Raw genomic sequence first — 72089 nt, forward strand, 5'->3', positions numbered from 1 at the left:
AGTGAAGTACTGAAGGGAAAGGAGAATTTTCAATCATTTCCCAAAAATCTCATGACATTCCTCTCTTTGTCTAACTGAATTCAAGGCAGCACTTCTGCATTATATTTACCCTCTTTGAAATCCCTGCAGTTGGAAGGAAAGATCTGTAAAGAAATCATGACCTAAGCAATGACAGCTACCTTGGCGTCTGTCACTCAGGTGACGCAAGAACCCCAGAGTCTTGGGACCGCCCCATTGTATTGCTCTGGAGGGCACCACTCATGCTTTATTCTATGTGATGGTGCCTTCTAGAATTTTGCAATACAAAGGCCAAGTCAGCCAGCCAGTGTTTACCCTAAGAACATAGCCCACAAGTCCGAACAAGATCCTTAAAATCTGTGGCATGGGTGTGTACCCACAAATTTCAGTTTGTGTTTTCCTTCCCACTGACTCCTGTCCAGGTTTGGATTAGATTACTGATAACTTAGATGCTTATTTTTTTTAAAAACATTTTTTCAAAACAGAAATTTGTGATGCCTGCAGCACGTTTGTGTGCCTGTATATGTGAGATTCGGTGATATTTTATGACCATTAAATTCCCTCTCCGTTCTGATTTTTAAAAAGGTTCTGATCAGGAAATAAGTTTTATGAATGAAGTATCTTTATTTCTTTTTTTTTTTTTACATTTTAAACCTCCAGGAACAATTTTATTTTATTTTTTTTAATTTTTTAAATTATGTTAGTCACCATACAGTACATCCCCGGTTTCCGATGTAAATTTCGATGATTCATTAGTTGCGTATAACACCCAGTGCACCATGCAACATGTGCCCTCCTTACTACCCATCACCAGTCTATCCCATTCCCCCAGCCCCCTCCCCTCTGAGGCCCTCAGTTTGTTTCTCAGAGTCCATAGTCTCTCATGCTTCATTCCCCCTTCTGATTACCCCCCCTTTCTTTATCCCTTTCTTCTCCTACCGATCTTCCTAGTTCTTACATTCCATATATGAGAGAAATCATATGATAATTGTCTTTCTCTGCTTGACTTATTTCACTTAGCATTATCTCCTCCAGTGCCTTCCATGTTGCAGCAAATGTTGAGAACTCGTTCTTTCTGATAGCTGAGTAATATTCCATTGTATATATGGACCACAGCTTCTTAATGCCCTTCAACAGATGACTGGATTAAGTATCTTTATTTCATCCCTCTCCTAAAAGTCACAGTGTACTCTCATGTAGAAAAATCAGGCTATCAGAGAATGTAAAAATTCATTTATAGGATTGTCTTGTCATTATAAAGTTTAGGAACATCACTGCTTGAAAGCTGCAGAATGGACAGGATGACCCTTAAATTTGTCTGTTAGTCACGAGTCAGAGACTTCATACATTACACACACCCCAACACCACAGTCTGTGATATGCTGGGAAATTCTAGATGATCCCTAACAACCTCTCCCAGCCTGAGATCCTACATTTGGCCTCAAGTGTGAACACTTAAAAATAAATCAACTAAGGATGAGACCAAAGATTCTGTGATCCCTGGGACTTGGAATCAAATTCAAAGCACAAATGAACAAGCAGTGTTTTTCATTTAGGCAGGATGGTTGTGGAGTTTGTGAAAGCATATAGATAGTATTAATACCTTAAAAAAAAAAAAAGGAAGACGAAGAAGTTATTTGCTAAAGATCTAAACTCAGGAGACAAAGAAAAAGAATGAACAAATGTTGCAACTCCATTTATTCAGACTATACCTGAGATAAATGGGTCCTGTCAGGCAATAAATAAGAGCATCTTCCAAAGAGGCTATGGTATTGGGAAAAAAAAAAAGTCACGGGACACTATTCCATACTACAGTCCTGGAGATCATGGACATTTTCTGCTACTGGGAAGGACAATATATATTTTCTTAGTTTTATGACCTTTCTTTGTGGAGATCCTATTCACGAAGCTGACCTATCCCATAAGGAGCATATGGATCGGTGAGGGAGAAAAGGGACAACTGGCCACGGTCAGAAGGATCAGAAAAAAGACCCTCCCATCCAGCAGTCCTACGAATTACATGATTCCAGGTGTCCCTGATTCTTCCCGGGTTGCTCTGAACTCAATCATGAGAGCATGAAACCTTTGTATTTCAGAGGATTGGACACCGGAAGGATTACAGGTTAAAGTCCATTGACAGCAACACAACTCCCTCCATGGGCACAGGCTAGTCAATGGGAACAAGGCTGGATCTTCAGCGCTAAAGGTTTCTAATCCTGCCTCACATACCACTTACAGAGGCCATTTGGTTTCCAGGGGCAATATGATTTTTTTGCTTCTAGGAATAGTTTCAGCTATCGCTCTTGCTCTGCCCTGGCACATTAATTGACATTAATTGACTCTCCACTTTCTTTTCAAACTTGGCAGGTCTTCTCGAGTTGTGAAATATTGCTCCCTTCTCCTGTTAAAGAAAGACACAAGACTCACCTTCTAAACCCCATTTCCATGTTAAGGACAGTCAACCATCATCCATCAGACATATTTTCATTTCATTTGTTTAAATCTTCCACTATTTCAACTACCAGTAAAATGTTTAAATCTCTTCAGTGAAGTCTTAAGGTCATGAATCTTACACATATTTCTGCTGGGAAAGAGGGAGTTTTATAGCAAGTTGTTCAGACAAAGGCAGTAAGTCACAAAGATGGCCCTGAGACCATGCTCCAGGGATGCCAACTGGGGGAAAAGACACAAAAGAGGATCAACTTTAAACAAGTAGGCAACTTTCAAAATAGGACCCCAGTAGGAGCAAAAGTATCAAACGCAGCCTGGAGGAATCCATCAAAGGCCTTTTACCACGCACCACCAGACCTTAATAATGCTTTCTCTCTTCTTTCTCTTTCTTTTCCCCTCTTTCCTCCTCTTCTATTTCTCCTTGAGACCCAACAGTGTTCTCCAAAAGCCCAACAATCTCTACTAGCCTCAGGCCCGGCTCCATTTCCAAAGCCTTATTATGTAGCCATATCAAGTCAATTCTAATTTCAAGTCCCCATTCCTGGTAAGGAACCAATGTTGAAATTCCATGAGGTGTGAACAAACTTTTAGAACACCTTCGGTTTTATTGACAGTTGAGATGGTAGAAAGCAGAAACAGTGAGATTTTGTCAGTGATGTCTTGGGGAGTGGATAATTGAAGCTGAAGTCGAAGAACCAAAAATGGTTCCTAGACGTAGACTGCAGGAAAATAAGCAACAGCTAGGACCCATGGTTTGGGACCAAATAGGAGCAAATACTTTGGAAAAAGGAAAGAGTGGCTTAAATCAGATCCTTTTGAACATAACTTCATAGCCCATCAACCCCACCTTTTCTGTTGTCGCTCTGGTGACAACCAGGTTTCTGCAAGCTTCTTCCAGCTGGATGCATGCACAACATGTCAGTGTCTCACCTCAGCTGGCCCGAGCGGTGTAGCTCTTGTTTCCTGACCGGGGACTTCTCTGAAATCAAGGTGTAGGATACATTAGGAACCTGCTGGACACTCTTATCACAAAACCGAGAAGTGCAGGGGAATGAATGCTCTCAGGACTACTTTTGAACAATGGGGAAAAACCAAAAAATACATGGCTTCACCTTCACCCCAATCCCCACCCCCACAGATAGAAAAGTCTGCAGCACATTCCATAAGGCTCTTCAGAAGGTCCCGGCAGGATCAAGCACTGGTGTAACAATGGTAGCCAGCTCCACTGAAGGTGTGGTCTTTCCTTGCTCTCCAATTCCACTTCCTTTATCCTGCACCCCTGCTCCTGGGGATCATTTCCCAAATAGATGCCCTGCACATAAACCTTGGTCTCCATCTCTGCTCTTAAGAAAACAAAGCCTAAGACACTGCTTTTTCTTCCACTGAAGAGACAGGACAGAGCAGGAAGGCATGCAGCTCCTTCCCATGTGCTTTCAGGAGTGCCTCTTCCCCTTTAAAATCCATAGGTGCTGGCCTGTGTAGCTGTCCCAGTGGCGACCAGCAGTAGCCTCCATGTCACGATACATGTTCCCAGCTTGAAGGACTGGACACACCTAAGTCACTTTGCTGAAAGAAAGTAGAGCGTGGAAGTGAGTGAAATTATACAGTGAGACAGAGGGAAGATGCTGGCCCTAACAGAGAGGAAAAGCCAAAACAACTATTCTTGTAAGAAATATCATATCTGTTTGATGGTCCATTAGTCCTTCCCTAGAACCAAAAGATTTTTTCCATCTAATAAACCCACAAGTAACAATAAAGAGAAAACACAAACATGGATGAAAGTTGCCTCCTAGAGTGGACAAGATCATCCACAGAGACAGACTCCTGGGTCTCAACTTTCTCAGTATCCTCACTGATCACTGTGTGGAAGATATGAGCACAGAGTGAGTCTCGAGTGTAAAGATGTCGAAGCTGACAGTTGTATCCAATGATTTCTGATAGAAATCAATATCTTCTTGTAGTCAAATGAATGAACTGGTGGAAACTGGTCCGTCAAGAAGCTGGCTTGGTCAGCTTTTTCTCTCCTGTATCTGGTCTTCCGTCACTAAATCAGTAGGTTCTTGGGGAGCAATTACCACGCACCAACTCCAGGGAACATTGGACCCCTCTTCAGAGGAAATCAGTTTGGCCCAATGTGTCTTACCTGAACCCTCATTTCCATGAATCAGGCTGTTCCTGGAATTGAAAGAGTACACGCTCCATGAGGGCAGGAACCACATGTCTTGGTCATTACTGTGTCCCTAGTGCTTCGCACAGGGCCGGGAGTGAGGAAGGTTCTCATTGATCCACCCGGCTTTGTCATCTGATTTGATAATGAAAGTTTCTTCATGGCAGGAGTATGTGTTGTTCATTTTCATATCTGCAGAATGATTAGCACTTTACTTTGCCAAAAGTAGAAACTGAAAAAAACAATTGTGTGGAATTACATTACATTGCATTCAAGTGACTGACTTGTTCCTTCTGATTTTCTTTCTATGCCTCCCTGTGTTGCCTCTTTGTTTGCTGACTTGCTGATTGTCTTTTTGCCCCAGGGAGAATATAAATAAGGACAGAGCCATGTGTTTCTTGCTCGCTGATGTGTCTCCTGTAACTAGCCTAATATCTGATACCTAGAAGGAGCCCAATTAGTGGTTTTAGGAGTAAGTGAATAGAATAATTATTTCTAGGCTCCTGTTGAAAAAACCTTTTTGCAGGGTTTAGTAGGCAAAACCCTGGAATCCTGGTCCCAGTGACCTGGGAGCATCACTTTAGAGAAACCACATTACCACTTCCAGTTCTTTCATCACCTGGAAAACTAGGATAATAATCAACACTCTACTTTTATCAAAAAATAGAAGCAGTAATAAGTTGGATCATGTACAAAGATTTATGTTTCTAAAATGATTATGAGAACTTCTTTTAAAAGAAAGGAGAAAGAGGAGAAACCTAGATGTCCAACAACAGAAAAACTGATTTTTTGGCACATCTGTATAATGGATACAACCTCTAAAAATCATGTTGCCTGGATTTCTGCTTCTAGCCAAGACAGAATGACAGAGACCAGATTTACCTTTCCATCTGAAACAATCCCAAAAAGCCCCAGACACATTCGATGAGACAGCAGTTTTTAAGACACCATCTACCAGTGATGAATGAGAGTGATCCCGAGAGATGAGAACTGAGGTAAGCCCTACTGTTGCCCCAGAGTATTGCCTTGAGAGAGTCTCCAGACCATGGCACAAGGAGGAGAAAGTGAGGCAGGACGCAGTGGTTCCCTGAGTTGAGGAGACAGAGCTGAGATGGGAAGAGCTACCGTTCATAGGACAGAACACCAGAGAAAAGAGAGGTGTGCCGAGAGAAGTAACCTGAAGAGCCGCAGTAAATCCCCTCACGTATTCAGCAGGGTGCTCTTGAGACAGGAAGGAACTACCCACGGCCAGAGAAAAAGCCATCCAAAAGGATTAGAGGGAACTTGCCTCTTCAAGTGCATCTAGAATTTAGAAGGAAGGTAACTGATTATGTATCTCTCAATTCTTTGATGAAGAATTTCATACGTTTCCTTTTCTCTGGCTCTAGTCACTAATGATTGTTGGTCATTTCAAACAATAAAAGAATCATTTCATATAAATATTTAGAAAACAGCCCTGTCTGCTTGAGATAAAGAGTGAAAAAAATAAATGATACCCCGGGTGCCTGGGTGGCTCAGTCGATTAAGCATCTGCCTTCGGCTCAGGTCATGCTCCCAGGGTCCTGGGATGGAGCCCCGCAATTGGGCTCCCTGCTCGGCAGGGAGTCTGCTTCTCCCTCTCTCTGCTCATGCTGTCTCCCTCAAATAAATAAATAAAATCTTAAAAAATAAATAAATAAAAATAAATGATACCCAGGGATGGCATTGGCAAGAACAGTTACCGGTAAGCCTGTTTTTTTCTGATATCAGTAGTACAATTGTCTTTAAAAAACTAGTTCTTATTTCTAACCCCTGAATTCATTTATATAAGTATCAAGTTAGGATAAATTCAAACCATGCTGATACTTGTAAGAATGTGGTTTTGTATGATGTAAAGCCCTTATAGTTAAATCAACTTCAAACCTCAGCTTTACTCAGTTTTTCGTGATCAAGTTCATTATACTATCTATTGTGACATTATTAAATTATTAAATACTTTCTATAATTTCTCTCATTCTTTATCTTGTTAGACTGAGAATTTTTAATTCTTTAGCATCTTTCTTTTATTCCTGTAATCATCTTTGTTGTTTTATCTCTTTGGGCATTCTTTTTTACTTTGAAGAACAACTAGCAGTAATGGCTTCCAAAAAGGTTCAAACATGATCCCCACATTGACAGTTCCACATGCTGTGAATTCTGCCTTCCCGAGGTAGAAATGTTTTTAATAACAATTTCCCAGGATCCCTTGCAGCTGGAGTGTGGACCTGAGCCTTTAACTGGGAGAAGAGCCACATGAAGAATAGTCTAGGCAGGGACATCCCTTTTCTTGCTGGAGCAGGTGAGGGGAGGGGGGTTGGCCTCTTTACCAGGCCAGCTGGATGAGTGGCTCTGGTCATCGCTCCTAGAAGTCAGGCCCAGAGTTTCTCCAACTTGCATGATGATTCTGTGAGTCATCTAATATCCCTCCCCAAATCCTCAGCTGCTCAGCCAAAGTAAAGCCAATTACTCTTTCTTTCTTGTCATTTATCACGCAGACGTCTCACAGTGTTTAGTCCGAGGCCCATCATGGCTTTCATTCCAACATACTTCACGTTGAGTATAAGAGCTTTTTCACTGTTTCACCGGGGCACACTCGACTCCTCCCAACAAGGAACAGTTCATAATACTTTACAAGGATTTCCGGTTCCTTTCCCGGGCAGAACTGTGGCTATGCATGGGAACAAAGTCGACTTTGATGGTTGGCCCAGGATATGTCATGGAATGAATGCACAGTAGATCTCAGAAGCTAGACTCCACAGGAACCAACCCCCTGAACATTACAAAGAGCCTTCAATGCTACCAATGTGGGAATGAGACAAACAGAAAACTTTCTACAGCCTTCTCTTCTTGCAGTGTTTCTTCACCACCTCACTAAATATCGTCATTCTATTTCTTCCTGACCCCCCAGAGTCAGTCAGGATCTCAGATACAAAGGATCTTTGAATTTCAATTTAAACTAAGGAACATTTTCCTCATGTGGTGGGAGTGGGGAGGCAGGTCCAAGACTAAATTTAAAGCTTACTTCATGTCTTTCTTACCAGCTCCTATCAAATCAGTTTCCTGTCACTTAGCTAATCTGTACCCATTCTTTAAATCTTGAATTAAATGTCACTTCCTCGATGAGCACTTTCCTGCCCCCAATCTAAATTTGTTCCCTCTGTTTTATTGTTTCAAAGAACCCTGTAATTTCTATGAAATAGTAACACAGATTTGACTTTATAGGCCTTATAACAATTTCTATGTATTTCTGTGTGATTATCTGTGTAATAAATATCTGTCTTTCCCATTAACCTCTCAGTTCCGTGAATGGCCCATGTTCAGACTAGTGCCTGCCACGAAGGAATGGGATGGCTGATGAATGAATGAATCTGAGCCACCAGGCATCTATCTTACTCTGCCCTGGACTGTTGCATACTACAGATGCTCGCAGGGACACATCCATTAACTCAAATATTCAAATGCCCAAAGAGGCTTGGAAGCACACAAAACAGTGCTTCTGGGAGTGAGATTGTAGTTCAATATGAGTGAAGATAAAAAATAAAGACTTTAAGGAGAATTCACCTACAAGTAAATGTCAACATGGAAAACCACAGAGAGTATGTTTGTATGGAGAGTGGACACAGTAACATTTGATGGCCCATCTCCAAACTTGAACCAGGCTCAGATGAGAGACCCAAATGGGCCAGGCCCTGAGAGACGGTGGGAAAACTTGGATCACTGGCAATGAGATTTGCTTACCGCTCCACTAAGTGTGGGAAGTAAGTGCAGTAAGTATGCTTTGCCTGAAGACGGGAGTTCGTCCCAGCTCTTGGGACATAACTTATAAATTCTTGGATTTTACCGAATCATAGGAGTATCTGTCGTAAATGGTGGGCCTCTTGGATCACACCCGTTAGTTTCTGCTAACAGGACGACTCAGCATGGGACTGGTGTCACCCAAGAGTCTCAGGGTAAGGAGTTGACCGTGCACCAAAAAGACCGAGCGTATCATTTATGGTGGAGGCTTTGGGTTACACAATATCCATTAACCCTGAGACTGAGGTCAACCACGTAGGCAATCAATCAATCATCCCTACATAACGACGTCCCAATAGAAATTTGGGACACCGAAGCTCAGGGAAGCCTCCTGAGTTGGCAATACTCTGTGACTATTTATCACATATTGATATTGAGAGGGTAACCTGCCTCTGAGGACAGCAGAAACTTCGAATTGGAACTCTTCCAGACTTTCCCATGCATCTTTTACCTTGGATGTTTCAACATATTCTTTTCTGGTAATAAAAGTAACCATGAGTATCATACATTTCAAAGAATCCTGTGAGTTTTTCTAGTGAATTCTGGAACCTAAGGCAGTTTTTGGAAACTCCTAAATGTGTAGTTGTCAGAAGTAAGGACGGACTTGCGTAGATGCTTTCCTTTAGCTTTATAGTTGACTCCTAACTCCTTGCAATCGGGGTCACCAGTTCTGGGTAGACTTGTCAGTCCGGAGGTCTATGCCCTCAGCCTCACTGTGTGACCAACTCTGAGTGGCTACGTTTTGCATGGAGCAATTCCATGTGGGTAAAATAGGGTGTATCTCTCTGATTCTTAAGCAACCAATCAGTTATAACAACAGAGAGGGAAAAAAAGTTAAGTTGACAGTATGGGCAAAGCAGCTGGAAATGGAAGTAAATGTCTGTGCATGTTGTTTGGAACACGTGTATATATGAGGTAATTACTTTTAAATGTTCTCAACACATGCGTTGGCAATGTCTAATAATAATAATAATTAGTATTTGTTAAGCGTTTACTATAGAAAGTTTCTGTTCTGAATGTTCTACGTATATTAACTAATTTAATTCTCAGAACGACCCACGTTATCAGCCCAGTTTGTAGAAAGGGAGGCAGAAGGAGGCTAAATAACTTGCCCTAGGTTACATCCTCCCAGGATTTGAATCCAAACCATCTGACTCCTTAATTCATGCTCTTACCAGTGCCCCCATATGGTTTCTCAGTAGGTAATCACTGATATTTTCTCTGATCTTATAGAAAGGTGTTAATAAACTGGTTATCTTAATTCCAATCCTAATTGTCTTTGTGACAAAGTAAGATTTGCATATGAGCAGATGCGTATTTTATTTCTGATAACCCCCTTTTGCCCTTTGATCCCTTTCGTGTTAGGCAGGAAGTCCTGACTTCTCGTACTGGAGGAGGGAGAACACGATGAGCACAAAAGAAAAAAGAATAAGTAAATTCTTTGCTTTCAAACTTCAAAATAAAATTTGGAAACTTTCTCTAGAAACAGTATAATGAAAGAAAGGGGTTTGAGTTAGGGTTATGTATTTTGAGTTAAAAAAAAATCTATGCCTTAGAACGATCTCTGGGAATCTAGATTGATACAAAGACCAATTAAATGCAGCTCTAGATTTAATGCAAACTTTCTGATCTGTGGAAATTGCTAAGGGTGATGGAGACAAAAGCAAGAAGTAAGACATTGGCGACAATCTCTGTGCCCTACCTCCTTACCCATCTCCCGCCAATGGGTAGAAGGGGCAGTCATGGAGCCCCAAGGAAGTTTGTAGGAATCTGAGAGTAGAAGACTTACAACCAGTTCCTATCAGAACGCCTTGGTGACAATATCCTTGTAAGTTTCCAGAGATGGCTGTGCAGTAGTGCCAAAGGGCTCAGAGAACCCAAGACAGCCTGCTTCTGCTAGACTGATGTTATGGCAGATGAATTTTCACACGTACACAAAAAGCATGGAAAATAACTCAGAGAGCCTCAGTGAATCTGGAGTGGCCTCAATTTTATGATAAAAAGGACATGGAACATGTGGATCAACAACCAGAAACCTACAGGGACTCAGGCACCTGGACGGATGACCCAATGCACTGCACCCACATGCCAGTGGGGCCGGGTGCCCCCAAGCAATGCCAGGATCATTAAACCCTCCAGAACTTCTGTCATTCCAAGAAGGTGGGAGCTGGGGGCGACTCGAACTGGTGGAGAAAATCCTGACCAGATTTCAAAAATTAGGATTTAATTGTGAAAACCTTCTATTTGCTTAATATAGGTTTTCGGATACCAGGCAAATGGTTGCTGGATTAGAAATTCAGTTGTTATAGAAAAGAAAGCTGTCCTGTTTTGTATATCTGGGTCAATGGCAAAATGTTTAGCCACGACATCTCTATTGATCAGATCAGCCATATTCAGTATCTTCTCCGCTCCTACAAAAATAACAAATGGCTTTCAAGTGTATTACATCCCCCCCGCCCCCGCCCGCTCCAGGGCCTACCAAAAGTTATGTGCTCTTTCTAAGACCAGGAAACCAAAACACTACAGCTAAAAAACCAGTATCCTGAATACTTACTAAAGGAAATAGTTTGGGTTAGTATGGAATTTGGTATCACCCTGAAATATGAGGATTTGTTACTAGAGATGGGGGGGGAGGGAAGACATATTCCCTGTTAGGGGACCCTGCTGACAGTGAAAAGAATGAAGGGGGTGATTGGCAAGCAGTCCTTTCAAAGAGGCACATAAACAAACATTGAAAAACAGTAAACACATAAGATAATTCATTTGGACACTTTTATATGCAGCATGTATAGGACTTAAAATAACATTCCCAAGTTAAACTGAAAACATTACTGTGTAAATGCCACAGCTAAGCCAAATGAAAGAGTAAATACCAGCCTTGCAAACTGGTCTCCCTTAAGGGCACTCAAAGGCTAGGACTGCATGCTGCTTTCTAAAGAAATGTCCTCCTCTCTATCCATCTTCTCTGTTTTGACAGCAAACCCATTGACCAGCATATGTTTTGAAATTTCTGAACAATTGACTTTCAAGGCCTAGCAAACACTCCTTCTCCACCTTCTTAGAAACCTCCTAGGAGCCACTGTGGCCAATTAAAAACATCATAAATCTAACCCCAAAACTGCATTATTTCAAAAAGAGATTGGACGTCCCCATTCCCCGCGTTGTTTGTACACATCTGTGTCGGTCCTTTTGCTGAATAGGCCACGCCAGCAGGAGATCATTAATCAGCAGGTGTCACCAAGCCCAAGTACAGAACAGCTTAATAGGAAAATGGCGTCTTTTTTTATTCCCTGTTGTCACCTACTAATATGTAAGCTCCTTGTTGATCTCATCACACTGAGTTATGTTTTAGTGAAGTGTTGAAAAGACCCAGCCTGCACATATTCTGGAAGTTTTGAAATAATGTCTCAGTGAACAGATGTATATTTTCTTCCAGCAGCTCTTTGTGGAAATGAATTTTTATGAGCCCAAAACATCCTTGATTTGACCCCGTTTAAAAGTCAAGTTAAAACTAAATACTGAAAGAAAGAAGGAAAGAAAGAAAGAAAGAAAAGAAAGAAAGAAAGAAAGAAAGAAATTTGACAGAAATGTTAAGAAATTATCAACACCATGACTTTTGAGACCGAAAAACTCTGGGTTAACAATAAGCTTTTGTTTAGTGGAACAAATTTATAGCATAGGAGAGAGATAAGAAACACAGGCTCTAGGTACAGACTATCTGCATTCAGATCTTTCATATTTTAGTTCTGACCTTGAACAAATTTTTCCACTTCTTGCTTCGATCTTTTGGAAGAATTGGGATAGTAAATAACACGTACCTCATAGGGTTCCTAGAACCTGGCGCATAATAAGTGTTCAATGAATGCTAATTATTATTTGCATATAGGTAGATGAGAGAAGCAGTTAATGCATAGTTATATACCAATGACTATAAAATGTAAGCAAAATCCGTGCTTTGTACTTTATATTGATAACAAAGGGTTTTGCTTATCTGTTCACCGAGAAGAGCAAAGAACTTTCCTATAAAGAACAAAGAGCTTTTCCTCTAATATTGAAAATATCATCCTAATGTTTCTAAGAACTCTTAACTAGGAATGTTTGTTACAGAAACCTCACTGGTGAGATGTTAGGAAACACTGATTATTGTAATTGTAAACTCCGTTTACCGTGGGAGGCTGTCCCGACTCACCGGCCAGTGATCAGCAAACACTAAACGTAGCATTGCTGATTTAGGTCAAATTTCTTCAATCAATGTAGAAGGACTGAGCAGACTCACCAAAATTTTGTAACATAGCTAAAGGCATTTCTCACTGTAAAAATAAATTTAAAAAAAATAAGATGATTCTGGGGCGCCTGGGTAGCGCAGTCGTTGAGCGTCTGCCTTAGGCCCAGGGCATGATCCCGGAGTCCTGGGATCGAGCCCCACATCGGGCTCCTCCGCTGGGAGCCTGCTTCTCCCTCTCCCACTCCCCTGCTGTGTTCCCTCTCTCGCTGGCTGTCTCGCTGTCAAAATAAATAAATAAAATCTTTAAAAAAAAATAAATAAGATGATTCTAACAGATTTACTTCAAATCACATTGCAATTTCTTTTTTTGAGATGACAACAGTATCTTCTGTCTGAAAGCGTTCAACTTGCTTTTGGATGTATTCAGTGTTTTCTCAACTTCAAATGCACTTGAAAACCCATAAAGGAGGGAAAAAATATCCTTGTTCATGTTCAATAGTTGCATGAAGAAACTTTCCAAAAGTCATATCTATCATTGTTTTCTGCAAGGAACTCTTACAGGACTCTGAAAGCGTGATGGTGATGGGGAAGAAAAGTCAACGCTGTTCCCTTCTTGCCTTCCACTGTGTGGAACAATGTAATGTGTCCTTTTCCTAAACTCTCCGACTCCACCAGGATGAGGAGATGTGGAGGATGTGGCGGAGAACTAAGGCATCAGGAGTACTTAGGTCCACGACGGCTTGAGTGGTTTCCTGTGGCCTAGAGTCCCAGGCCTGGGCGAGCAAAGGGCAAGGAGGAAAGGAGGGAGGGCCAACAAGGATGACCAGGACTGTTTTCCCACTGGGACAAGGTGATTAGCAGATACCCAAATGTGCTCCTTCCTCTCATACTCACTTTTGGCTTGGCTCTTAGCTCCTACCCAACCCTCACTAAATGTCCAGAAGAGCCCACACAAACTGAGTGAGCCACCAGATACCCCAAAGCAGCCTCCAGAAAAGACCCATGGTCCCCCAGTGGGAAATCTGCTCCTCCTACCAGGACTGGGAACTAACACTGGGTGCAAAAATGAAGACTATGTGATAGGTTCAAGTTCCGGGCCGGAAACGGAGAATAAGCTTGACGTGTCAGTATCTGAATTCCTGAAACTTACCCTCCGTCAATCACACTTTTATTCTTATGTCAATCCTCAGTAAGAGAGGTTCTGTCCCAAGCTCCATTTATTGCTGGGTGCCCCTCCACCTTTGTAAACATGGAGACCTCCTTTTTACATCCAAAAATTTTTGCAGATAGTAATGGATTTTCAATATCCACTGATTAAAAAATAATATTATGAATACAGTAATACTTTTAAATAAATGTGTTTGTTTTTCACTAACCACAATACATCCATGTGAATTTTTAACCTAGAAGGACAAATATGTATAAAACAAACTTCTCAGAGCACCTGGGTGGTTCAGTTGGTTAAGAATCTGACTTGTGATTTCAGCTCAGGTCATGATCTCATAGGTCGTGGGATCGAGCCCCACTGAGCGTGGATCCTGCTCGAGATTCTCTCCCTCTGCCCCTACTCTCTCTCTTTCTCTCTCTCAAACAAATAAATAAGTCTTTAAAAAAAAATAAATGGGGGCACCTGGGTGGCTCAGTCAGTTAAGTGTCTGCTTTTGGCTCAGGTCATGATCCCGGAGTCCTGGGATCAAGCCCCATATCAGGGTCCCTCCTCAGTGGGGAGTGTGCTTCTCCCTCTTCCCCTCACCCTGCTCATGCTCCCTCTCTCTCAAATACATAAATAATCTTTTTTTAAAAATAAAGTAAGTAAAAATAAAATGAAAATAAAACGAACTCATCACCGTGCCTGACACAGTGAAAGCACTCAGTAAAGAGTAGCTACTCACGAATGCTGCTAATGAATGAGAGTGCTGTTGTCGAAGTTTACTCAGTCCACGGGTAATGCCTGGTATGCTTGTGGATTCTGAGTCTTAACAGCTCTTCAGTAACATGAGCTATATACTAGGCTCCAAATTCCCCACAGCAGTAACTTTGTCTGATTCATATTTCGACACCAGCAGCGTCGAGCTCTGTGTCTTGCTTATAGACAATTCTTGATAAATTAATTGAATTGAATCTACTTCCCTCAAATGTCATGAAGAGATGAAGTATCTTGGCTCTGCTCCTTGGCATTTCTAAACTTCTTTATTGTTTTTTAAAAAAATTTATAGGCTTCTACTTGTTAAAAAAGAAGATGAAGAAGAAAATGGAATGTTATTCGTGAAAACTAAAGGAAAGACATCTTGGAGAAGAATGGGTATGGCAGAGTTCTGCTGGAATTTGTTCTCAGCATAACCTGAGCATAATTCTTTTTTTTTTTTTTTCCTGAGCATAATTCTGCTCAAAGAGCCAGGGCGCTAAAAGGGGCGCCTGGGTGGCACAACGGTTAAGCGTCTGCCTTCGGCTCAGGGCGTGATCCCAGCATTATGGGATTCAGCCCCACATCAGGCTCCTCTGCTATGAGCCTGCTTCTTCATCTCCCACTTCCCCTGCTTGTGTTCCCTCTCTCGCTGGCTGTCTCTCTCTCTGTTCAATAAATAAATAAAATCTTTAAAAAAAAAAAAAGAGCCAGGGTGCTAAGAAGGACTCAGTTTCTGGTTACCCTAAAACTGGTGACAGATAAAATTGGCCTGCTGAATAATCTGAGTCCTTGTCCTTTTAAAACAGATAGGTTTATGTCGTAAAAAATAAAAAACATTTATGAACAAATATGAAAATTTCACACCTCAATAGAAACGTGGATGAAAGTCATGAAAAAGTCAATTCGCTAAAGAAACAATAGAAGGGATTAATAAGATTTTGAAAATAAATTCAACCCCACAGACAATTAACAAAATACAAAATCAAATAATGAGACGTAGCATATTTTTACAACAAATTGATGGGGGTTGGGGGGAACGGGTCCTTCCTAGAATACTGAGGGGTGGTAAGACACACTGCCATACACTGCTGACTAACATATAAACTAGTACAAATTTCTTAGATGCTAATATTTACCAAAATCCTTAAGAAGGTTAATATCGGTGACCTGAATGCTCATCGGTGGTAGACGCGGGCTAAACAATGGAACGCGCATGTGTGATGGATGGCAGAAAAGGACACAATGGCATGTGCCTCCCTGAATCCATGCTCTTTGCAACTTGGCTGCTCTTCCTTGAAGAGGTCGATGCTATCTCTCCATCTCTTAAATCTGGGCTGCACTTAGGATTTGCTTTGGCCAACAGAATGTGGCAGAAGTGACGGTGTACAAATTCTGAGCCTACACCTTATGAGACCTTGCCTGCATGAGACTATCCTGCCTGCTCTCTTGAGACCTCTGCTTTTGCTATGTGAGTAAGGCCAGGCTAACCTCCTAGAGGATGAGACCATGTGGACCACAGCCATGTCAGCCCAGTTGCCACTGAGGCCCTGGACACGTGGGAGAGCCCAGCCAAGATCAGCAAATCGACCTGTAGCCGATCACAGTGGACTTCAGATGTACGAGGGAGTCCAGCTAAGACTAAAAGAAATACCCAGTTGAGTTCCACTTACATTGCTGACCCAGAAATAGCAACTAAATCTAGGATATCATGATTGTAAAGTCGCCATTAGAAAGAATATGTTATAATGATATGCATTGGCCTGGGAGGATGTTTATGATATATTTATTGGAGAAGAAAAGCCGACCAATAGTGCTTATAGTAAAAATCCATTTTCTGCAAGAGAAAAACAAAAGAAAACCTATACACTTAAAAGCCTATACAGTAAGGCACGTGTGGCCATGCACCCCTGCTTGCCTCAGAAGGGTGGGCTTGGCAGGAGAGGAGGAGGATGGAGAGGCTGACTTTTTCTCCCACCCATCTCTGTATTATATGATGGTAACAGCCAGCGTGAATCATTTTTGTAATTTAGGGATTTAGATTTTTAAGAAAAATTATAGTAACCAACGTTGAAGTGAAGGGCTAAGGAGTGCTTTGGAAAACCTGAAGTCTTTTTTCTTTTTTAAAGATTTTATTTATTTATGTGACAGAGAGACAGCCAGCGAGAGAGGGAACACAGCAGAGGAATGGGAGAGGAAGAAGCAGGCTCCCAGCGGAGGAGCCCGATGTGGGACTCGATCCCGGAACTCCGGAATCAAGCCCTGAGCCAAAGGCAGACGCTTAACGACTGAGCCACCCAGGCGCCCCAAACCTGAAGTCTTCTGATTGAAGACACAGAGGTCCAGCGGTGGAAAGACCATGTACTTTGGATTCTGAGCTTTGCTGCGAGGGACAGAGAGAGAGAAAGAGAGAGTTTATGTGCTTGTCTCATTAATTCTACTCCTGCAAATTTAATTCATAGGAATTAATCTAAATGTGCATCAATAATTATACAGAAGTATTTCATTGTATACTTTTTATTATGTCAAAAATTGGAAAAATATAAATATCTACCAGTTGTGGAATGGTTAAATAAATCATGACAATTTCTCTCCAAATGCAGCCATTAAAGCCATATTAATAATCTGAAAATACTCTAGCTGTTGAGAAAAATACAATAAATACAAGTGAATATGCCCCATTGTTATAATTCTGTAAATGCACATATATAAAGCTAATACACAAGTCACCGAAGCTTATCTCTGCATGTTTGATTTAGAAGGTGAGTTTTATTTTCTTCATATTTTTTCCTGTGTTTTCCCAATATATAGAATGAGTATGCATTCCTTTGAAGTCAGAATAAAACAACATACTATAAATATTTTTAAAGAGTCCTGAGAGAGGGAGAAGAGGGACATAACAGAGAAATAGGTGAGAAAATATAAGAACACCCATTTTTTTTTTACCTTCCCCATGATACCGCATTAAAATCTGCCAAGCAGAAGACATTTTAGGGGGGGTATGAGACAACATCAGTGGCAGGATTGGCTATTTATATATACCGACTGGAATGATCCATCAGGGAGAAATTGATAATGCAGAGGGAGAACCTAACATTACAAAGTCCTTGAGTTGGCAAAGGTGACAGGGGCCAGCACGTAAATGGAGGAGTCGGCCTTACAGTGAGCAGGGAGGATTCATCCATTAAACAGAAGGCAAGGCAGAGACCACAGCTTCACCTGCGGTGGGGTCAGCAGACTTGGAGCAAGCAGGTGAAGAAGGTGCACTCTGGTTGCTTCTATTCTCTTAGGGAAAAAAGAAATGCATTTATTAGTTGAGTGTGAAGAGTGGGAGGAGAGGAATGAGAAAGGTCTATGCCCTGCCTGCTTTCCCTCTGATTTCCATTTGTAATGTAGCAGAAAACCCCACATTCAAGACTCATTTTCTAAGCACTCTTAATGGTTATCTATGTGTTTCTAAAAGAAGAGAAGAAATGGGGTGGTAGAACAAGGTTCTGGACTGTGCTGAGCTCTCATGTTTTGGGGATGAAATACAACACCTACGAGATAATAGGGAAATAATTCAGCCAACAAGAAGATACTTTTCAATCAAGACACTTGCTAAATAAAAATGGGGTACCATTTACAGTACCAATGGATATATTTCTATTGTCTCTAGTCATCCTTCTGAAAGCCAGTGCGGGAGGACCTCTAAAAGGGGTTTATGTAGGTAAAAAATTAAGTCAGAGTGGCTGTGGGCTCAGAGCTGGGTGCAGGAAGTTAAATGAAGGATGGTGGAGCCATGCCCGTATCTAGAAACAGAGAGTAGCCTGAAGCCAGCCTGTGAGGAAAGAGCCAGCTCACACCTCAAGGGCCTCCTCTAGCAAGACCCCTGTTGGAAACCAACAGGCGTTTGGGGTGTTGGCAGAGCCCTGCTTGGGCAGCTCAAGACACAGGCAAGTCCAGAAGCCCACAGATGATCGCTGACCCTTCTCGCATTTACTTCCTCTGCCTGGTACCTTCTCCCTCTAACCAGCACCTGCCACTCCCCGCCTGCCACCAAAGTACACACACCATGTACTCAAAACCATCGTTAGACCCTAACTTAGACATCACTTCTGGTGGGAATCCTCTTGGGTGGCTCTCCACCCACCAGACCAGATCTAAGCTGTGTGAGCTCAGCGATCACGTGTCTCTTATTTACAGTACCTCCAGGGCTCAGCACAAGCATCTGCACATGCTGGGACCCCCATACTTGTGGAACCAGTGACCCTCGGTTCTTATTCACCCTGCAGCACAGTCAAGCCTTGGCCTGGAGAATGTGCGACTGTCCTTTTAGAGACGGGTCTGAAAGTGTAAAAGTGGAAACAAGAAAACAGATCAATAGGCAAGGGTTTGACAAGATGAGCTGGTAGCCTGTCCGTCCAGAAACCCCATTTCCTCTTCAGGGACAGTAGTGCCAAATAGCTCTAGGGACTCTGAATGTGACCGGTCAGTATCCCCAGCAGAGGGGAGACTGTCCACAGTGGAAGGCCCACCCAGTTGTTCCAGTCTGGACCTGATGATGTTCTTCTTCCCAGTTAGGGATGGCCTCAGCTGGGACCAGGTCACATCTCAGGCTCTGCAGCCTCAGGAATGCAGGGAGGTTATATTTGCCAGTGGTTTGGGGCCTCTATAATGAATTAAATTTCTCAAAGAGAAGTCTGGCCTTTATCCTCAGCCCCTGGGAGATGATCTCAAGGCCTTGGAAAGTTCTGCCTCATAGGGAGTATCCTTGTTTGCCTAAGGGCTTTGGCCACCCTCTGTCTAACAATGTGATTTATGATGAGGGCTTTGAAACAAGGCTTTTGAGTTTCTCGACCTCCAGAGGAACCAAAGACAAAAGGTATTATCCAGAACTTTCGGGAGGAGCTATAAAGCTAAAGGTCAGGCACATGAGCAATATGTATGATCAAGTCCTAATAAAAACTCTGAACCTCTGGACACTAAAGGCTCATGTGAGCTTCCCTGTGCATGTCACACATCGTGGTCAGGAGGAAATAACACAATCCAGGTCTGCACAGGGGAAGGATGACTGAAGTTTCATGTTTAGAACCCTCACAGATGTCACCCTATGCACCTCTTCCATTAGCTGATTGTGATTCTTATCCTTTTGCTATAATAAAACTAATCAGAAGTGTAGCACTTTCCTGAATTTTGTGAGTCATTCTCTAGGACTATCAAACTTGAGGGACTATGGGACTCTCCAAAGTGTAGCCAGCTGGTCAGAAATGAGGGCGGCCTGGGGACCTGGAACTAGCAATTCATGTCTGAAGTGAGGGCGGTCTTACAGAGGCTTATGCCCTTACCCTGGGAAGCCTGCCCTAGTACCCAAGTTACTGGTACCAGAAATTATTGGAGAGCTCTTCTGATGGAAACATGGGAAGTTGAACCAATGCTACCTGACACCTACCTGGAGTCCCTAGGAAGCCCATCAGGAGAGTCCTCTGCTCTTTTCTCTGACCCAGAGGTCCCAGATAGGCTCCAAGGGCCATTAACTCCAACAACATCTGTGCAGGAGAGGAGCTACGATTCTAGTCTAGAAGAACACTATCTGTGTTATTGATTAAGATTCGAATGTTACAAACAGCTTCCCAGTAGGTGGAAGATTTATCTTATTCTTCTGCATAATTAGAATGATTATTTGACAAATGAATGCTAGTCAGTGAACTTCCAAGAAGAGGCTAAATTCGTCAACCTCATCAGCTCACAGTCCTGGCCAGGAACCTGTATTACTGTGCTTCCCGAGAGGGCACGAGAACAGAATGGTGGCAAAAAAAAGCCCGGGCTGCAGGAGCCTGGAGATGCCAATACACACACACACACGCACGCACGCACGCGCGCACACACACGCACACACACACACGCACAGGAAGACACTGGGAAAGAGCAATTGTGAGTGGTTGGTCCTCTGGGGCCTGGAAGGAAACTGCTGATTATATTTGGAAAACATTCCCCCAGTGGGGCCCAGAGAATGGAGACAGTCATGGTGCCCAGACCTGCTTCTGGGCAGCATTCTCCTCCCTGAGTCTAATCCCGGAGGTAACTGGGCAGCAGATGAAAATAGTATTTGCTCAAAACAAAGCAAGTCATGTTTTAAAAAACGACCAGCTGTCTGAGCTTTGCCTCCCTGCAGAACCCAGAAACCAAGCCAAGCCGTCTAGCTTGGTTGGATGTCTCAAATGGAATATTTCTGACTTCGTCCCTACCGCTCCCCTATCACGCAGGAAGGAGAGTGGGCTGGGACAAGCAGTTAAGACAGCTGTTCCCCTCTGCTGGCTTTCCTGCGGTCCCCCAGGCCCCTCACGCACCCGGAACCCTGAGGTCCTGCTAGTGCAGCCAGACCAGTCTTCCGGATGGTCTCTCTCCTCCGAACTGTCCCAGGATCCCTCCTGAGAGTAGGCTTTCCCTGAAAACACAGTGTGTTCCCACTTTCACACTCAGACCACTCCATTTGCCTCAAGGACTCTCTACTCCCCATTTTTTAGTACAGAACCCCTGGCGCATACCTCTCTGAAGATTATGTCCCTCATCCTTGCCCACTCTAAAACCTCAGAACAATCGTGCTGCTTTAGATTGCATTTATCAGTGGACAGGTTGCAGGCACTGTGTTAGATTGCAAAGATATAATGCTAGAGGAAAAATATACCCGACAACAGGTCCCATATTGTCTAACAGGAAAGATAGGATAAACAGATACATAAACAAATATATATGCAAATTGGGATGAGTGTTATGAAAGCAATAAACAGGAGGCTGAGAGGAGATTGAAGAGTGCAATTTACATAGGGTAATCAGGAAATGCTTTTCCCTCCCCGGGAAGCAGTGAGTGAGGGGGTGGAGAAAAGTCAGAATTTTTACACTAATGAACATTCTACTGCTGGCAAACACAGAACAAGGGGAAAGGAGTTTCCACCCAACAGAGACATATGAACACATCGATCACACGGTCCCGTGAATGACACTACGCCACGGGGAATGTTAGCTCAGATCGGTGCCAATCCACCACACCTCTAATGTCACTCTCCCTGAGATAAGATGGTATGCGTTTGCACTGTATCTTCCAGGAAAATTGTATTGTCAGAAGAATAGAGCACCATTAGTTGATTTTCATGGCCCCCAGTGTTCTCTTTATAATGGTACTCTAGAGAGCTGTGCTAAATGGCCAGAGATCAGAATACGTATGGGTGGATATCTAGTTAGTGACTTGAACTTCTCAGGTCCAGCCAGCTTCTAAATTTCCGTTCAGCTCAGCAGCTCATTATCATGTTCCTGGAGTTAGCACCCCAGCATAAAACATATCATCTGCATCTGCCATTGCCACTTTTTTAGCAAAACCCATATGGACCTTGAGAGTGCCAATCTGAAAATCCCAGGGCATTTTCTCTAATTTTTCCAGGAGGGGTGATGGAATTCGATCTGAGGACAACAACAAATGTGGTGTGACATGATCTGAAGTTAAGCAACCTTGCTTTTCTTATGCAACTTTTTTTGGAAATCGGTGTGACACCACATCCAAACCAAAACAGCACACATTTATTATCTCACAGTCCCGCGGGTCAGGAGTCCAGGCACAGCCTCGCTGGTCCTCTGCACAGCGTATCACAAGACTGCAGTCAAGGTTTTGGTAGGGACGCATTTTTCATCTAAAGGCTTGACTATGGAAGAATCCACTGCCACGCTCATTCAGGTTTGGGGCACAATCCATTTCCTTGCAACTGCATGACTGAGGAGCCAGCCTTTTTGCCAGCTGTCACCTGAATGTCCCCCCCCCCCACTTATTCCCTAGAGGCTGCCCAGAGTTCCTAGCAGTCTCCTGCAGTTCCTTTGGGCTTTTCCAACATGGCTGCTTATATCATCAAACCAACAAGGAGAATCTCTCATCCTAGTCGGCTGAGACAGAAACTTTTCTAATATAACATAAAACAGGGGGTGATCTATCACCTTTGCATATGGTTTTGGTTAGAAGCTACTCACAGGCCCCTCCCACACTCAGGAGTGGGGATTGTCCAGGGCATGGACGCTGGGAGACAGGGATTTATCTCTCTACCACAGTCCACCATCTGACCCCCAAAGTTTCCTATCCCTCCTACTTGCAAACTACATTCACACACACACACAAAGATCTCAAGAGTCTCATCCCATACCGCATCGGCTCATAGACAAAATCTCATCATCTAAATTATGTCCGTGTTCAAGTGCAGGTCCTGGGTGTGATCTGTAAGGTACAGCTCCTAGGGCACAATCCCTCTCCATCTGTCAAGCTGTGAAACAAGTGATTTGCTCCCCAACACCCGGATAACAATGTTAGGACAGACATGACCAGGAAGGCATAAGATAATAGCTGTAGACATTTGGGTCCAAAAGAGGACAGACGAAATGAAGGGTAAAAAGGACTGACTGAAGTCCAGCTGGACAAACGTTAAGAGTTCCTTGATTCGATTTGCAGCCTGGAAATAATTCTCAACTGTGCCCTCTTGGCTCTTAGTTCCACCCTCAGAGTCATCTCTCTTCTTTCACGAAAGGTAACACATGTTTGCAGTTGAGTAGTTTTATCAACCTATTTCCTGCCAGTCTTAGGGGTCCGACAGCCCCCTTTTATTTTGTATTCTGTCTCTCTCAATACAAGTTGGTAGAGTTTCTGCTGAAAAAATTTTTTCAAAAACTTCGTGGGTCTCCTTGTGGATTCCAATGAAGTTTACTCCTTTAGAAAAAAAGCCACACCCAGGATCCTTTCCAGATACCCTTCCTCTGTGGCTCCTCCTCAGACAGCTGCAAGACCATCCCCTTAAGCTTCCTCGAAGTCCCATGGTTTGGTCCAAAAGCACAACCAAACCTCTTGAAAGAGCTCCTTGTGTGACTGAATACTCTTGCCTTTCAATCTCTCCGAAGTTTTAACAAAAGTTTATATATCTAGTCATACTATGTTGTCTTCTTCTTGCCACATTATCTTAATTTTAGCCTCTTTTTCCATTTGAAGAGATTGATAATTTTCAGATTCGTCCAGTGCTGGTTCCTTTTTGTTTAACAATTCTTTCCTCAATTGATCTCTCTTCTCTTCATCTCATTATAAGCAGCAAGAAGAAACCCAGTGGCACCTCCATACTTGGCTTCGACGTCTCCCCAGCTCTATAACCACATTCAGCCTTCTGCATAATTGTGGGAGGCGATTTCAAAGTTTTCTACCACTACCTAACAGGATTCCCCTCCTCCAGTTCCCAATAACATGTTCTTCACTTCCTTCTAAGACTTCATGGTCATATCCTTGAAGCCCAGATTTCTGTTAACCCCGAACATAGGGCAGATAGAGCTTTATCTAGAAAAACATGGCCTGGCTTCCCTCTCTGATGCACGCCAGGAAGCCAGGACCATGCAGAGAGTCAGTTCGTAACTTAAAGCCCATGAGGGGTCAGACCTGAGAGGTATTTCAAGCACTGTTTCTCTCCTCCCTCCATCTATTCCCAAGTATTTGGCATCCACCATGTGTCTACATCCAGAAATAGAAACTCCCAGAAACAACTTAGAAACTCCATAGGACCGCTAGCAGTGCTATGCTTCTTTTAGGGAGAGACAGTGGGAAGAAAAGTCTATGGCTATAACTAGAGATAGAAAGAATCCCCAGGTAGTGCAGGCTGAGGCTTTTCAGAGTTTTTGTTCAGAGTATGAGAAGGTCAGAAAATCAGGATAGAGAAGAAGATATTCAAGTATGGTACCTTTATTTGTTTGTCTGCCAAAACTAAAATGCTCTAATGGCTTTTTCCATGTCATTAAAATAAGGAAGTTAGGCTGGGGAGCCTCAAAAGGCCTTTTAATCCTAATTTTTGTGCGTGTGAGTCTATGGTTTGAAAAGATGCCATTTAAATTAGTGCTGGTGTTGAAGTGTAACTCTCAAAATGTTAGTCTTGGCGCTGATCCAAGCCCTTGGTGAAGGGTTAGTTGATAGCTCGGAGTTGTTGACTCCTATTCCAGCCACCCAGAACTCAGGGAAAGCTGAGTGAAAAGTAAGTTCTAAGAATTAGGAGGCCAATTTGGCTAATCAGCTTATAAATGAAAACGAGCACCTTCCTGGGAACGTCACAAATACACACCAAAAATCTGTCACATTCAAATTCCAAGTGTCAGTGTTCGATTTTATAAAATGCATTAAGTCCCCCGACTGGAGATAAGGTCAACCTTCAGATAAAATATCTCCTTTTTCCATCTCCCAACATCTCTTATTTACTCTCCTACCATTAGTAATTCTGCTTCCGTGTATGTTTACATTTATTCCAGAGCGGTCGCTTGCATTGTGGTCTTGTTTTTTCACTCAAGTGTAGACTTGAATATGGTGATACTGGAATGCATCCCCACAGTCCCAGTGGTCTAGGGCTCAGGGCTGAGCCCTTTTTAAAAAACTCCTCAATTTATTCTAATGTGCCGCCAGCCTTGAGAAGCGTTGGCCTAGGACATTTTAAAGAGGCTGCTCCTCGGTCTGGCCTCTAGGGGGCAGTCCTGTCCACTAACACAACTCATAACTGTGAGAACATGCCCACGCTCTCTGGGGACCGGTGAGACGCCGGAGGCCGAACTTAGGGCAAAAAAAGGCCAGGGCTGATAATTAGAAGCCTGAATAATAATGAGGTCATTGAAGGCAAAATTACTTTTAGATTCTCCTAAACTTTGGGAAACTCTGTGAGCAACACTTTCCTTTTCTTACAAGTGCGATTTTCCCGAGGCCTGTCTTACACCCAGTCCCAGGCTTGTAAACCTCTCCATTGTGAGAACCTCCCCCATTTCATTATCATTTCTTTGGATACAGTTCACTTCGTAACAGTTTCATCCTTTATTACAGCCCCACTCAGAAGAATAACTTGGTCAGAAGAAGTTGTTCCTTTGTCTTGAGCAGGTCACCCTAACCTTCACATGGGCCCGTTGGTACTCATGTCATCCTTGACTCTTCTGGAATGACAACTGCAGCAGCCAAGATCTCAAGGTCTTCTGAAATAGTTCTCAGAAATGACTTGGATAAAGGCCACAGAGCTTTTGTGGTTTAAATGTAAAGATGTATCAAAGTAATGGTGAGTTGTGGGGTTGGGAGGAACCGGGTACACGGTTAGTTCAAGGAGCTCAGGAACTGTCGTAATAAACATGCAGCCACCTACCTATCTAGTTAAGATTCAGTAGTGGACTCTGGGACATTGATCTTTTTTGCACAAACCTGTTTAATATCCTTAAAAAAATAAAGTATTACAGGGCTCCTGGGTGGCACAGCGGTTAAGCGTCTGCCTTCAGCTCAGGGCGTGATCCCGGCGATCTGGGATGGAGCCCCACATCAGGCTCCTCCGCTAGGAGCCTGCTTCTTCCTCTCCCACTCCCCCTGCTTGTATTCCCTCTCTCGCTGGCTGTCTCTATCCTGTCGAATAAATAAATAAAATCTTTAAAACAAATAAAAAAAATAAAGTATTACAAAGAAATTAGAGAAAAATTATACCAATTTAAAAAATGGCAATGGATATGCACAAATAATTTCCAAATTAAAAAAATAACAAATACAAAAATGACAAGAATCTAACCTCAGTGATAAAATGCACATGAAAACAACAAGGAAATAATTTTTTTTCTCTACCAATCATTAAATAATATTTTTAAGCATTAGATGCTTATGTCATGAAACAAAACTCTTAGAAAACGCTATAGAAATGTCAATATGTATAGTCATTGTAGACGTTATTTGTTAATACATATAAAATAATTTTACTCGACAATTCTACATCCAGAAATTTATCCTTAAGAAATAGAATAATGGACCACAAGAAAGCAAATCTCAATAAGTATGAAAGCATCAATGTCATACCGATCAGGTTCTTTTACTACGGTGAACAAAGTCAGATACTATTACTAAAAAGCCAACTTCAAATAAAAAGAAATGCACTCCTGAATAATTTATGAAACAAAAAAGAAATTATAATTGAATTGTTAAAATATTTACAACTGAACAATTGTGAAAGGCCCACATTTTAAAACTTGTGCGATGAACCGAAGCAGTACACAGAGAAAATTTTATAGCCTTAAAACTAGATCAAAACAAAAAGACTGAATGTAATGAGCTAAACATTCAATCAGAAAGTTTTAAAAGAGAATAAGAGCATACAACCAAAGTAGGAGGGAAAAAATAGTAATAATAAGAGCTGAAATTAAAGAAATAAAGACAAAGAAGGGAAGGAAAGAATCATTTTAAAATGGTTCTTTGAAAAGAATCAGAAAATGGACAATTCTCTGATAAAATTTGTCAAGGAAAAAAGCAAGACAGAAAAAAGTTGTGTAAAGGAAGATTGTAACTACATAGTAAACATTTAAATAATTATAAGACAATGCAAGGAGTAAATTCATACAAATAAATTTGAAAACTTGAACAAAATGTAAAACTTTCTAAAAATTATAGTCCAGCAAAACAGACAAGAAAAAAGTGATAACTTGAATTTATATATAAATTAAAGAAATTTAAAACTCCATGCATACATATGGTTTCACAGGCAAGTTACATCAAACCCAAGACCAATAATTTCCATACCTGAGTTCTGAGAAAAACGAAAACAAGAAGACATTTTATGAGACCAAGAGAACCACAATGACAAAAATAAACAGATAGATTGTACATGACAATTATAGACCAATATTACATATGAAAAGCAATGACTACTCCTAAAACTTACTTACCAAACCAGCATTGGATATTAAAAAGTGTTACCAGTGCACCATGATCGATTAGGATTTATTTCAGGAGTATGAGGAGTGTTTAATATCAGTGCAACATACCGCACATAAAGATATTAACTATAAAAGTCTCTATAACTATAAAAAAAATGCAGGAAAGTGATTTGGTCACTTTTACTAATTATAGTATTTATAATTAAAGGCTTTCCACAAACTAGGAAGAAAAGGGAACTTACTTAACCTGGCAAAGGGAATCTTTGAATTTGTTTTCAAAGTGAGATGTTAAAAGCATTCCCTTAAAAATTTGAAAAAGACAACAATTTCCAATATTATTCTTTCTATTCTACATTTCACTAAATGTCTTAACGAGTGCAGAAAAATAATAAAAACATCAGAACTGGAAAGAGAAAACACATTTACCATTAATCACACATGGCTGACTCCGTTTCTGGGGGAGAAAGTGTACAAATGAGCCTAGAATATCTCTTCCTCCCAGAAAACTAGGAAAACTATCACGGACCACAGAGGTCATATCAAAAAGACCAGGAGCAGCCTGGAAGGATTTCTGCTGGTAAAGATGGGACAATTCCCACATCAAAAAGACCATGAATCCAACAGATTGAAACACACCAAGTGTGTTTAAATCCGTGAGTTCATAAAAGAATCCTCCTCAATTACTTTTGGAGATTTACCGTGGTTGCCTGGGATTTGCTTGGGACTATTTCGGGGTTAGTACCGAAAAACCCCGTGTCCTGAGGAATCCCCTCCATCTCAGGCAAACAGGGATGGCTGGCCACCCTAAAGGTCAAAAGCTCATTATCTTGAAGACTAATAAATGAATGGAAAGAATCACACACTTAACCCCAAAGAAAAATCAAGTAATTGACAAGGAAAAATTATCTTTATAGAAATATTTCAGTTAATGAATGAAGTAGAAATGATATCATTAGAATATTATCATTTTGCAAACCAACTCCTAATCAAACAATAGATCTAGTCATTGTTTATGAACAGTCACTAGCAACACACACACACACACACACACACACACACACAAGACAATCCAACATTACGTGTCTCTTGAGTAAAGTACACAGCCCCAAGATGTCTGGGATTTGCTTTAAACTAAGCAGAAGTGGGAGACATCAGATGTGTGTAGGATGAGGAGGGTGAGAACTAACACGATCGGCCATGAGTTGGTAATTGAAGAACCTGGACAATGAGTACGAGTGGTTTCATTACACTATTCTCTCTTTTGTGGATGTTTGCGTTTTCCGTGATTAAAAACTTTAAAACAACATAGCTACATACAAATAAATTGTCAGAAAGGCAAAGACTTACATTTACAATGTCCACTGAATCTTATTTAAACCAGTCAAAGAGGAAAGAAAATGTTGTCAAACAGTGATGCTTAAACAAATTCAGGCACGCTGATACGACAGAGTAGCGCGAAGCTGTAAACAGCACATTTTCACATGCAGTTGAGTGACCTGTGACACACTCATGTACATAACGGTAAACAAAAATACTTTAATTTGATCCCAATTCCCTGAAAGTACGCATATTTGCATTAAAAATACTGAAAGAAATACAGCGAAATGTTAACAGTATTTATCTCTGGGTGATGAGATTATGGTTGGATTGTATTGTCTACGTTCTCCTTTTTGGTTATGTCTACATTGGACAAGTTTTCATGATAAACAGCATGCAACATGTTACAGATCAGTTAGAGAAGAGAGGCCTGGAGGAAGAGAGGCAAACACAGACGGCAGCAAGTGTGACTTAGCTTGCGTGGGCAGAACCCCGGCTTCCAGCTCTATAGTGGCAAAACCGCAGGGCCACCCAGCTCCAGTGACACTACAAAGGGCCTGGCAGGTGGCAGGCAGAATAAGAGCCATTGCTTGGGCAGAAAGGACCCCGAGGATGCAGTCCAGGCTGCTGGCTGTGTTATGCACATCCACCTTGGTAAGGAGCGCACCAACCCTGTGGCCGGGGCCCGAGGAAGGAGGTTTGGGAAGGAAGTTAGAAGAGAACATGACTGTGCCTTTCCCCACTTTGTTTTCTGGGTCAAAACCTGAATCATTGTGACAGCTTTCTTGGCAGCAATGGCAGCAGCTAAGTCCTGTTTTTCTTCTTTTCTACAGGATCCAGATATGCGGACAAGGTCCGTCAATCTCCAAGTACAGTGCGTGGAGAGGAGGGACAGTCTGTGATGTTGGACTGCAGCTTCACACTCAGCTATAACTACTATGTGATGAACTGGTATCACCAGCCTCCCAATGGAAAGATGGCTCAAATCATTAGCATGTTTTCTGATAGCAGCAGCCAAAAGCAAGGACGATATGCTCTGTCCTTTCAGAAAGGAAGCAAATCCCTAAAGCTGACCATCACGGGCTTGCAGCCTTCAGACACAGGCGTCTATTTCTGTGCTGTTGGAGAAACTACACAGTGAGAAGAGTGACAGGGAGAGCCTTACAAAAACCCCCTGCGCTCAGCATGAAACAGCCACCTGTTCCAGGAGCTTAGGAGAAAACAACCCGCAGGACAGGAAAAGGGTAGACAGAAGACACGGTGGGTGGCACTGGTGGGTCTAGAGAGGAAGCTGATGAATGTTCTAGCAACAATCTTCCCACATCTGGTATCAAAGAAAGAGTTGTGGTTATAAGATCCCAGCCTCAAAAACATTGTCATCTCGGAATCTTGGTGCCTGAGGATGACATAGCTGACCGAGATACTCATCTGTCTTTTCCATCTGCCCAACATCCATCCCCCTTTTCTGGTGACAACACCTGGATTTTCCCTGGGTAACCAAGCCACGCCTCCTCCAACCCATATCTGGGTGTAGATGAGGCAGAACCCACCCTTGTGCTCCCTGGCCAATTAACATAGTTCACCTCTTTGACCACAACAATTTGTCCAAGGATGGGTACCTGGCCCAAACCCCCAACCCAAAACTTAATGTGAAATTCTTAGGACTACTGCTGGGGAGGTAAGAGGAGAGGCTGGAAACCTAGAGCTGCCAGCAGCCCCCTTCCCACCACAAAGGAAGAGCATGATCTTGAAAAGAGAGGGTGAACTGAGCTCCCACAACATTGTTTGAGGCTCCAGACCCTGCAGTGATTAGAGATCTACTTGGGACTTTCCAGTTGTACACGCCATCTGCCTTAGCTTATGTTCCCCCAAAGAAGACAAGGATTCAAGTGCAAGTGGTTTAGTTGGGAGGTGATCCCAGGGGCTCTGGGAAGAATGACAGGAAGGAAGTCAGCCAGTGAAGGGCACGTGTGTTCTCAAGCCAGCTGCCACTGTGGGCATGCAGAGTTTCATCCTACCAGGGATCTCTGCGAACCAGTGTGAGACACTTGCTTCAACTTGTCCCACTTGAGAGCCAAAGGAGCTAAGGTATTGATACCCCAAATCTCGCGTGTCATGGGTGGAAGATAACTCCTGGGGATATGAGTGCTGATTCCCCAGCACTTAAGTCTGCCAAGCAGGCTGGGCAGTAAGAGAAAGTCCTTAGGCCAAGAAACTCAAGTTCTGGTGGGAGGAAGGGAATAGTGTGCACCCAAGTCATAAGCACAAAGGGATAGAGGGAAGACACCAAAAATGCAAGATAATTATTTTCTCTTTTTTTATAAATTATTTTGAGTTGGGTTTTCCATCACTTGCAATCAAAAGGGACCTAACTAAAAAAGATAACTCAATAAAGACAACATTGGGTAAAATGAATTAACCAAATAAAATACTTTGAAATTTAAACTTTTGGCATGCTGTAGTTGAGAAAGGTTACAACTCTTCAAACTTTTCATATTAGATCAGTTGTTCAACTCTTTCCTCCCACATGATCCTGGGTAGCAAGGAGGAGGGACTAATCTCACACCTGTACCTACTATTGCCCCGGACATTTAGCTGTTCCCTCCCTTTCCAGACTCTTCCTGCTCTGGGTCACCTTGCTTAGTGCTGCCAGATCAATCTCCCTATAGCATCCATCCAAAGAATCGTGCTTGCTTAAAACTTCTGGATTCCCTGTGACACTGTGCTTTTCCCAAATCCAAAATTCTGCTCCTGCTGTTTGCCTCTCCTGCAATATGTTTCCCTCCATTTCTACCTTTTGAACTCACTATCTCTCAAAATCTATTTCACACCTTGATGTTTCTGAGGATAGCACAGTAGCATTAAGCATGCCTAGATCTCATATCTTGGTTTCTTCTTCTTTTTTTAAGATTTTATGTATGTATGTATGTATATATGTATGTATGTATGTATGTATTTATTTATTTATTTATTTGAGAGAAAAGAGCATGAGCAGGGGGAGGGGCAGAGGGAAAAGCAGACTCACAGAAGCGCAGAGCCCAACAGGGGGCTCGATCCCACGACACTGAGATCATGACCTGAGCCAAAATCAAGAGTCAAATACTCAACTGACTGAGCCACGCAGGTGAGGCTCGTATCTTGGTTTTGAATACCATTTTTCAATAAAAGGAACCAGAGCTCCTTGGAGAAATGGCTGACTCTAGGGCTGAGGCAAGATGAGGCTGAAACATCTTAGAGTGTTCAAAAAAAGAAAAGCACCACCACCATCCATGATGGGGCTAGGTTAAAGGGACATAGGAATCAACTGAGAAAGCTCGCTGTGGCCAAAGCTGGAACAATTGCAGCAACAAAATATATCAAGTAGTATTGAGTAATAACCCAAAGTTTAAAATGAGTATCCAAGGGTCACTGATATAAATTATTGAATAAATACATGAGGGAGAACAGACCAATCTCCCATGCGGAAGAATTCTAAATATGTAGACACCCCACACTTCCCACTCCTTACGTGTGTGCCTCACACAGTGACTTCCTTGCAAAAGGGACAGTATGGAAAAGGTGACAAAGAGCACCTTTAGAGTGGAAAAACCTGACAAATACCGCCTTAGACCAGTGATCACGGTCAACATCAACAGAGATAGGTCATGTTGGTAGCATGTCCCCTTGATATGACATGATGAGAAATGGTATTACCTCCATGGTCTTCCTCCTCAAAACCCATAACCCCAGTCTGATCATGAGGAAATTACCAGAAAAAAATCCCAGTTGAAGGCCATTCTACAAAATATCTAACTAATACTCCTCAAAGTTGTCCAGATCTTCAAAAATAAGGAAAATCTGAGAAATTGTCATAGCCAAGAGGGGCCTAAGGAGACATAACTAAATGTAATGTGGTCTCCTAGCGGGATTCTGCAGGAGACAAAGGACATTAGGTAAAATCAAAGTAAGTCTACTAAACTATGAATTTTAATTAATAATAATTTAGTAAAACCAATAATGCATTGTTTTATTAATTGTGGCAACTCTGCCATTGTCAGATGTTAATAATAAGGGACACTGGGTGTGCGGTGTATGGAAACTATGTGTACCATCCTCACAACGTTCCGGTAAATCCAAAACTGTTCTAAAATTAAACATCTATTATAAAAACTTACAAAACTGTAGGTTTCATAGGGCCTGCATTTTGTGGAGGGAGAATCACAATTTTATGTATACCCATATCATTATATATACATCAAAAAGTCTTGAACTGTGCTGTCCAAGACATAGCCACTAGGTACAGGTGGCTCTTCAACACTTGGACTGTGACTGGTCCAAACTGAGATGTGCTGTGAGTGTGAAATATACACCAAGTCTCAAAGACTTAGTATGAAGGAAAGAATGTAAACAATCTCATTGGTATTTTTTTATTGACTAATGTTGAAATGATATTTTGGGTTTATTGGGTTAAATAAAATCTAGTTTTACAATTAATTTTATATATTTATTTATAGTTTCTTCTACTGTGGCTAATAAAAAATTGTAATTATGTATGTGGCTCACATTGTATTTCTATTGATAGCAGTGGCCTAAAAGGATAGACATGAAATGTTAACAATAGCTATTCTTAGTAGTGGAATTCAGGGTGATTTTTTTTTTAGCTTTCCTTTTTCTAATTTTTCTTCAGTAAATGTGTGTTCCTTGTACCATAAAAAAAAGTAATAAAAGTAAAAAGACACAAAGAACTATTGCTACGAAATGTCACATTAAAAGACGGAAGCACTGAGCGGAAATGTCAAGCTGTAGAGTCCTTCATTAATTAATTATTCACCCATTCATTTGAATATACATATATTAAGTATCCCATGTACAAGGCACTGGGATAGTCGCTGGGAATACAAATACACACAAAAAAGATGAGCTATAATTATTTCCTTCAATTTCACAGTCCACTTGGGAAATTAAGCTTGTAAATAAAATATTAGAACACTGTATGGTCAGTGATACCGTGGTGATTTCTGTAGGCAATTCGCCTCTATTTCCTGCTTTAAATGCTGCTGTTTTTCTGGCTCCGACCTCAGTCTAATGCTTTGTCCACACCTTGATTACAACAAATACCTCTGTCCTAATGACTATGCTTCTAAACTTGCTTTTGCTCTGTACCTCCAGCATCCTTTTGGTTAGATGACCTTTGAGCAATATAAACTGTACAAGCCTAAAACTCATGATGTTTTCATGTCCCCTACTCCAAGCTCTTCTGCCTCTGTATTTCTTGTCTTAAACAGCCCTATATAGAAGGCAAATTTAGTGATTTTACTCAAAATTTTTTAGAGTTAGCCTGGCATAAGCCCACACATCATTTGCCTTTAGCTACCAATTCAACCTCATTGCCTGACGCATCTCTCACTAACGTTGACCCGGAAATACCAAAATACTTAATTCAGGAAATATCATGAGCGAATACTTCTCTTGTCTCCATCCTTCCCTCTACCCTTTCCTTTGTTTGGAGTTTCCAACCTCATCATCACCTCCCCATCATGGTCCCCTGACATCCCTCTGAAGCTGTCCTTGATCTTTCAGGCAAAATTAAGGTCTCTCTCTGGATCTCTTTGAAATTTGTACATACCTCCAGAATAACATTCATCTTCTTATGTTTTTAGATATTTATTTCCTGCTTCCTCTAGGATATTCAATTCCTCAAGACCAAGAATTATGTCTCTTTCACCTTGATATCCTCAGTATTACACAGAACATGACAGGTAGAACACTCTTAAGTTTACTGAATATTTCCCATCTTCCTTCACCTTTCTTACTCTACTGTGGTCACTCTTAACCCCCAGAATGGTTCCTTGAATGGCCCAAGCAGGCTTCCACCTCTGGGTTTTTTTTACTTGAATATTCTTGCTTCAAATGATTCTCTTCATCCCATCATTCAGATCACTGCTCAAACACCACCTCATCAGAGAGGTCTTTCCTTCGATCCTATAAGTCAATGTATCCTTATAAATAATTTTTTGAGGTAAGCAGGTCTTATGAGGAATGAGTCGGTTACAGATTAAGAATCACTGGGTTGTAAAAAATTTCAGCTAGGAAAGTATTCCATCATTTTATTGTTGATACAACTATGTACAGAAGCCCATTATCAATTTATTTATTTCACCCCAGAGAGCTGTAATACACACATTGTCCATCAGTACCAGTCCATTAATTCTCATTTCTGGGATTCCCAGCTTGCTCTAAGCCTCACTGTTAATATGAATATTTCACGGTAGAGTGTACAAACTTTGAGGATAAGTACAATGCTTTCTCTGTTTCTTCTACTTACCTTAAGGCTCTCACACACTGTGTGTTGCTCATAAATATTTGTTAGTAAAGAGAATAGTTATTAAGGTAAAAATTTGTCTATTCAGCAAGTTTTCAAGGCAACTGGGACAGCTAGTCTCCAGAGATGGTCCTCCAATGAACTGTGCCTCCCAATAGTCAGACTCTGTGTCGTCCCCTCACCTTGAAATCTGGACTCAACTGTAACCAGTAGAATGTGGCAGAAATGATGTTACATAGGACTACTGAGGCTCTGTCAGAAGCAGCTTTGTAGTTTCTGTTTTGGTTTCTTGGAACACTCATTCTGGGAGAAGGCAGCCATCACGTAAGCTGTTCCGCTACTTGCATACCACCATGCTGTGAGGAAGCTAAATGAGAGAAAGATGCCTTGTCAGCCCTCACCAATTTCAGGACAACACCCCCATCCCAAGCTCCATCATGTTAGCAAGGAAGCCATAGAAGACATCATACCCAGCTGAGCCATCAGATGACTGCAGTCCAGCCAACACCTGACAAGGAACATGAGAGACCTTGAACAAGAAACACAGAGCTAAGCCCACTCAACCCACAGCACTCTAAGAGATGATAATAAAAGTTGGTTTTAAAGCACCTCCGTTTTGGGTAGTTGGTTACACAGCAGCTGTAACTTACCATTTTACAGAACCCTTGTCTCTGGTGAAAGAGCATCTATTTGGGGGACCAGGACAACCAATTCGGCAGCTCTCTTTTTCTAGGCACCTTTCAAAACTGGAAGCCTTTCAAATCACTCAGTACATAGGTCTAGGCTAATAACAACACAGCCAAATAAGGCATATATTGCCTCCAAAATCCGGTGCAACACAGCTGGTATTGTGACTCTTTCTTAATGGTAGGAGAGACCAGATGTAGCAGCTTGACCTTGACCCAGCAAGAGATATCTCAACTTGTCCCAGACCATGGAAACCCAAAAAACTTCTTTGAAGGAGCAAGACCCTAAATTTTTCTGGAATGTATGTCCTGCCCTTTGGCATATATATGTCTTACCAAGGTGTCTAAAGTAGTTGGTCCATCAAGGTAGTGGATCCGTGTGATGTCTTGTGGAGAAGCAATCAGTTCGCTGTGGAATAGGACGGATAAGGTGGGGAGGATTGATAGATCCTTAAAGTGAAACAATGAAGGTATACAGCTGGCCCTTCTGGGTGAAAAAAAAATGCTTCCAGTAGTCTCTGCTAGTATGTTCATAGAGCAACAAAATTATTTTCCATTTCAAGTCCCAAATCAAGGGATTTGTCGATTTAATCCAACAATGAAACCACATTTGGAACAGCAGCTGCAATCCTATTCACCATCTGATTAAGTTTACAGAAATCTTTTGTCATTCTTCTAGAACCATCCACCTTCGACTTGGGCCAAATATATGGGGTGATGGAGTTGTGCTGGAGTCTCTACAGTTCCTCTGGGATGCAGTACTACTTTGGATCTACTGTTTTGGAACACAGTGGCAGTTCTCGTGTCTTCTACTTGCCCTCATTCCACAGATCAGATAACACTTGTAGTGATTCTGCTATTCGTTGAGTGTGTCTCTTTCAATTAGGTATTCTAGAACTTGGGAAATAACCATTAGATGAGTTCAGAGCCCAGCTAGATACACTGTCAGATGGACCTGAGCCAAAATACCATTAGTCATTCAGCCTTAATAAACCCCTACTTTGATAAAGAAACAGTGTCGTGACATATTGGGTTTCCAAGACTTAGTATCATTTCAGAGCCAGTGTCCAGAAATCCCCAAAAAGTCTAGTTATTTTCCCTTCCCTCATGCCTTATCACCTTGGTAGATGGCTGCAGGTCTTTTGGGAGAAGGGAAGAATGAAAATTTGCAATTATATAAAATTTTTAAATTATTTAAACTTAAAATTTTAAATTGTATAAACTTTTGGCCATATAAATATAAATTAGGAAGATCTTACAATTCTCTTGGCACGTACGACACCTCATTATTTTTTACTTGTCCCCATGGGGCCTGCCCTGTGTCTGGCTGTAGATACAGGAACAATGGAAGATGTTGAGGGTGTGTCTCGAGGAGTCTCAGCCTTTATCCATTATCCAGACAATAGGTCGTCACAGGTTCTTCAAGCAGGGAGGAACTAAACTCCTTGGACAAGGGAGGAAGTCGGCTTCTGCAGAAAGGAGACTGAGGGGCTGCAAGGCCTCAATTTCATCAGAGTCTGCCCACATGTTCCTATCTCAGTTTTCAGGAGCCTAAGTCAATTCCAATCAATACCCTAATTTTAACCATATGAGGCCTTGAATCAAATTGGTCTGATCCAGCTACCCATCAGATTAGCCTTTGGGTTTGGTTTTCAGAAATATCAGACCCTGCAGCTATGAGAAATAAGGATTTCCATCAAGACAGTCACAGAAACTTTCCAGCTCCTTGCCTGGACCTTGAGTTGAAAAGGTATTGCCCTTAGTTCATTATTTTCTTTCTCCAATTTCTCTAAGGCACTTAGAAGCAGCCCATAGCCCTTGTACTCTTTATTTGCACTAAATTGTTCTATGGCGACAGCTACCTGGTAACCCTCCTCCTTTATTCTGCAGGCGTCCCATGTCAGGGACGACTAGTGTCCCATTTACCGTTGGCGATGGGATCGCTAACCTTCGTCAAATCAGAGAATCCATGCTAACTTCCCCTTTTTAAGGTTCTGTTCCTTCAAATCAGTTCGAGGGCCAATAATTGTTATCACTTAGGGGTCAGCCAGGTTAGCGGAACCACTGTAACTCCAAGATGAAGTCAGTTACCACTCTGTAGCTAGCTACCTCTTCTGTGCACCCACCACCAGCAGCTGGTGCTGGACCAGGGTCACTGTTGGTCAGCTGAGCCAAGAGTCAGAAAGATCAGCTGGACATAGAATGGAGGAGAACGAAGACAACGTGGGCTCTGCCGAGTACTTCTGCACCTATCCCTGTACCTGACCACAGTGACCTCCTTTTCTTTTTTTTTTTAAGATTTTATTTATTTATTTGACAGAGAGAGAGACAGCCAGAGAGAGAGGGAACACAAGCAGGGGGAGTGGGAGAGGAAGAAGCAGGCTCCCAATGGAGGAGCCTGATGTGGGGCTCGATCCCAGAACGCCGGGATCACGCCCTGAGCTGAAGGCAGACGCTTAACCACTGAGCCACCCAGGCGCCCCCACAGTGACCTTCTAAGAGGAATTGTAATCGGTTCACTTCTGCCTTCCAGGTCACGTGTGATTTCATCTTTTGGGCATCTCAGGACTACACGTGGAAAGGGATTCTGGGAAACGGAGTTGTCAGCTTAACCACACAGTCCAGCAGTCCTAAAGTGTGTGTCCTTATCCCAGATCTCAGAAGACAGGGAATATGGGCAGAAAGGAAAGTAGAGAAGACCCTGGGGCTTACTGGTGATCTTGTGACTGCAGCTGACCTGCCTGATTTGGGAGATGGTGATCTCCCGCTGCAGCCTGCCTGTCAGTGATTTGGGCAGGACCTCGTCAAATGAGAGAAAGAGAGAAATGAAGAAAGAAGAAGGAAGTGGAGGATGAAGTGAGACATTCCTAACACAGCTCAGTAAAGACGCCGATCTCTTCTTGCACATCATGACTCCCCAGCTCAGAGTGTTGGCCCCCTACCGGCGTGCAACGGTAACACAGCGCTCCCCACACCTGCCTCCTGCAACTAAGCGCTATGATGCGGGCTCCAGCCACACGCCCTGCCAGGCACTCTGGCCGCAGGGGTAGCACCAGAGAACAGAGGCGAAATATCTGCAAAAGGAACCTCAGAGTTCCCAACCTGCCAGCGAAGTTTCTCAACCGGAGTCAGATGTATCTCCTTGAAAGGACAAATGGTTTTCACAGACCCCAGTGTTAACTACACTACTTTGAACATAATATTATTTAAACATGTAGAAACATAAAATGGTGTTTAAACTCTATGTGCTCATCACGCTTCTGCCAACAATAAAAAAATACACGTTAAACATTCACAAAACTTCAAAACCAATAAAACTTTAAAGATCTTCATTTAATATAGTACAGGAAGTTTTACTAAGACTAAATCATGTTTTGAATTGAATAGATAAAAATATGTATGTGGTATTGGGTTTTACTTATCAGCCTGATTCTTCTGATTTTACGTATGATTTCCATCATTGTTATTTTTCCTTTGTTCAAAAATAAATTCGTATTGAATAGTTAACCCATTCACTTGATGATCCAATTAATTTACTCTGCACCAACAGCACAGTCTTGAAAGAAATATTTTTAACTTTTAATAAAACAATCTTTACTAAATTATTACTACTGTACCAATTGCTAATCAATAGTAGCTAAAAGCCTTACAGGAAAGATGAGATCCACATAGCACGGCCACACGAACGGTGAGCACACTACTGATGGTACACTGAGTTCTACATGTTTATGGCATCCAACTTGAGATGGTCCCCTTTCTTTTCTTTTTTTTTTTTTTAAAGATTTTATTTATTTATTTGACGGAGAGAGAGACAGCCAGCAAGAGAGGGAACACAAGCAGGGGGAGTGGGAGAGGAAGAAGCAGGCTCCCAGCGGAGGAGCCTGATGCGGGATCACGCCCTGAGCCAAAGGCAGACGCTTAACGACTGAGCCATGCAGGCGCCCCAATGATCCCATTTTCTTGTAATTGTTTTCTATCGAAATCACCTGACATCGTTTGACCTTCCTTTAGCGCTAATATTACTAAAAGAGCAAAGGAGGGCGCTGGAGTCTTGCAGCACTATTTGCTTATAAGATCATTATTAAGATAAGCCCCAGTGTGAGTCACTTGCATTTTATAAGAAACAGATATTCCTTACAATCTTGCATAATTCAGGATTGATTTCCCAATGGAGGAAAATGAAGAATTGGTTTACAGAGCCCATATATATATAAATTCGTAGCACATTTCTGTTTTGCTGCTGCTCTTTATTTTCTTAGCATTATCTATAATATTGGGCAATTGCTCTTTAAATAAATAATAAAATATATCAAAGCAGTCGTTTGGCTTTCTTCATGGCCCCAAATTATAGCTAACCTCTGTTTTAAAGTTACGGATAAAAAAAAGTTAATGGGGCGCCTGGGTAGCTCAGTTGGTTAAGTGACCAACTCCTTTTTTTTTTTTTAAGATTTTATTTATTTATTTGACAGAGAAAGAGACAGCCAGCGAGAGAGGGAACACAAGTAGGGGGAGTGGGAGAGGAAGAAGCAGGCTCATAGCGGAAGAGCCCGATGTGGGGCTCGATCCCATAACGCCAGGATCACGCCCTGAGCCGAAGGCAGACGCTTAACCGCTGTGCCACCCAGGTGGCCCAAGTGACCAACTCTTGATTTCAGCTCCGGTCATGATCTCAGGGTCCTGAATGGAGACCCACGTCGATGGGCATGGAGCCTGCTTAAGATTCTCTCTCTCCCTCGGCCCCTCACCCCACCAAAAAAAAGTTATGTATTTAGATGCGCACTTTGCAGCATGAGTTTTTGTACCAACTCTTAACTAATGCTAACATAATGAAAAATAACAGCGGGAAAGTGACCAATATCTCTTACAGATATTCTCATGAACCAAAAGGTAGAACACAGTATGCTAACAAAGAAATGTCCAGTTGTTTCCGTTACAAGCTGAAGTGACGCCACCATGTGGCAGGAGTAAAAATAATTTACAATTCTTTTGTTTTGTCAACTGAAATTACGCAAATCTTAATTTAAATTTGGTGAAAACCACAATATTACAAATTTCGCTCATAAAAGATGGGTTATTAATTTTTATATCATGCCACTTAAATTACACATAATTTATGCTGTTCAACTGCGTGTTTTAGACTAACACTCTATTGAGAACACATTCTTAATTCTCATAAAAACATGAAGACCCGTAAAACTTCCAAGATACGTCATTCTAAATATGATAAATACTAAGTATAAATAATTTTTTAAGTCCAATTTTAAAATTGGACTATTACTATTATAATTTCCATATGGGTCTTGGGAACGACTTAAAAGTAATGATAATTTTGTCTCTATAAAAAGAACACTATTCGAAACGGGAAAAAACTTAAAATGTAGAATACTGTCTGTCACGTAAAATTCATAAGTACTTTGCTTTCTAAATCCTTTAATCATAAATTTAAATAACCTAAATTCTTGATATGTTTAAGGCATAATTTATTAACTTGTTTATTTCAGAACAGCATAATATAATCTGATTGTTAAAATTAGTTGTTACCAAATTATGATTTTTTTTAATCTCTAGGAAGGTATCTCATTCGTGAGTATTGAATATCTGAGCTCATGGGGATTGGGTGATTACCTAATGAAAAGAGTTTTCTTTTCACTTTTATATTTTCTAAGTTTTCAATATAATAAGTATATATTAATTTTATGTTGAAAAATGAAAAAGTTTGGTGCAGCAATGTGGGGTTATAATAAGCTGGACACGACATAATTGTGTAACAAAAAGTGGTATAATAAATTATAAGTCTATATTCCATACAGATAAAAATAATGAAGTTAATCTATACATATAACAGGAAAAGGTCTTCAAAATGCATTATTGAGTGGGGAAAGAAGTTGCAGAACAATATAGAAAGCATGATGCCATTTATGTTAATAAAAGTACTTGCATAATGCAAACCCTGAATGCTGCACAGTAAAAGGATGTTATAGGTTTGCAAGATGGCACCCAGATACATTTCATCCACATCTGTTCCTTTTTGTAACTTCATTAGAACTAGCAAATTATACTGAATCTTTTCCCAATCAATTAACATACTTTGTTACGTAACATATTTGTTTTAAAAAGCAAAAAAACACTTGTTTTCCAAATGGCTTTGGGGTAGTCATAAGGTTTGCTGCTGGCTAGAGAAAGCTCTCGGTGGCAGAACGGCCATTGAGGAATTGGTTTTTAGTCTATATAATTAAGAAGGTGAATGTTCTTAGTAAACCCAGAGATGATTAACCCACCAGTGGTAAACTTAAGCTATTTAAATTGGGATGAGATTCAGACTTAAACCCAAATGCCAATGGTTTTGCATTGTCCCCGTGCAAGGCACTTCTTCCCTTGCTTATTATGATACCTTGGAAACCAAATTATTAATCATAAATTTCCTTGTTGAGAGTGTGGGCAGTTCAGTGGCTTGGGAGAAGGGATGTTAACCTTCCCCAAAGTTCTAACAAACCACCATGAAGAATCTACCTCCCAAAAAAACATCTATCCCGCAACTGGATTCCACAGGCATCCAAATCTTAACATCCCTGTCCTTTGGACAGTGCAGACGACTGTCCTTCCATGGATTATTATTTCCTTAAAGATATAATGCCAGAGTCAAGTGGGAATCTCAATTGCTTTCCTTGCAGAAGTGGGAGAAATTGTGTCTCCTCTCTTTATACATTAATTTAATTAGGCAAACTTTCACAGTCTCTCACTATCAGCCTACGGTCTCTCTGCCTTCCCAATCCTGGCAGAAGCCTTATCGCACTGAGAAAAATGGTACCATAAGTTGCACGTAAAGGGAGTTCCTGAGCATGTTAGCAGCAAGGAGACACCTGGCTCTGAACTCCACTAATAAGATCAACCTCTGATTGAAGTCCCAACCAAGTCTTCCTCCCAACCCAAGCTATTCTTCCTTCATCCAAATGTCCCCTCCCTCTGAAAAAGGAATTTCTGGAGTAAAGGCAGTAAACAAAATTATCAGGAGAGACACAAATACAGAAATTTGAGTGCATAAAGTCAAAAGATTTCTAAATGTCCAAAATGTTTTAATTAAAAGATAATAGTTTTTTAAAAGTATATGAGTTGTATAACAGTGCCATGTTGATATGCTTCATATATAAAGAGTTCCTATGAATGAATAAGGAAAACACCAGCCTGATAAATATATAGGGAAAAACTAGACACAAAAACTACATATAAATTGCTAATGAATATTTGAAAAAGTCAACCACACTTAAAATTAAAAAATTCAAATGAAAACAACTATCTTTCGTACCAAATAATATGGATCTTTGTAACAATTGCACCTCAGTGCTGATGAAACTGGGCACAGTTAAGGGCACTTACATCTGTTGCTGCTATGATTACAAATTGATATAATATAACACAGATTTCAAGACCTTTTAAAATGGTCATCCCGGGACACCAGGGTGGCTCAGTCGGTTAGGCGTCTGCCTTTGGTTCAGGTCATGATCCCAGAGTCCTGGGATGGAGCCCCACATCGGGCTCCCTGCTCCACGGGGAGCCTGCTTCTCCCTTTCCCTCTGCCTGCTGTTTCCCCTGCTTGTGTTCTCTCTTTGTCAAATAAATAAATAAAATCTTTAAAAAAATAAAATAAAATGGTCATCCCTCTTGGCCCAACAATTGGTAATCTGTCTTTAAAAAAATTATCTGAGCAGATTTTTTTATAAACAAAGAAGCCCATTAAAGGTTATTTGCACTTCCAATAATTGGAAATAACCTAAATATCTTGCTCTAATATAAATGGGAAACAGAAAACTGAATATATAATATGACTTCAACGATGTAAGAAAATATACTGAAGACTATTTGCGAAAAAGAAATATAACAAAATGATACAGTACATATCTCTGGGTAGTAGAATCATGCACGATGTTTTCTTCTTTAAAATGATATGTAATTCACAATTTCTTCTTCAATGAACACATAAAGTGAGAAAAATGATCTAATAAAATCACCTTTTAAATACTAAATTACATGTTTTTAAAAATATTCCTAGGTTCCCTTAAGTGGTGGTCTAACATAAATAATATTGTCTAGATCTCACTAGAGCACACATTAATATACTCTATCCCTGGAGTAAGGAGTTCCTAAAATCACCTGCCTACTATGCAAATTAGAGCTGCCTTTTCCCCCCCTGAATTTAACTGTTACTAAACTTCAACTAAGCTTTCCATTATTTTTGTTAAAATATACAAGCTGTACACATAGTCTGGTGAACCATTTTTATTCAAAAGTAAAATAATGTTTTGTTTCTAAACAAAGGGCCAAGAGGAAAAGGATGCCTAACACTGGGGACAGAGGGACAATCTAAATTGACCACAGCATCACGTCTGACCACTGTCCTCAAGACATTCAACAGAAGTCAGTCATTCTGAACATCAATTTATACCAAGCCCCTGCTAGGTCGTGAAGCCTGGAATGAGGGGAATTCAAAGATGAGCAGAACATAGGGCCGCGAAGGTTCACCTTGGGTTCCTGCCCGCCTAAAAACTGACCAGTAAAAGAGAAGAACTGCTTTACCAGTTATTTTAGAACTAAATGGGACAATTACAGATGTTTCTATACGGAAATCTTCACTGGAACAAATCTACTGATATGTAAACACCGCATACTCCCTAGAAGCAGAAAGGACATAGATGCTCTTTGGGAAACAAAATCATCTAAAAAACTGTAGAACAGACAAACACAAACACAAAACAAAACAAAAAACAACCTCGTGTGCAGACAATGGAAGAATCACTGCCCTTTCCCCAGCAAGAGGGAGAGTGAGAAGTCACCCCCTCAACTGGCCCCAGCAGCAAACCTGCATTCTAATCACAAGGTCCCCAAGCTCATCGTGCGATCTTAGTACTCTCGGATCTGTCTTCCATCTGTTAAGAGGAAGGAAGGGACTCAAAGACTAAATTTTCTAGCTCTCACATCTTATGGGTCTATGAGGAGCTCCATCCTGGTTGGCCCCCAGAGGCACCTGGAGACAAGGTTTAGAGAATCTGGGAGTTCCAGCCCTGAATGAGGACATAGCTCCTCAGTGTAGAATTCTGGACCTTCTGCAAGGACTTTAACATAATTAGTTGGTCCCTGGGCTATCTCTTAAAACTTTAATATTTACTTTATGACAAAACGAAAGTGCTCATTAGTGGTTGAGCCAAAGCAGTACCATTCTCTTTATTCATTCCAATGAGCCCATTTTGCATTAACAAGAAAGAGCTGGAGAGCTAGAGGCCCAGGGGGTATTTGCCCAGCCAAAGTGGATCTCAGATGGAAATACAGTTGAAAAATATGAGCCAAGGACACTTCAAGAAATGTGTCCTTGCCCCTGACCTCCAGAGAGAGAGTGAGGTCCAAGTAAGCCACTTCCAGCATGCCTGCCCTGGCTCATCATAAGGATGCCCACAGAGAACAGGCGGTGCCGGCAGGAAGGGGTGGGTAAACAACAGGAGCAAAGTTGTCTTCCATGCTTCTACTTCCTCAGAAGTCCCCGCCCCCTTAAGCCTGCATTTTCTTAGTGACCTACGCTCAGTTGTGATGAGTATTCCAAAAAGAAACAGCCCATGTGCCAATGTATGATATCTTCCACTTCTTTTCCAGTGGAGTAGGTCATTCCCCTAGGAATCTACCCAGAGGCACATTTCCCTTCAGTAGACGGGTTGGGGGAGAGGGGTTGTGAGCTCTCCCCTCCCCGGAGCAGCGACGCCATCACGGGAGGCCAGGAGCGCACGTAGGTTTGGGCCGGAAGTGACGTCACTGAACAGGACACCTTGGTGCTCTGGGCGCTTCTCATCTCTGCTGGTGTGTCCTGTTCCATCGGAGGCCTCTGGCTCCTTCTGAAATAGCTACCAGAGAACAATCTGGTAAAGCCCAGCAAAGGTTTTTGAGGATTCACTCTGTAAGAACTTCTTACACAGAAGGGAATTCTCCTCCAGGGGATGATGCTGCGTTGACAGTTGCGCCGTCCATAGGGCCTGCGGCTGGACGCGAGCTTCACCCGCCTTGGCTGCTTCTCTGTAGTTCCAGGAAATGGCCAGAGGGACAACACGGCTGTGCCAGTTTGATGTTTTCTCTCACATCAAAAAAACCTGAGCATGATTTGCATTTCAAATTTTCCTCAGAATGCCTAATTTTAGGTCAGGACTGGCCTTACCTGTAAGTTAGTTCCGTGGCAGGATTTGGCTCGTGCAAAAAAATAATCCCTCCACTGAAAGGATTATGCCCCCACCACCCCGCTGTAACATCTGACACTCCATTAGTCACCCTGTGGAGTTTGGCCATTGAAAGTACAGGTTAAAATGCCAATCTGTTAGTTGGAGAAGGATCTTGCAGAACCTTTCTCAATGAATAAGGCCCCAGTATTGCTGGAATGTCAGACTAGGGAGTTTGGGTTAAAGTCAACAGAGCAATGAGGGAGGTCTGGCCATATAAATACATATCTAATTTGTGACAGCGGTAACACTAAAAGGTGGTACCAAGAGATGAATAGACTCAAGATATTTTGGATCAATGAATTCATGACAGATCTTTGATATTCTATTCAGGGAATTAGTTTCAAGTTACAGTTTAACCTTTGAGATTAGAAAAAGAACTACTTCCCTTGCTGCCGGTGTCAGAAGCAGAACGTTAGTAGATTCCCCCGATCAGATTTAGTTTGTAATTTAGAGTAAGCAGCGTATACGGACGGTAGAGCAGAACCATCTGGTTTTGATTCTGTCTCTGCTGCTTATAAGGCGTGTACCCCTAATCAAGCCACTTAAGCAATGTGTGCCTCAGTTTCCTGATCCATAAATCTGGATGTGGAAAAGAAAATGCATTGTAAATAAATCGAATTTTTGTTCAGTTATTCTCTATGAAAGAGTCTCTCCTTTTGGGGCGCCTGGGTGGCACAGTGGTTAAGCGTCTGCCTTCGGCTCAGGGCGTGATCCCGGCGTTATGGGATCGAGCCCCACATCAGGCTTCTCCGCTAGGAGCCTGCTTCTTCCTCTCCCACTCCCCCTGCCTGTGTTCCCTCTCTCGCTGGCTGTCTCTCTCTCTGTCAAATAAATAAATAAAATCTTTAAAAAAAAAAAAAAGAGTCTCTCCTTTTCCTCCATTCGCACCCCATCAGGTGCCGGCTAAGACCCTAGCAGACCTCTCCCTGAGCCCTTGTTGGCTCTGAACTGGAACAAGCGTGTCACTCCGGTGCTTAATTTCTTGCTCACCCGTCCGAAAGGTGCTTGTTTACAATGTTGGTGATAAGGTTACTTCCTGGGTAGGAAGGGATAATTTTTTGGTGCTTTTGCACTAGTCTGTATGTCTGTCTGCCTTGCATATGAGAACCATCTCATTGATTCAGACTGGAAATGTAAAGAAGGCAGGATTTCTTGCCATTGAACAGATGGAAGATGATGCCCAGTAGAAAACCACACTTGAACAAGGGCTAAGTCGTCAATAACGTGCTTGTGACGGCACGATACTAAAGGAGATGGCTCACCAAAGAGACAGCTGCCTCTCTCACTGAATCAGTAATTCCCATATCCTGTAAAAACAAAACAAAACCACAAACACCACCACTACAAAGGAACCTGGGGGTGTTGGCTAAGAGACTAAGTACTCTTTGTCAGCCGGGGTGATTCCGGAAGTTTCAGAGCCTGGGAGGAAACCCCTCTGTGATCCCCCCACCCCCACATTTTTACACAAGGTAAATCAAACTAGGCTGAGTGACTACAGCCAGCTTCCAGAAGAAAGCGGAGCAAACAGCTTTGGTTAACTCCATAGGGGGTCTTTGCCCCTTGGGCAAGGTTTAAACCTGTCTCCAGGCCAGCAGCACAGTGCACGTCTGTGCTCCGTGGTTTCAGCCTTCTCCTAACTCTACCTGTTGATGCCTTGCTCTGTAGTGCGACCTCTGTGGCCTCTTCCTGCATCACAAACATTCCTGTCAGTTCTTCTGGCCTGTTCCAGAACCAAACAGAGCCCGTTGTCAATGGGCAAGCCCTCTGCTGAGCCCCAGGACTATAGCCAAGGCCAAGGAATCTGGGGTCACAGCCAACGTTGTCACTTCCCTCCTTTGAAGGGGTGGAAGGCCCCAATTTTTTCTGGTCCCCTGTGATTGTGGGGATTCCTACATTCACTTCAGAGGAGCCCCATGAGAGACTGGAGCCTCCCAGCCCCCCGTGGGAAAGAGAAGAGAAGAAGGGATCTGCGTGGAGGTCACCCCACCACTGATTTTCTCACTCAAGTCTAGGCTGTCAGAGGATAGAGCGCCGCGGTCCAACTAGGTATCTGCTTTGCCCCCTGCCCTCCTCCTCGGGGTAAAGGAACTGCTGCAGTACTGGCTGTTCTGACCCTAAGGACACTCAGAGTGACAGCTGGCTTCTGAGGACTGTGCTAGTGACTAGGCTGTCCCTGGCATCCTGTCCTGCCCAGCCGGGGGGTCTGAGGTCTCAGGAGCAGGGCGCCAGGGCCACGGGACACAGCTGAGGAATCTACCACCTCCACACCTCTCCTCCCTCTGACAGACCGTGGTGGGCGGAGCAGGCAGGAGGAGAAGGCACCTACCCTCTCCTCCTTGCTGCCTGTGGTTCTAGAAATTGCATTTAGCTCTAAGATGTTAGGGACCTCCTTGACCAGGAGGCCCCCTCACTCATCAAATAGGAATATCACACATACCTCGCTTGGTCGTGAGAGTTAAGTGAGTCAGTGTCATAGCAAAGTTGAAGGTACACGGTAAACACTCAGTGACCATTCAACTCCCTTGTCCACTTGCTGGCTTGTGGATTTGGAGTTAAACTCCCACAATCCCGGAGAAGACGTGACAGGGGCTACAGGGAGGACAGCACAGGGGTTGTGGTCCCCACTAACACACCAGGCGTCATGGGACACGCCACCCTCACAATTCCAAGAAACTGAAAAGAACTTTTTTTCTGATTTGTGATATTTTCAGAAGTGAAAAAAGAGGGAACCGAGGCATGGGGTCTCCGATCATGGGTTTTACTTTGTTTCCAAAGCCAGGAGCTGATGGCATTTGGAGGGCCGTTTGCTGTGCAGGGCCATGGGGATACCACCTCCAGGACTCAGAGAAGCCAAAGGGCCACCGTGCTCCCCACCCATGCGGAGGCATGAATTTTCTGCTACCCCCTCTCTCTGGGCAGTCTCTGTCTCCAGAATATAAACCCCAACCACACAACTGTCAAAGAAACGAGGCTCCAGGGTATGTCTCCTAGAACCCCTTATTTCGTGTGGTTTACTAAAAGAAAAACGAGGCTCCAGGGGAGGGGAGAGGGACAGAAAAGGATGTCTAGAGTTTTTCTAGACACAAAACGAAAAGTTTTGTGAGTTCATTTACAACTCAGTTCAACAAATTATATTTCCTGCACAAACATTCTGAGGATTAAATGAACAATACAATACTTGTGTAAGCTCTTTGTGGTCAAACGCTTTGCAGTAAAAGTTCTATTCCTGGAGAGTTGATATCAGACTTTCCTGCTTCTTGTCAGTAAACATAAGAAGAGGCCAAACCTGTGTAAATTTAAATTACATAAAACCTTTCCCCCAACTGCCTGGTCTCTTAACAGCCACTTTTCACCAAGCTCCATGGTCGCAGAATGTAAATATCTTTATCTTAGCAGCACAGGCTTTTGAACATGTGACATAATAGGATTTCTTCCTCACAAGGCATATCAAACACCATTGCAAACTAAAGTCTATTTTACTCTTAACCAAGACTAAATCAAAGGGTCCTTTCTTTGTTTATTTTTAGACTTTCTGTTTCCCCACGACCCATGACGTGTCCTCTCTGTCCATCCTGCCGAACGGAAGTCCTGTGAACAGGCCCAGAGTCAGTCCCAGAGATGAGAGCATGGCGGGACTGTGAGAGCAGGAAGCAGCGGGACAGCTGGGGCCGCACCCCTATCTGAAGTGTTCTTGGGGGAGCAGGGCGAGGGGGGACGACCCCATGGGCAGATATCTACAAGCAATAAAGAACCAACTGGTACTTCAACGAGGTGACCTAAAACGGAGACAAAAGTGACAATGATTTTAGCTTGTTTCTGGTTCAATGGCAAGCTGGTGTGAAAACTTAGAACTTTTTGTGGATTTACTCAGGCTAGAACAGTGTGTGTTTCTTGAATGAATCAATGAAGGACACGCCAACCCAATGAATGAATAGCAATGTCCAGAAAGGGAAGAAATCTGTTACAGATCAATACATGGGGGGTTCTGGGAGATTCCCCTTTGTCTCCCTGTGTCTTCTTCTGACTCCAGAAGAGTGGCCCACCGCGGGAGCAGAGTCCCTAGCTATGGGGATGTAGGCAGACCCCACCTGAGAGAGCATGTCACCGTCACCCCCAGTTCCTTGAGCAGTTTGAATCATTTACCTCCGTGATGTGCTCCCCAGCTGTTGTAACTGCCAGCGATCCCTCTCTCCTCGGAATCCCTACTTTCTAGGGTAGAGGTTGTCTGCATTTAGAGAATCCATCAGCAGTATTCTAACTGTTGTGCTTCTTGCTTCCTTCCTTCTCCAGATAATAAGATCTTTAAAGGTTGAGACTGTGTCATCTGTTGCTTTTCGTGTTTACTTCACCGCACATTCTAGAGCTGAGTGTGTCCGGAAGAATGAATCAATTAAGGAAATTAACAAACACATGCCAAGGCTGAAAGAGAAGGACGTTAACTGCTTGGCTCGTTGACAAAAAGCAACATCACTCTTTGTGTTTCCGTCCCCAGCCCAGGGATGGAGTCCGCCTCCCCTGGCGTCAGGAGCCCACGGTGTTGCATTGGCACCTGCAGCCCGTGCCGAAACCCCACAGCTGGCGCGGGCCCTATCTGCTCTCTGCTCACTCTTGTTGTGAGTTGTGGTGTGTTGCCCTGGGTCCTCCATCTGGGGGAGTGTTCCACGGCTACCCACACATCCCAGCCTACCCACCCGAGACCCAAGCTGATGAACCGGGCTAAAAACGCACTCCGGTGCATCACAGGCAACGCAGCCAATGTCAAACAAGGTCAGTCTTGGGAGCCTGGGACCCTGCGTTGAGAGAGTAGGACCCGGACTGGAGCGAGCTTCCTCTTGCAAGGACTTGGTATGGAAATTGGATGGCAGGCAGCTAAAAAGACCCATGGAATTCCCCTTGGGCACTGTGACTTTCTCCATCCCAGCCTTGGGGATTCCTTAAGATGTTGGGGGAAATGTCAGCATGGGGGGTGGGGGGCAGGTGAGTGGGACTCTGTCTGTCCTGAGTCACAGACTTCAGAATGGGCTTTTGGCAAGACACGTTCAGTGTGCCAGATTTTCAAGATTTAACATTTACAGTCTGGAAGATAGATTTGTAAAAAATCAACAGACGCCATCTCTCCAGAGGGGAAAGGACCCTCTCAGGCTCCAGGAGGCAGTGCCAGGGTAGTCCAGGCGGATGTCGGGAAAGGGGACCCTCTTCGACAACAAGGAGCCAAAGAAATCCTTGGCTGTGTGGTTTATGTAACCACCTCACTCCTGCTTCCCCCGCGCCGCAGCTTGAGCCCCACAGAGAGACTAGGGAGCCGCCAATGCAGAGAAGGGGCCAGTGGCCACTAGATGGCAGCAGAGGGTAAGAAAAGTGAGTTCCAGGCGGCTGGGGTGGTGGTAGTGGGGGGTGAGGTTTGCAGCCCCTCCATTTTGCTTTACATCTTTGATGAGATATGTGAAGAAAATGAGTCCCTTACATGCCAGACACAGATGCCAGAGCATATGGAGGGGTGCCGCACGGCAATATTTCTCTGGTTATTAAACAGGAGGCACCTAACTAGTCATTCACTGCATCATCATGCAGAGTTGTCCTTTGTGTCTTGGATGCCGCTGTTGACAAGGTAATAACAGGAGAAAGCAGTTGAGAAGACTGATGTAGGGACGTGGGCCTCTGGGCTCGCAGCATCAGCCTGCAGGGATGCCAGGCGGGTTGCCAGTGAGCGCCAGCAGCCCAGCCCACAAGGGCCACCTTGCCAAGGGACGTTGTGTGGCCTCCACACTCAGTCCAGGCCCAGCTTGGCGGCTCGCTGGTCTCCCTGGCAGTCCCTGAAGCCTCATTTATTCAGAACCCGATTACCACCAGACAGCACTGGAGTCCGACCTTTCACCACAAACCCCAAATGGGGAATGGGAGCTCCGGACATTTTAAAGAGCAAGGCCTGCTTGCTTTTCTGGCAGAATTGGAGATGTATGGGTATAATGAAAATGCATTCAAATAGGGGAACACTTTTTCCATGTGGCCCCAAGCAGAGGTGAGCAATCCAGTCCTGCTGGACCATGAAATATTTTCACTTGGAGAGCCGTTTCTCCCAACAGACTGTGGCCAGGGCAGAGAACAAGCAGATATTACCCTACTTGATTTCCATATTCCATGCACTTCCCCACTCCCCACACTTCTCCCTAGCCCAGCCACTCAGCCTAACCATTCGCCGGTTAATTCTCCCACCCTCCCAACCCAAGGTTGTATACAGCCATTTTTCATCCAGAGAAACTGGGGTGCAAAGCTGAGATACAACTTCAGGTCTCCGGGTCCCCATCCCTTTCCAATAGGTTCAAACTTCTGACACAGTCTCCAGTGGAAAAGTACTAGCAAGATTCACCTGCCACTATTTCCCTCCCTGTTTTGGAAAACGAGTCTCTATGCTCGAAATCCTCACTTGTCTGTGTGACCTCAGACAAGTCCCTAAACCTCTCTGTGCCTCATTTTCTCATCTGTAATTTGAGGGGCTAGAATTGGATGATGACTAAGACCCCTTCCAGCTCTACAATCCTGTGGCTTTCATTTCACGAGCCTCTGCCAGCCCTCAAAGAGTGTCACACGCGATGCTTTTTCCAATGACAGCCACACTCAACGGGGACAAGCAGAATTTCCTCCACCGGTTGGGAAGAAACATGGTCGTGGTTGGAGTCTTGTTGGTGTTCTTTGTCCTCAGAGCAAGAGAAACAGGGAAGTTTCTGATGTTATTGACACTCACAGCAGGGCCTGGAGGTGGCCACACTCTCGGGCGGAAGAGAGCACACCAAGCTGTCTCCACGGGTGGTGGAGATGCATAGGCAAGACTGGAGGAGGTTTTAATAACTATTTCTCAATTAAAAAAGACTCATTTTACTCTGCACAGGGGTCTGGGGGCAAATCCAGGTCTCCCAGGAGGAATCGACTCTCGTCCGTAATGGGGGATTGGTTCAGCTCAGCTGCTCCTACAAAGGGCTGAATGCGGCGCCCCCATGGTGGAGGCAGCGCCCCACAGCTCCATGTGAAAATGACTCACAGCGCTTGTGAATATCAAGCCTCCTTTGATGTATTCCCGGACATGAGGAGCCGAGGCTGCTGGACTCTGGATGCTAGCTCTGCGGGGTGGTGCACGGAGAGCCTGGACACATCTGGCACCATCCTGAAGCTCCAGAAGAAATCCAAGCTGCCTAATTAGCCCAGGACTTCCCAGGACCGCAGAGCTCCCTTTCATCCAGCCCTCTCCCTCTCTCTCCCTCTTTCTCGCTCCATCTCCAGCTTCAGAGGAATTAGATTCTCCAAGAATTACAACCTGTTTTTATACCTTCACCCTTCCCAAGGGAATAACAATTCACTTCCCTGAATAAAACCGGTTTTATTGAGCACAAAAGGAATGCGCCCCCTCACTCGGCATCGGCGCCAATTGCTTTCAAGCCATAGACCTGGCCCCAGCCAGCCAAGCGGAAGGATTTTCCTCCATAATGGCCATTTCTAGACACTCAGCCTTTCAAGTGGCCGCATGGCACCTTGTTCTCCTAATAAGCTCTCAATGATGATTGAATACAAAGCCTCCAAGTCTCTCTCGCGTTGGCAGCTCCTGAGACCGGGTCAGTCACAACCGTCCAGAGCAGAAGACCCAGCCATGCCGACTGTGTAGTGAGTGCCGGGGCTCAGAGCGAAAGGGGAGGGTCAGCCACCACCACCTCAGGCCTCTTTCACACGACAGCCTCTCCAGGTGTGGAGGCTCCTCCCATTCTGGACAGGCTTCAGGAGTCTGCTGGCTCCTGGGGATTTGGGAGAAGTCTTTCCAGTTAGAGAAAGAAGTGGCCAAGTGTGTCCAGGGAGATCTGCTCAACCCCATGCCTACATATTGTTGTTTTCTGAAATGGGGCCGATTTTATTTGCTAGTGAAGTTGGGCTTTGACTGGAAAACTCTCGCACACCTACAGAGAGCTGCACATACACACGTGGGAGGAGTAAAACACCTCCTCTCCCTGAGCGCTGACCATGCACCAGGTGCCATGCCCAGGGCTTCACGTGGACCAGCTCCTCGGAGCCTCACAGATGCCAGTGCGGTGGGGGGGATATTATTATCCCTGCTTTACAGATGAGGTGCCCAAGGCTCAGAAAGGCTAGGTTACTTGCCTAAACTGAAAAACTGGGGATATCTGGGTGGCTCAGTGCATTAAGCATCGGACTCTTGATCTCAGCTCAGGTATCGATCTCAAAGTCGTGAGTTCAAAGCTCACGTTGGGCTCCACACTGGACAGGGAGCCACCTTTTAAAAAAAAAAAAAAGAGGAAAGGGAAGGGAAACTGAAGTAAAAGAGCTTGGATTCAGGATTGTTGGATTTTAAAGCATCGTCTCTTAACCCCCATGCCGCGGGGCAATCTGTTTATCATCAGGTGCTTACTGTGTCCAAGGCATTGGAGTTCAGAGGGAAAGGAGGAAGGGCACAGTTCCTCACTTCAGAAAGCTTTGCTTTCACCAGTCACCAGCGCACAGAGGTATTGTGGCTTGTGTCCTCCGACCCACGTTCTGTCTTTGCCCATCACACTGCTCTCAGACCTCCTGCCCTCGATTCACAGTGTGGACAGCATGGGCACCACAAAGACTGGGGGCTTCCCCCTTAGAGTTTCAGATGCTTGGATTTTATAGGCAACAATGAGAGCGATTGGACCACTGAGGCATTATGCTACAGTTTCTAAGCTCCTGAACTAGCCACTGTTTGTTTTAGATCGTTTTTTAATTTGATCAGGAAGTTTCTCTAACCCATTCCTCTATATCTGCAGAGGGGCAAGGCAGAGAAGCAACAGGGCAAGGACAGCGAAGATTTCAAGCTTGGAGGTCCTGGAAGCCGGGCGATAGATCGACCCGAAGAAATAAAGCAGGGTGGGCTGAAACTCCATTGCTTCCACAACTTCCAAAGGAAGTGGTGATATGTGTGAGGGACACCGGGATGAAAGAAGGGGGTGCATGTTGCGCTCATTGCAGATTTTGCCACGAACAGCTGGCTGCCAAGGCTGCTTCAGCCTTGACTCATAGATCCATGATCTGGGAGACAGCACGGTGTCCTGCTGTGCCGGATATCTTCCAGCGGCATTGACCCAATGGAGGGATTGAGGGGAAGGCTTCCTGATGCTAAGAACAAGAAACTTCCCTCCAAAGTCAAAGATATTTATTCTAGATCAAAGTCTCCCTAGAACCTTGACAAGGGTGGACTGAGAGGACGGGGGTACAGCTCTAGGCCACCACCCCCACCATCACCACCACCACATTTACTAAACATCTTGTCAGCCAGTAATCACTTCTGACAAAACCCAAATTGAGAAGCTGAAGCGATCTTTGTTTCCGGTTCTCTCTGCACATACCACTCCAGGGACCCGCTCGTTGATGAATCTCAATCCTCACTTTAGTTTCTCAACTATGCCAGCCTGCTCTGGGGGGAGCCGGTCCTGAGTCCCCTCATTAACCCACAGACCCCCACACCTTACTGGAGGAATCTGTCATTGCCCAAATGCCCACATGTGACCACTGGAGGGCAGTGCTGGACCGGCCAAACCTCTTTAGGCATCTGCTCCATCTTTGTTCCCACACCAGGCCAGGGCAGAGCCGGATGCAGCCTTTGGTTGGAAGCCAAAACCGAGGACCGCTGGAGCACCCTGAGAGCAGCAGCACAGCCAGGCCGCTTACAGCAGCTCCCTGCACCTGGCATCATAGGAACAAAAGGCAGTTCAATGGAAAGCGGATTTGGCTCCCTAGGTGACATGATCCCCTGGGAAAGAGACTGAAAGGAAAACTTGCTTCATCATGTCATTACCCGGGAACAATCTGTGTCTCTGACCAGGGGCTGCAGAAGCCTACCTTTCTCGACCCACTCAGGTGTAAGCTCTTGGCAGCAAGAGTCTGTTGAATGAGTGGATGCATGCAAGCATGTATACACGGGCGGAGTGGACATGGGGCATTTCCAGATTTGCTGCTGTTTTCCACCTCTTTTGACGTCTAAAGTTGAAACCATCAATTAGCTGCTGAGCATTCTCAGTCCTGGAGACGGCTGAGGAGAGCCAGGTTATTAATTACAGCAGTGGTTGTCGTGGTACAGATGTTATTTCAAAAGCCGCTTCAAGAATTCCAATCTCTTACTTTTAGGAAGTCCTTCATTATGTCACCCGTGTGTCCTCAGACCTCACCAGCCTGTGGATTAGGAAAATACAGACATTGTTTCCTTAATATCCAGCTCACAGAAACTGCAGTCTCTAATGTGAGAATACGGAGCAGCCATTCTCTCCCCGGGGGATTTGTGCTCATTTTATCCCCCACTGGGGCCCCATGAGGCTCGACAATTCTCCTCAGCCAGAGCTCCTCCTCAGGCCACCTTGGGTCATCTCATGAGGCTCATCTCCAGGCTACTCTCCCCTCTGCCCACCCCCCCAAAGATCCCACGTCAGTGTGGACACAGCCTGCTCCCGTGACCATTTAGAGCACAGCTACACACGTGAGGAGAGAAAGAAGTGCACATTTTGAGACCCCAAAACCCAACACAAGACCATCCCTGTCTTCCCACAAGCTTTCACTTAGCAGGGACCAGTCTGTGCCCCAATAAAAATCTGTGGATGGCCCCACATCTCCAAGTTCAGAGTCCAAGACTAGCTCCTTTCCTGCCCTGAGTCAAGGGACAGTGGCCAAAGTCATTTCCTGCTGGGAGGCTCTCCCCACGCCCTCCACTCTCTCAGGTGGAGTCTGGCCTTTGCGGTCCTACAGGGCAAATACGATGATATTAGATCCTAGGATACCACATATGGGACACCAATGGCCCTGATTAAATTCATGCTGGGGGGGGGCAGGAATCTGCCCCTAATTCTAACTAGAAAGACACCAATTAATTTTTAATCAAACACTTACCATCTTAGTACATAACATCTGCATTTAGTTCTATGATAACTTCATCATCTCCATAACGAGTGGATATTTGTTTCAGATGTGAATGAGCTCATTCTCAACCTCACTCCAGTTTTCTCCACAAAAGAAGAGTGCTCTAAACTTCACCTAGAATCTCTACTCTCCCAACGGAACCCCAACACCCCCCAGGAGCCTTCAAGGAGCAGTTCTCCAGCCAAGGGGGGCGGGGAGAAAGAAAAGAAAAGCCCTTCCTTTATAAGTTGTCCCTTTTGGGAAATTTTCTAACTGAAATTTCACTATCCAGTTCAAAGCTAGGTCTTTAGAGGACATGGCTGGTCCTCATCCTTCTCCTAAAAATGCTGTAAGTCAAACAATACCTTTCTTGAGAGCAAAAAAAAATTGAAAAAAAAAAAAAAAACGAAAAACAACAATTCATTCCAACACAGCATTTTTTCTAGCACTGTCCATGGGAGTTGAGTTGATCGTATGTTAAGCGTGTCCTAGCCCATGTACTTTCTCAAGATGCCTTCACTGGGATTAAGGGACAGGCCTCCAGGGTAGTGTCTCAGTTCTGTACCTGGAAGAAACAATGTAAGGAAATTTCTGGAAGAGAAGAGATTGACAGTCAATACATAAGAGAAGGATGGTCCCCAGGGTTAGTTCCTGCATTCAAATACAGGGCTGTCTCAGGCTCTGATTGCCAGGTCCAGGTCTCTGGTGGATGCATAATGCCTAAGGCCTTGATACTAGGGCTGATGTCTAGGTTTGACACTGATGGCAGGCTTGTGATTTTGAAAAATCCTGTCTTGTGATTTTGAAAAATCCATAATCTTTCCCCAATTCTCAACCTTCCGCCACCTTGTCCTAGGGGAGAAGTGTCCAAGATGGTTTCCCTTGAAATCATAGGCCTTTCTGACAATTCCAGGGCCACATGGCTCTGGTTCAGAACTGTTGGATTTTATCTTTTGTGCTGCCATGGCAGTGAGATCAGATATCAAGTCAATGTAAAAAGTGAGGTAGATAATGAGAAGAATCAGAAATAAGGACCTGGAAAGAGGAAAAAGATTCAGGAGACACGTCAAAGGTGGATGAATGATATGTGGGGGCTGAAAGGGAAGGGAGAGACAGCCTCTTCCTGGCATCCTGGTTGTCATGGAATATTCTCTCAATTCCATGTTTCATGACCTTTTGGTCAGAAATTAATTCTTACTTGTTTTTTAGTACATCAAGCCTTAAGGTGTCAATCCTCCTGAAAAGTTAGAGCCCCTTTCCAATAAAATCACTTTGGGTATGACATTCCCCCCGCCCCAGCCTTCTCCCTAGGAATCTTTGGTGAGCCTGTCTGCACTCACCATGAGCACACATATATCTTCCCAACCAGCTCCCAAACATCATTCATGCTGCCTGCCGCCCCGTCACATCACCTGCTCCACGGGCACACCCACTGCCATGCCACCGCCCCCCCACCTCCAGATGCCTATGTGTGTCTGTGTGGCCTCAGCTGTCCCCAACTCTCTTCTGTATCACCCTGAATCCAGGCATTCTGGGATGAGTGTCTCCTTGTTTCTTTATCCACCGTCCTGTTATGCCTTTAAAGTTGCTCATGGGAAAATCCCGCAGAAAGATGAGTAGTCTTGGGAAAGAGACAAGGGAAAAGATGAGGTAAGTAAGATGGGAGCCGAGGTGGGAGGAAAAGCTTTGATAAAGGCGATAAAAGAAAAAAGAATTCTTGACCTCCATCAGCCCTGACTCTCAAAATAAGATCGGCCCTAAAGAGAGCATATTATTTATCCCAAATTAAAATTCCCTGGCTCTGCAGTCATCGTGTACACAATCAAAGGGAAACCATCTCACAAAAGATGCCGTTATCCTCACAGTGGGAACAATCTCAGCCAAGCCGCTTCTGCTCCAAGAATAGAACGATAACAGCGCTAAGTCAACTCCAAGACTTTGGAGCATCAACAAAGAGAATGATCTCTCGATAGGAAAACGGTGATAAGGGAAGGTCGGTAGAAAAGGAACCCTCTGACTCTTGGATGCGGTGCGGGTCGCCAGGGAAAATGCAGTCTGTGCTCCTCCACGGTGAGCTCACAACCAGCTGTGTTGACTGGGAGAAAGCCCGGCCTGGATTTGGGCAGATCCGGGGAGCCCCTTCACCCGCACTGACCCAGCTTCATATAGGTTATTTGATGCGCTGTACCCCCTGCTCTCGCCTAAAGTTAAACATCATCATCAGACTTTCAACTTCCCAGTGGCAGAAACTTGGGCTGCTTTCTGCTTCCATGGCGTCTTCAGCACTCAGCAGAAAGCTTGTATACCATTGGTACTCAATAAATATCAGATAAATGGACACTTGCTTGATTAATCAATTAATGAAAAATGAACAGAGTACTTCCTCCCTGTCAGGTTTCTGAGGAGTGGGTCCCAGAAGCAGAAGCTGCCAGGTGGACCACAGAAGACCTAGGATGTCCAGGAAAAGGACTGTTTGTATCTTTCCTCATCCTTCTGTGCATGTCTAGATCCCCAAAACTCAGGAACAGGGACCCCAGAGATCGTGACCCCCCAAAATGTCTTTCAACAAAAGACTATCTCCCTGGTTGTTTCCTTTCAAAGAATCAGCCTCCTGGGGCTAAGAGAAAGGCACCGTATGCTGGAAAAACAGGCGCCGAGCGGCGGAGGGGCGCCAGGGCCTCCTCTAAAGGGGCCTGTTGGATTGCTGCCTTTGAACGAATCTGAGTGTGTCTTTCGATAGCGCAAGCACCAACCACCCCCAAGGACCTCTTTCCTTTATTGCGGCAGCAATGAAGCAGCCACATGGCTGTTGCAGATAAGAGGGCCCGAGTGCATCGTGCATGCAAAGTAGGCTTCGTGGTAAACAGCACGGAGAAGAACCGCAGACGCACCATGTCCCGGCTTCTCTGCCTTGTGTTGTCCTTCCTCTGTAAGTGGCTCCCAGGTACGTGCGTGCGATTTCCCTCCACTTCTCAGTCCTCATTTCCTATCCTTTTTCCTTTGCCAGATGGCTCCTGCAGGACTGAAATTATAGAGCCTTCCAACCTAGCTGCAGTGATTGGGGCAGACGTGACGTTTCAATGCGAATATAGTATTCCTGATGGGAATTACGACACTGTACTGGTATCTACAAAGAGCTGACCGAAGGCTCACCTATATCCACCGTACATCTCAAGGCACCATGGAATCGGAGCATTACCAGTTGTCTGTGAACAGAGAGCTGCCCTCCAGTACCTTAACCATTAAGCATGTGCAACCAAGAGACAAAGCCACTTACTACTGTGCTCTTCAGCACCATGTTACAGAATGCGTATCACACCAAACAAAAACTATAAGCCTCAAGCAAGTTCAACACTGAAAATCCAAAGAGTCACCCAACAACACAGAAGGTGTTCAGTGTCATCTCGAACTTCCCCCATTCATTCCTCAATTCATTCATTCTAAACTAAGGGCCCTTATGGTTTACAAATGAATATACTAAGCGCTACGGGGATACAAAGATAGAAAACAAACACTCCCCAAATAATATAATGTATTCAGTGATAGTGCCTCCTCACTTTTATCTTGCTAAACCATGAGCAGTGAAAATTAAATACTGTGGAATTACTTGAATCTTTGACCTGACAAATAAAAGCATAATTCCCAATACCCAGAGAGACAAATGAATTGGACACACATACAAATTAAAAGCCAACAATCAACATCTTGATCACAGACCCTTGAAAACCTAACACCATTTCTAAAAATAAAAAGAAAAAATATACATATATTTTTATACAATAAAATATGCCTGGATTGGGGCAGATCCCAGGAGCCCCTTCACCCGCCCGACCCAGCTTCATATACATTATTTGATGGGCTGTACCTCCTTCTCTCACCTGCAGTTAAACATCATCATCAGACTTTCAACTCCACCGTGGCAGAAACTTGGGCTGCTTTCTGCTTCCACTGCGTCCTCAGTGCTCAGCGGAAAGCTTGCATACCACTGGCATTCAATAAATATCTGACAAACGGACACTTGCTTGATATACAATATACAAAATATTATACATATTTACATTTCTAATAAGAAAAAATGTATTAAATATACATGTGTATGTGCCTGAGAAATTAGATAGATGATAGATAGATAGATAGATAGATAGATGATAGATAGATAGATAGATAATAGATAGATAGATGATAGATGATAGATAGATAGATAGATAGATAGATAGATAGATAGATAATAGATAGATAATAGATAGATAGATGATAGATAGATGATAGATGATAGATAGATAGATAGATAGATAGATAGATAGATAGATAATAGATAGATAATAGATAGATGATAGATAGATAGATAGATAGATAGATAATAGATAGATAGATAATAGATAGATAGATGATAGATAGATGATAGATAGATAGATAGATAGATAGATAGATAGATAGATAGAACAGGCAGTATACTACCAATGACTAAGCTCAAATTCAGACTTGAAATCCAGACTTCTTACATTTTCTATCCCAGATCCTCCATTTACTGACTTACTAGCTATAGGACCTTGGGCAAGTTATTTTATGCCTTGCTATCCTCATCTATGAAATAATGATAATAGGTGCACCTGTCTGGCTCAGTCAGTGGACCGTGCAACTCTTGATCTTGGGGTCATGAGTTCGAGCCCCACGTTGGGCACAGAGCTTACTTAATAAAAAAAAATTTTAATTAAAATAATGACAATAATCATAATTACTGTAGAGAATTGTTGCAAGAATTAAGTGGGCTATTACACATCATGCACTTAGAACTATGCTCGACACATAGGATGCACTTGGTAAGCACCAGCTACTGTCGGTGGTGGTGGTGATGATAGTGTGACGATAATTCCTATGACATAGCCATGTCCCTACCACTGGGCTGGGTTAGGCCTTGAGGAGCTTGTTGATAAAAGAGAAGTCAATCTCTTTTATCAGATATATGAAGAATTAAACATTCTTTTATATATTAGTATCCCACCTAGTGGGAATGAAATATCAATGAAAATTGAGAGAAATACAACTCAAAGATCTTCCAGACCTTTTTCACTAGATGCTGATAAATTATTAAAGGCTTCTTACATCGAAAAAAATAAAACCAGAGGAAAGTAACTTCTGCTTGACCCTCATAAAACAAGCAAATAGAGACTTTATGAGATATTAAAATACAAGTGTATCCCCCACTTATTAAATGGGTAGTGGAATAATTTATAAATGTAGAGCCCAAAGTAAAATTAAAGTTGATTATGAGGATAATTATAAGTAAGGAATTGGTTCCATCAACATCACAAGCATACTACATGACCTGATAAAGTTCCCACCTCCGAAAACATTACAAATTAAGTCAAAGCACACCTGACCTTAGGACATCCAAAAAAACTATCAAATGAAGATTATCCCAAGATTCCAAAAGTGCCTAGGCTCTACAAAGACACATCCATATCAGCCTCTGCTTATTCAAGGAACCACCCAGGGAAACTCCTTGATGTGACCTGCTGAGCTGAGAACCGGGAATAAATAGGACGGTCTTCTCTATTTTCTCTTCTGAAGATGCACGTCGCCTGCTGCTTCAGATGCTGCATTTATTCATCAATGGACACCCTAATCCCCTGCTGTCTCGCTGGCTTTCTCATTTGCAGCCAACATATGGGCTCCTCAGCACTGGGGCGCCTAAGAGCAGCCTTTAAGGGCACAGAATCACACAAAACAGGAGGGTTTTCTTGGGATAAAGAACTGGAGGAAAACCCTCTGAACAATTTGGCTTTGGGGATCAGATTTCAGAGTCTTCACCCTGCTGGGATGGGCACAGACCCAGAGAGTGTCTGGTGAGGCAGCAAAGTCACTTTTCTCCCGGGCTTGCTCTTCTCCAGGACACTCGGAGTTCTTGATGACACATCGCCAGAATTGCTGATGTTAAATTGGAGAACCCATATTTTCTAAAGGACACTTACAAATCTAGTAACCCTACAGGGCTCTCTGCCAGTGGAAAAACTATTCCAAAATTCCAGGTCTCTGATCCTGCCATGCTAAGAGTCTCCGTGAGAGGAATCATCTTTCTTCCTTTACAAAACCCGCTACTACCAAAGATGAAAGAAAGTTTGGAAGAAAAGCAAAGTCATTAGAGAACTGTGTGTGGACTGCAGAGTCCTTCCCAAGGGCAGGTTTCTGGGTGGTGATCGCTCCCAACCACCTCATCACCTAACTGAAAGCCACCCGGTCTCCCCGCGTGGTCCTTGAAGGACAGTCATAGAAGACAAGGGGAGCAGGAAGGTTAACAAGTGCTCCTCACTATGGATAAGCTCAGAGTATAGAATTGGTGTGGTTCGTTTTTTTATTCATAAGTATGTACTGAGTGTCTACGATGAGCCAGACACCATGCCAAGGGCCAAGGCGACCAAGGCACGTGACACAAGCTTCCTGCCGTTCTGGAGTTCACACTGTAGTAGGGCTTACAGCCCAACCGAGGAACCAGGGGAGACACACATGGAAGCAAGACAGGTAGTTGGTTGCAGCGATGTCGGGAACGTTCCAGGACCAGAGAGCACAGATTGGAATTAGGACCTTGAGATTTTGGGATGCATTGTGAGATGGGAGCCAGGAAACCGTTTTCAGGGAACTGAGCTGAGACTAAATATGGAAAAGTTTATTTATTTACATCTCAAGGTCACAAGTCAGTAACAGCAGCAGAATTACAACTCAGAAAAGCCCCAGCTGGCCTCGGCACTGCTCTGCTTGGCAGCTGCTGCATTCAGCGCCACACAGCTGGGGAAGCGAGCCACAGATGGAACAGTGGCAGCCAAAATCTTTTTAAAGACAAATGACACTGTGATTTTCCTTGACACCCATTGAAATTCCTCACTAATTTCCAAAAATATCTTATGTTTGCTTTAAAACAACCAGTGGAGCTCAGACATTTCGGTTGAAAACACATCAGAGAAACAAAGCAATCCCAGCTGCCTGAGCATTCCGAGTCCAAATCAGCCAGACCGAGAAGAACCACTTACTTACTGAAGGCCGTCCTGGGACGCCAGGCAGCTGAGATCCTGGCCAAGGGAAATAGGAATGGCATTTTCTCTCTTCACTCACCTCCATCCCTGTTCTGCAGTTGCTTGTCTGACCCGCTGGTGCCAGCGAGAGGAACCCAAGAGCAAAGACGGCAACTGGAAACGGGGCAGACAGCCCGTAACTGCCGTGCCTGGACAGAGAACAATCGTGGCCGCACATCAGAGTCTGACTTTGTTGTCCTAAAGCTTTATGGGAGAGGTTTGAGGCTAATGAGGATGAAATAACACAAGCAAAGAGCTTTCCTTCACTGCATTTCTCTTTTTTTCTCCCAAAGAACTCAAAGGGAGTGGGAAAAGAGTGGATGTGTTCTCAAATCAAAGGCGAAGGAGCTCCTGAAACTTCCAATTACAGAGAAAATCAGAAGTTCTAGCACTCTCTCCCACTAAGATTCCAGTGATCCTGTGGATAGATGCTTGATACCAGGGACCCAGAGTGGCAGAGACCATCAGAGAGAATGGCCCTGGGCTGGGGTGCGTAGGAGCCAGTGTGGGTTGATCTGATCGTGGGGTCTTTTTGCTTCTTCAAGTTTTCCTATTCTTTCTTCATCCCAGACGGGCAAAAAAACCACAAAAAACCAACAATAACAACAACAAAAACAAAACCAACCGCGACTAGGGCTCTAGCTCCTATAGGCTTCTATCTTTAGCTGCCCGAGACTCCTTTGCTTAAGGGCATAGCGTGAGTGACACAGCTCCATTAGCTCTTGCTGTGCCTGCCCAAAGTTCTCCACACAGCCTAACGTAGCTCGGCCAACCCTCCCTTGTTCAGCAGAATGTTCCGTGCCACACTTGAAATTACAAGCTCTGTGTCTCCCTTGGTGACTATGGCTCAGGTAGGGAGCTATGACTAAGGCCACCACCCCAACCATGGCAAAGCAGAAGGGATGTGGCAAAGAACCAACATCTGCGGTGGGTTTACCAGCGTGTACCAGCGTGTGCCAGGCACAGGGATAAGTGCTTCACACGTGTTCTCTCATTTCAACCTCACATCCCTGGAAGTTAACTACAATGACCCTGTTTGCAGATGAGGAAATCAAGACTTGGGGATGTAACTTGACCAGCTACTGGTAAGTTGCAAAAGAAGATTCAAAAATCAGAGCCATTCGCCCTGCAAAGCCAGTGCTCCTTTTGCCTACAGATGACGTGGGTAGTGATATCACCTAGCCACCCATGGGTGACATCAGAACGTTGGCCACTGCAATGACAAGCAGAGTCTAGCCAGGTGGGAGCTATCCTGCTGCTGCAGGAGGCCCGCCTCTCCCTACACCTACAACAATGGGTAGAAGACCTGCTTCCCCAGGTTTTGGCAAATCCTTTCCTAATCCCATCCTTCACTGGATGAGCAACCTAGAGTGTTCCTTGAGAGTCAGGCAACTCTGGACAGAAGTCCTGCTTAGACTAGCAAATCTCTGCCAAGCTTCTAATACCGAAAAGCCCTGTGCTGGGCACTGAGAATGTGAACATAAGTAAGATATAGCCACTGTTCTAAAGAATCTTAAAGTCCAGCGCAGAAAACAAACAAATTACCAGGTAATTATAATAGAAGTGATAAGTGCCATGATCCAACAAGTTCGGGAACCCAGAACACACTTCCCTCAAGTTGGGGGTTGGGAAGGGAGAAGGAAGATCCGGTTTTTCCAGGCAGAAGAAGCAGCTAATGAAAGACTGGGACTATAGAGACTATGACCATCTTTGAAAGAGCAAGGACTTTTGTGCAGCTGAAGTACTGAATGCAAGTGGTCAAAAATGAAACTGGAGAAAAACGCAGATCAGGAGATCATTAGGGCCATGACATAGGACTTTCACAGTCCCCTAAAGGCCAGGGGACGCTACTAAAAGAGTTTCCGCAGAGGTGAGACCTGATCCCCTCTGGTCTGGAGAAAAACCGGCATGATGGCTGCTTGGAGAAGGGATGAAAGCAGGGAGAGTCTGGAAGCCGGGGAGACCTCTTGGAATCATATGGCAATAGCTTGCAGCAGTGAGGAACGCTCAGACAGAAGCAGGGTTGGCAGAAGCCAAAGGAAAAGGGACCCGCACAGGAACTACAAGGGGCCAGAATAATCAGGCCTGCAGGCTGCTCAGCTCCCCACAAGCCCTTGCGCCTTGATGATGCCGTGCTGTCCCCGGGGAACACCATCCAGAGGCCGGCTGACGCAGCCCTACTCAACTCTCACAGCTCCACTCCAGTCGGGGGGGGGGTCTTCTTTGTGTCCCAGGCAGGGACCCCCCCAAAAAAAAACTGAGTGTTTTGAAGACAGAAGCCGTGTCTTGTTCAGCTCCTCTTCTTCCAAATAGAATCTGACCTGCCATAGGTCATTAGCTGGCGTTTGCTGGAGAAACAGCCCAACCCGTGCCCGTGCAGGCCTGTCACACCTCTCTGAGGAAGTGGCTAACACCCAACCCCCTTGGTAACAGACAGAACTTCTCTTGGGCAGACAGCGGCTGATCAGGGGCAGCCAGGGAGCACCCGAGTGCAGCACAGCCACCGCCAGGAAGCCACGCTGTGGACCTGTCCCCTCTTCTACCTCGCCGTCTTCTGTGCAGGTGAGGACAAGCCGCTGGGCCCTTTGCTCTTAGGGAAATGTGACGCATGAATGATTTGCAGCGGGAGGAGGTCGTGTTTGGGTGGGGGAGGCATTGCCGAGCTGGGCTCTGACACCCAGCCCCTTGCAGTGGAGGGAATTCCCCACAGCCTCTCGACCTGGGCTTTCCCTTTCAGAGGTCTCATTGGATATCCTTTTGGAACCAGACACCAAAACCCTGACTGTTCTAGTCGGGGAGCCTGCCATCTTGCACTGCAGCGTAACGGGAGGGGACTTGAAGAACTATCAGGTGAGCTGGTATAAGAAGAGTGAAGATAACTCCCTTATTTTAGTATACAGACCAAGCAATGATACTAATGAGGATTCAAGGAGTAATTTTAAAGGAAATACCAATGCTTCAAAGAGTCAACTCGACATTCAAAGAACAACAGTAGAAGACGCTGGGACCTACTACTGCGCGTGCGATATCCACGATGCTCCAGTCCTGCTTCTGGTCGCTCCAAAACCTCTGGGTCAAACCGAGGGGGCGGGTCCGATTAGAGACCATCTGTGGTTAAAATGTGCACCATACCCGAGCTGAGAACACCTGATAGGCTCAACAGCACTATCTGATAAGAGAGATAAAACTAAGTTGGGGCAAGGGCCTTATCTTCGTGGTTGGGTGAGAGGGGTCTTATTTATAAGTCGAAGAGGGCAGAACATTCATTAGGGTTTATGCAAAGAGACCAAGGGGCCCCTGAACCTACCTCTCAGGGACTTCTGAGAAAAGGTTTACATGAACGACCTTCAACACTGAGAAGGTTTTCTTATTGTGGAAGCAGACTGCGATGAACAGAATTTCTACTATCATAAGTGCTGTAGCTCATTCCAGAGTCTATTGTGAAAGCATTCTTGTGCATAAACTAGATAAAGCAAGGATGGTTTTCCATTACCAACCTAATCAAAATTTCCAAGGTTATTAGAGATAGCTTTAACTCTTACTCTGTGAAGAAGGATGAATAGAGTCATTTTCTGGAATGCTCTCTAACTATTTCACATATAGAATGTTTTATTTTTTATTTTTATTTTTTTTTAAGATTTTATCCATTTATTCGACAGAGATAGAGACAGCCAGCGAGAGAGGGAACACAAGCAGGGGGAGTGGGAGAGGAAAAAGCAGTCTCATAGCGGAAGAGCCTGATGTGGGGCTCGATCCCAGAATGCCAGGATCATGCCCTGAGCTGAAGGCAGACGCCCAACCACTGTGCCACCCAGGCACCCCCACATATAGAATGTTTTAGATCATCCCTTAGCTACAGAGGAATCCTGGGGGCCCACGGGGATGGCCAGGGTGGGGTCATACCGTCTCCTTCATGTTGGTTGCTAAGAAAGATCTTGGAGACTAATACTTGTGGCAATGTGGGATTTCTGGGTTGGTCACAAATCAAATGAACCAAAAAAAGAAAAGATCCCAAGTCCCAAGTTGAAGTGGGCGAGCCAAAAGTGTCTGAGCCTACAGCGAGCCAAGGTCTGGAGGAACCCACTGAGCAGACTGAGAGGGAAGAGGGCTTACAGATACAAATCTTAAATAATCACCAAGGGAGTGCTTTCACCCTGTTGGCTCTAGTAACCAACTCTTTGTTTTTCTGCTCAAGTGTCTGGTCTGGAATCCTCTCCGCATTAAGTTACAACTCAGGCATTAGGATGCAAAGTAGACATTGATTCGTGAGAATAACAGCTCTCCTGATACCTTCTATTCAATATTCCTTCCAATGCACTATCATCTTCATCACACATTTATTTATAGGGCAATTATTGTCCTTACGATATTGGGATAGGTCATGGGAATAGAAATAGTTGTAAGTCAAGTTCTAGCCTAAGTTCTATTCTCACCAGTGTGTCTACAATTTATTTTAGAGACTACATTAGAATTACAATTAAAGATTACAAACAAATACAAAAATACAAGAAAGCACATACTATCTAACAATGAGCGCTACTGATTTCATATGCAATGCTCTAGGAACTTATAAAGGGACAATCACTGTGAGAAAAATTTCTTAGAACAGCTAAGGTTTGAAAGAGGCGGGGCTTGGGTAAGTGGGAAGGAAGATGGAGAGTATTTCAAAGTGGGTGTACTAGTTATTTATTGTTCTGTATTAAATTACCACAAAATTTAGAGGCTCGAACATTCATTATCTCACAGTTTCTCTAAGTCAAGAATCCAGGTGTGGCTTAGCTGGGTCCTTTGGCTCAGGGTCTCTCATTAGGGGTAATCAAGAGGTCAGCTAGGGTGGCAGTCATCTCAAGCACTGACTGAAAAAGATCCATTTCCAAACTCACTCACGTGGATGTTAGAGATCCTCACATGAGCGTCTCCATAGAGCTCCTCATAACAGAGCAGCTTGCTTCCCTAGAGCAAGAACTTGGAAGGAGGGCTTCCAAGATGGAAGGCACAGTCTTTTTGTAACCTAATCTTGGAAGTGACATCTCATTGTTTCTGCCCTATTCTATTCAGTAGAAGTAAGTTCATAGGCACAGCTCACGCTTAAGGGGGGGGAGTGACTACAAGAGAGCATGAATACCAAGGAGAAGAGATCATTGGGGGCCATCTTAGAAGCTGCCTATTACAGGAGATTAACACAGTAGAGCAGGGAAAGAGAGGGCTCAAAACATCTGGTTGACACCAACATGTTTAAAGACCCCTGACCTCTAAGGCTAAAGACATTGGATTGCATTTTATAAGCCAGTATTTCTCAAACTTCACGGTGCATGGGAAGCACCTGGAGAGATTGTTTCTAATATATTTTTGAGTCCCGGTTCAAAAATTCTTATTCAGGCTATCTGGGGACATGCATTTATAAGAAGTGCCCAGGTGATTCTGGTGCAGGTGGGTTCAAGGACATGCTTTGAGAAATTCTGCTGTAAGCAACAAAACTCTTAGTTTAATACAAGGAAGATGTGCCCAGGTTCTCCTGCCCTCACTACAAAGAAATGGATATCAGGGCATCTCTTGAACAATGGCTCTCAATTCCAATTGCATATTTTAAATGCCCGGGGAAATTCTTTAAAAATACCAACGCCTGGAACACATCCCCAGAGATTCTGATTGAGTTGGTGTGGGCATGGAGCTCTGGTTTCCCAGGCAATTCAACCTCCCTCCGCTGCCCTCTCCTCTTCCGCTCTCCAGTCTAAGATCTTGCTATTTTGAGTGTGGTCTCCAGATAGACAACATCAGCATCACTTGGAATTTTGTCAGAAGGCAGAATCTCATGCACCCCCCTCGATCTAGTGAATCAGAATCTGCATTTTAACAAGATTCCTTAGATGAGTTATATGCATATTAAAGTTCGAGCAGCACCAGTCTAGGGAAGCCTTCACTACTGAAAAATTTCATAGAGGTGCAGAAATATAAATCTGTTTTTCCCAAATGCCACCCAAAGAATCCGTATTTGTTGGATGCTCCTGAAGGGATGCTGATGTGCAGCCAGGTGTGGGACTCACGACAAGCAATCAGTCATCCCCAAATCAGGTTACAGATTGTTCGTGTTACCAATATACTAAATATTCTCAACAAGTCATTGAGGTGCTATCATGTCCTTGTAGGCTCCTTGGAAGAAGGCGTTACATAAATTCCAGGTATGATCATTTCTCATTCATCCACAAGCAGATTAGGAAATGAATGAATATTTATAGAGTCAATGTACTTTTTACCACACCACGTGACCATCATAGATTATCCACTGTAACCCAGAACCTTGTGCCACAGTCCTTCAACTCAAGATCAAACCAGAAAAAAGAACATGAATCATCAGGGTCTGATTAAGTCTGATTGGGAAGAAAAGGGACAAGAGTGAGAGCATGTGTCTCTAATTGTCCATTCCTCCTTCAGGACCGATGAGAACATGAAGTTCTGAATCACACTGGGGTGGGGCATCTCAGAACCTGAGACAGGCGTGAGGTGAGCATGAAAAACAGAGCCTAGAGCCAAGGAAGAAGGACATCTTGGGACAAAACCAGCAGACTGCACAACAATGATGTGAGAGAGTCTAAGCACCAGACAGTGAAAAAGGAAACAAGACATAAATTAAGATTAGAGACCTGGAGAAATGCCCTGAGTGTACCAGCAGGTAATTGAGAAAATCTTTTATATATTGCCTGGGGCTCCAGACTGAGAAGGAGATAGGGCCACCAAAGGCCCTAGCATAATGTAAACATGGACCAAGTGTTTCTGCAGAAATTCCAAAGCCAAATGAATGACAGGAAGGTCAGCGGATATTTTTGTATGGTCCGCGTTCTTCCCCACTGTACTGGTAAAGCCAACCGAGAGTTGACTGAAGTCGTATTATTGTTGTCCCCATTATCCTGCTTTCTGTGATTCTGATCCATCATAAAAAGTGCTCACTTGAAAGAGATCAGAGGAGTGAGGAGAAATCCCAGAGAGTGTCCACCCAGGCTTTAAAAGGTCTTTAAGGCAAGAGAAACAAAAGATAAAATGAATTTATGGGACTTCATCAAGATTAAAAGTTTCTGCACAGCCAAGGAAACAGTCAGAAAAACTAAGAGGCAGACCACGGAATGGGAGAAGATATTTGCAAATGACACTACAGATAAAGGACTGGTATCCAAGATCTACAAAGAACTTCTCAAACTCAATACACGAGAAACAAATAAACAAATCAAAAAATGGGCAGAAGATATGAACAGACACTTTTCCAATGAAGACATACAAATGGCTAACAGACACATGAAAAAATGTTCAAAATCATTAGCCATCAAGGAAATTCAAATCAAAACCACACTGAGATACCACCTTACGCCAGTTAGAATGGCAAAAATAGACAAGGCAAGAAACAACAATTGTTGGAGAGGATGTGGAGAAAGGGGATCCCTCCTACATTGTTGGTGGGAATGCAAGTTGGTACAGCCACTCTGGAAAACAGTGTGGAGGTCCCTTAAAAAGTTAAAAATTGAGTTACCCTATGATCCAGCCATTGCACTACTGGGTGTTTACCCCAAAGATACAGACGTAGTAAAGAGAAGGGCCATATGCACCCCAATGTTCATAGCAGCAATGTCCACAATAGCTAAATCGTGGAAGGAGCTGAGATGCCCTTCAACAGATGACTGGATTAAGAAGTTGTGGTCCATATATACAATGGAATATTACTCAGCTATCAGAAAGAACGAGTTCTCAACATTTGCTACAACATGGACGGCACTGGAGGAGATAATGCTAAGTGAAATAAGTCAAGCAGAGAAAGACAACTATCATATGATTTCTCTCATCTATGGAACATAAGAACTAGAATGATCAGTAGGGGAAGAAAGGGATAAAGAAAGGGGGGGTAATCAGAAGGGAGAATGAAACATGAGAGACTATGGACTATGAGAAACAAACTGAGGACTACAGAGGGGAGGGGGGTGGGGGAATGGGATAGGCCGGTGATGGGTAGTAAGGAGGGCACATATTGCATGGTGCACTGGGTGTTATACACAACTAATGAATCATCGAGCCTTACATCGAAAACCAGGGATGTACTGTATGGTGACTAACATAATATAATAAAAAATCATTTAAAAAAATAATAAATAAATAAATAAATAAATAAATAAATAAATAAATATATTATTCTTTTTTTTAAAAAAAAAAAAGGTCTTTAAGTTCAACTGTCAGGGCATGGTAATAGGCATGGTACTAACACCAGTCTCCCCAGCAAAGGAGTCCTTAGGCA

Source organism: Ursus americanus, chromosome 33 (genome assembly GCF_024610735.1).
Source record: "Ursus americanus isolate L20-20 chromosome 33, mUrsAme1.1.p, whole genome shotgun sequence".
NCBI lineage: Eukaryota > Metazoa > Chordata > Mammalia > Carnivora > Ursidae > Ursus > Ursus americanus.